Below are 60,948 nucleotides of genomic sequence, written 5' to 3'. Positions count from 1 at the left end.
GGAAAGAGGAATTAAAACGTTTCTCAGAGAGATCTTCCGAAAAATTGCCGGCAGCCGCCGAAGTGGAAGAGATGTGCACCCTTTTGGTGGGGGGGTGTTGTGTGTGTTGGTGTATGTGTTGGGGGAGGAAAGCCTTCAGTTCAGTCCCCGGTGAGTGGGAGTATCGTCATCCGTAAAAAATAAATACGATCGAATGAAGGAATAAAATAGGGCTACGGTCCCTCCTATGGCTGCTCCCAGAGCAGAGCTGTGGTCAACCAGTCGTATTCATTTGAGCATTGACGGCGAGCGGTACGCTGTGCTGGGCCCCTCCTGGGGGTGGGACATCATACCGAGGACCTACTGTGGGCAAAGCACTGTGCGGGGCGCCTGGAGACCGCAGGGCATTTAGAAAGAGCACTGTACTAAGTAGACCCCGTGTCTACCTGCAGGGAATTTACCGTGTAATAAGCAGAAGAGACATGGTGAGAAATTCAGAGATTCCTGCAGTGGGGAGGGAGATAGCAGGGTCAGGGTGGGCCCGGGGGAAGGGGGCCCCATTGTCCCACAGACAATGACTCTCCCCCTCTTTAAAGCCTTATTGGAGACGCTTCTCCTCCAAGAAGCCTTCCCTGACTAAGAATAATAATAATAATGTTGGCATCTGTTAAGCGCTTACTATGTGCAGAGCACCCTTCTAAGCGCTGGGGGAGATACAGGGTCATCGGGTTGTCCCACGTGAGGCTCACAGCCTTCATCCCCATTTTACAGATGAGGGAACGGAGGCCCAGAGAAGTGAAGTGACTTGCCCAAGGCCACACAGCTAAGTGGCAGTGCCGGGATTCGAACCCACGACCTCTGACTCCCAAGCCCGGACTCTTTCCACTGAGCCACGCTGCTTCTCTATTCTTCCCTATTTTCTTCCACTCCCTTCTGCATCACCTGACTTGCTCCCTTCATTCATCCTTTATTCATTTATTCGGAAGCAGCATGACCCAGTGGCTCGGGAGTCTGCGGTCGTGGGTTCTAATCCCGGCTCCGTCACTTCTCTGCTGTGTGACCTTGGGCGAGTCACTTAACTTCTCTGGGCCTGTTACCTCATCTGTAAAGTGGGGCTTGAGACTGTGAGCCCCACGTGGGACAACCCGATTGCCTTGTAGAGAAGCAGCGTGGCTCAGTGGAAAGAGCCCAGGCTTGGGAGTCAGAGGTCGTGGGTTCTAATCCCAGCACTGCCACTTGTCAGCTGTGTGGCCTTGGGCAGGTCACTTCACTTCTCTGGACCTCAGTTCCCTCATCTGTAAAATGGGGATGAAGACTGGGCGCCTCACGTGGGACCACCTGATGACCCCGTATCTCCCCCAGCGCTTAGAAGGGTGCTCTGCACACAGGAAGCGCTTAACAGATGCCAACATTATTATTATTATTGTATCTACCCCAGCGCTTAGAACGGTGTTTGGCACATAGTAAGGGCTCAACGAATACCGTCACCATCGTCATCCCCCTCCCAGCCCCACAACACGTATGTCCACGTGAGCAATTTATTTATATTAACGTCCGCCTCCCCCCTAGACTGAAGCTTGTTGTGGGCAGGGAATTTGTTATATTGTCCTCTCCCAAGCGCTTAGTATAGCGCTCTGCACACAGTAAGGGCTCAATAAATGCGACTGATTGCCCGATTACCTTGTATCTATCCCAGCGCTTAGATCCGTGTTTGTGATCAGCAGTCACAGTGAGATCGTGAGAGACATCAACTGGCCTGGGATCAGTCTCTCTCTCTCTCTGTGTCTCTCTTTCTGTCTCTCCGTGTCTCTCTTTCTCTGTCTCTGTCTCTCCTGGGACTTTTGCGGGTCTTTCGCAGCCCCGGAAACTGCAGAAAGCCCGTCTGTCTCTCCTTTTCCAACAAGGAAGGTAACCCACGGGCCGTTTTCCCCCCTTGTCTCAGCTGTCTCGAGTTGTTTTTAAACTCGTCCTGTGTGTGCCTGCGCGCCCCTGCGTGCGATGAATAATCCCCATGGAATTTTAAAATCCCCATCGAGGAGGCCTATGCATTATAAATGAATTTGAGATTTTTAAAGTTAAAGGCATGCCAGGAGCTGTTAAAGTGTGAGGCAGACTCGTTGCTTGTCAGATCTGCATATTTAAAAATACAAACGGTTTCTCATAAATATTAGAAAAGTTTAAAAGGGGAGTTTACGGCTGCGGGCTTTGAAAGAAGCAAACGCCTCCTTCGAGGATGTAAAAACTTTCCATCCGGGTCCCAGCCTCCCTGGAGGCGGGGGTCGGGGGGTGGGGGTTCCCCAGGGTAGGGGATTTAATCATAATAATAATGACGGTATTTCTTAAGCACTTACTATGTGCCAAGCGCTGCGTTAAGCTCTGGGGTAGATTCAAAGTCATCAGGTCGGAGACGGTCCCTGTCCCACGTGGGGCTCACAGACTCAATCCCCATTGTACAGGTGAGGAGACGGAGGCCCAGAGAAGCGAAATGACCGGACCAAGGTCACCCAGCAGACGAGTGGCAGAGCCACTTTTGGGGAGACGGGGATGAAGCGCTAAGTGGCTTGGCTGCAAGGGTTTCAGCTTGGGGAGAGAGAGACCAGTGGCCGAGATTTTGGCCGCTAAAATCGCTTCTGCTCCCAGAGTAGTCCTAATAATAAGTTTGGTATCTGTTAAGTGCTTACTATGTGCCAAGCACTGTTCTAAGCGCCGGGGTAGATAGAAGGTCATCGGGTTGTCCCAGGTGGGGCTCACAGTCTTAAACCCTTTTTAATAATAATGAGGCTATTTGTTAAGCGCTTATTATGTACCAAGCACTGTTCTAAGCGCTGGGGGAGATACAAGGTAATCAGGTTGTCCCACATGGGGCTCCCAGCCTTAAACCTCTTTTTAATAATAATAATAATAATAATAATGATGGTATTTGTTAAACGCTTACTATGTGCCGAGCACTGTTCTAGACGCTGGCGGAGATTCCAATTAATCAGGTTGTCCCACGTGGGGCTCACAGTCTTAATCCCCATTTAACAGATGATAATAATAATGACGATGGTATTAAGCACTTTCTATGTGCAAAGCGCTGTTCTAAGATCTGGGGTAGATACAAGGTCATCAGGTTGTCCCACGTGAGGCTCACAGCCTTGAACCTCTTTTTCATAATGATGATAAGGGAAGCTGTTCCGCGCTTACTATGTGCCAAACACTGTTCTAAGCGCTGGGGTTGATAGAAGGTCATCAGGTTGCCCAGGTGGGGCTCACAGTCTTAAACCCCTTTTTAATAATAATGATAATAATGAGGGTATCTGTTAAGCGTTTATTATGTACCAAGCACTGTTCTAAGCGCTGGGGTAGATACCAGGTCATCAGGCTGTCCCACGTGGGGCTCCCAGCCTTAAACCTCTTTTTAATAATGATAATGAGGGTATTTGTTAAGCGCCTACTCTGTGCCAAGCACTGTTCTAAGCGCTGGGGGAGGTACAAGGTCATCAGGTGGTCCCACGTGAGGCTCGCCGCCGTCATCCCCCTTTGACAGACGAGGGGAACTGAGGCCCGGAGAGGTCAAGCGCCCCGCCCAGAGTCACCCAGCCCGACAGGTGGCGGAGCCGGGAATTCGAACCCAAGACCCCTGCCTCCCAAGCCCGGGCTCTTGCCACTCAGTGCTTCTCCGGCCCGAACGGCCCCCTCCCCCTTAGCAGAGGAGGAAACTGAGGCCCCGAGGGGTTCTGAGCGGGGCCGGGGGAGGAGGAGGAGGGAGGGGAGGAGGAGGAGGAGGAGGAGGAGGAGGAGGAGGAGGAGGAGGAGGAGGAGGAGGAGGGTCTTGGCCCGGCTGGGGGCGGGGCCGGGGGCCGGCCCGTGGCTCCGCAGTTGGAGCCGCGGCAGGAGAGGAGCCGGGAAGGAAGGAGCCGGGAAGGAAGGAGCGGGAAGGAGCGGGATGGGCGAGCGGGAGCAGGTGGGTCTGGGCCACGACGCCCCACGTGCGAGCCGGGCGAGGGCGAGGCCTCCGGGGGCCGGACGGGACCGGCCTCTGCCCGGGGTCCCGGGGGGGCGGCGGCCACAGGGGGAAAGTCCATCCGTCGGGGCTACTCCGGGCGGAGCACTGGCATGGGGAGCGCCGGGATGGGGAGCACCGCCAAGGGCAGCTCCGGGAGGCCGCTCGACCGGAGACGGGCGTCCGAACAGGTGCCGCCAGGTGGGACGAATACCACGTTATTAGTCTCGCCGCCTTTCCTCCCGGGGATTTTGGCTCTCTCCGCGCTGCCACTTTTCCCTGGCTTTCCCCGCCCCCTTCTCCCCCCCATTCTTCCCCTTCTCCCCCTCCTCCCTTGCCCCCTTCTTCCTCTCCTCCCTCTCCCACCTCCTGACCCGTACTTGGGGAGGTGGGGGGGGGAATCGTCTCCCTTACCGGACTCCCCTCTAATAATAATGACGATTTGGGGATTCCTTAAGCGCTTACTATGTGCCGAGCACTGTTCCCCACTGCTCCCCCAGTTCCCCACTCACCCTCCATCCCTCCCCTCCTATCATCTAGAGCCGGAGGCTAGAAGGACCCTCCCCCCAAAACTTCCCGTCCCCAGTCTCTGAGGGCTGAAGCCCATGTGGCTGTGGAAGAGGTGGAATCCTATCCACCTTTCGGGGGGAGAGGGAAAGGGGAGGTCACTTCCCAATCCAAGATGCCTATGGAGGGGTGAAATCCTCCCGGCTTCCTCCCCTGAGTGAGCTGATGACTCTAATGTCCGGGTGGATTCGGGTCAGTTCCCTCCCTCCTGCCGGTCCCCTTGGCCCAGGGGGAAACAAGGAAGGGGCAGGTGGCTTAGGTAAGGGGGGTGAGGGGCTGGTTGGAGACCAGCCCGGGACTCTGGAGGTGTCTCATAGTGTGACGGAACTGGGAAGAGTCAAATTAGGCAGCCCCCGGCTGACCGCCCCCCGAGGGGAAAACTCCTTCCCGGGATGGAGGTGAGGGGTACACTGGGGAAGGTTTGTCTCTCCGGAGTGTGGGGAGGGGGATTCCGGGGTCTGGGGGTCAGTCAGAAGGAAGGCCCCTCTCCCTCTGTGACTAACTGGGGGCAGGAGGAAGGCTCCATGCCAAGAGGTCGCTCCCCGCCAAACGTTTGGAGGGGTGCGAGGGCCAAGAGCTCACGGGGCATGAGGAGCTCCTTTTGGTCCGTTGGGAATCCCTAGGGAACGAGGCTGGAGTCCGGCAGGACGGGTGTGGGAAAACCTTGGCTTTGGCTCGCAGCCGGGCCCCATCACCCCCGTAGAACCGGGGCCCACAAACTGTTGAGACCGGCTCGGTCTCCCCCCTCGCCCCCATCCCCACCCCCATCAAAGACGGTAAAAATTTACCTCCAGCAGAAGGGAAGGAGCAGAAAGCCAGGAGTGGGGGGTGCTTTGAGATCTCTCTCTAGGCTTGGTCTGGCTGAGGGGGCGGGGGCTGCCAAGGGGAGTCCAGTTGGGTCGGAGAGCGGGACGACTCCCGAGCTCGGGGGACCTGATCTGATTTATGACTGGGGCTCTGCTGAGCTCCCCGCTTAGAGGTGACTTTGGCGGGGGTCGCCGCTACCCCCCAGTCCCCTCGAAGGCAGTCTGGGGGGTCAAGTCTCCACAGGTCCACCCGGTTGCCCAGAGCCTGCCTCCGTTTAAAGGCGGCCGCGAAGCGTGTCCGTCCTCCCGTCCCTTTTATCACCAGAAATGTTCTGCACCGGGGATAGGGGAATGCTAGATCCCATTGGGAAAGCGATCTGTGCCGGTTCCTCTTGGAGGGAGAGGGAGACCAGCTGCCGGGATGGGCCTTCCCAGGGCTCTGTCAATCAGTGGTATGTATTGAGCGTGTCGGCTGTGCTGAGCACTGTACTCTACCATCTCTTGGGAAACGCAGATTTTCCTAAACGTGCCGCCCCCACAAACTGTTCTGCTGGAAGGGATGGAACGTGAACCCGTGAATGTGTCACGGGGTTCGCTTTCTGGTGAGGGGCACCCCCTCGGTGCGGGGAGGTGGCGGGTGGGGGAGAGAAAGAGAGAGAGATCTGGATTTGAAAATCACAGTCCCCAGGGGAGACGGCTCCCTGACCGACAGGGTGACGTGTGGCCAGCACTGTCATCTTATACCGTGAGCTGCCGGTAGCTTTGGTCACTGTTTTCCAATCTGCCTCAGTTTCCCAATACCTCCGCTCAAGGAGAACAACCGTCTTCCAACCCTCTGTAGTTGCTGGCCACGAACAGTGAGAATTACGGTCGTCTTTCTCCCTCCCTCCAGTTCTCTCCCCCTCTAGTTTTCCCTCCCTTTAGCTCTCCCTCCTCCTTCCTCTCTTCCTCCTTGCCTCCCTTCCTCCCTCTCTCCTCTCCCTCTGTCTCTCCTTCTTCCCTCTCACCCCCAGCTCCCCCTAAGATGTCCAGATTTCTGGTCACTGTCGGTCAGGGTATCATAAGAGGTGGTTGGAACCGTGGAGTGTGGAGAGGAAATTCGAAATCGGTTGAGCCCAGAGTTCCTGTAGTCCAGCCGAGTCGGGCTGGGCCGTGAGGGGCCGTGAGGCCGGCGGGACGGGGACAGCCTTCTGGGGTGGCAGCGGAGGTCATCGGCTTCTCACGGGGCTAATTTCTGCGGACGGAAAGGGGTGTTCAAGGGAAGGTTTTTCTCTGGGAGCTCTTTATTCACACCAAGGCAGTTAACGAAATGGCTGGCAGTGCCACCGAGGAGCGCCCTGCGTTAAAAATGGCCACCCGCTACGCCCGCCCGTTAGCCGGCCCAGCCCACGGGGGACTGGCGGTCGTCGTCGTCCCGTGGGCGGCGGGTTTCCGGAACGGCCGTTCTCGGTCGGGTTCGGCCCCGCCGCCTTAGCGGCCACCGGCTATGCCGCGGTGGGGGAGGGAGAGAGGGGGCCGTACCCCCCCGGTCAAGGGGCGAGCGGCATCTCAGACTGACCTCTGCTCACAGTGAGTGCTCAATAATACCATCGATCGATGGATCGATTGAAGGTTGGGGGCCGGGGCTCTCCGGGAGCAGAGGTGTTGGGAGGGTCGGGAGAGCAAGTGGCCAATGCCGAGTGGTGACGGCCAGCGGCTAAACACAGCAAACCCCCCCCACCTTCCCCCCACCCACCCCGGCCTCAGCTCAGTGTCAGTCGGCACCCGTACCCCAGTACCCACCCGGGTCCGTGCTGCCCGCAACTACCTCCCCAAAAGCCGAGAGCATCTGGGCGGGGTGGGTGGCGTGTGTTTGCGTACTCCGGGTTGTGGAGAGGTGCGCACGGTGTGTGCCAGGCTTGGGAGGTCATGACTCGGGTGGGCTTGTTCCTCTGTAGCTGCCCGGGCCCAGCTGTGACTGAAAGTTTGGATCCCGTTCTAGCTGGCCGAGCCAGGTCGTGACCAAGGGGCTTGATCCTGCTGTAGCTGCCGGGTCCGGCTAAGGAGCCTCCTCAAGTTTTTCCTTTCCCTCCCTGACTCCTCCTTCCCCATCCCCCAGCGGCCCAGCACGGACTATCCAACGCCTCTGACTCTCCCCTCTCTGTCCCTAACTTTCCCCTCAAGGACCCAGACTCCGTTCCCCACTTTAATTCTCTCCGTGTCAGGTGGTCAACTCGAAATGGTCTATTCGACTGAGACTCATTTTAAGAAGCCCAAAGCCGCAGATTTCATCAGGAAAAAAAGCAGAGTGACCTAGGGGAAAGAACACGGGCCTGGAAGTCAGAGGCTTCTAGTCCCAGTTCTGCCATATCTGCTGTGTGATCTTGAGCAAGTCACTTAACTTCCTTATGCCTCACTTACCTCATTTGTAAAATGGGGATTAAGACCGTGAGCCCTACGTGGAACTGTGTCCAATCTGAATGTCTAGTATCTACCTCAGTGCTTAGTACAGGGCCTGGCCCAAAGTAAGTGCTTAACAAATAGCATTTTTTAAAAAAAGTTGATTTTTATCCCAATCCCTCTGGTCCCAGCTCTTCTATCACCCCGCGTTCCGAAACCAGAGGGGTCAGGGAAAATCCCTCCGGAAATGTCGGGCTCGTGAAGGATCTCCAGGGTGGTGTGGGATGTTTTCGATTTGTGCAACGGAACAGAGAGAAATCAATACAGAGATGATTAGTTCCACCATAGCTCCCAGCGGCCGAGTTTTACACGCCGTACAATTTCCAGTTTGCCACGGAATTTAGGTGATTCCGTTGCACAGCGAATGCCTCGGCGGAGGGCACAGGCCTTTAAAAACATCACTGGAAGCAAGGCTGGACTGCACCTAGCCTCAAATGCTCAATCTCGGAGGGCTGGGTCAGGGAACATAAAGGTCTGGGGACGAGTGGGCCGTGCCGGGTCACTGGAGAGTCAGGGATGGAGAGGGAAGAGTCGGGAGTTGGACGGTCCGTCCTGGGTCAGTGGGGAGAGTCGGCCGTTAGATGGCTTGTCGGGTCACTGGAAGGAGACTGAGAGATTGGGAGGGGAGAGTTAGAAGTGTGGGGACAGGGACATAAACTGCCGTAGTGCCACCATTCAGGCTTCCCCAGTTCACCTGTCGACCAAGCCTCTTTCTGTGCTTCTCCTAAATCTGCACTGGGACCGGTTGGGGCTCTTAGGACTTCAAGACCGCCATTAGCATCCTCATTCATTCATTCGGTGGTCGGACACCTCCTGGAGGTGGGGCACAGCCCCCGGGCACCTCCTGTGAAATCTCACCTAGAGTAGAAGATACGCCGTCGGGAAATCTTACATGCAAATGGAGAATATGAATTTTTTCAAGGTGGTATTTAAGCACTTATTCGGTGCCAGGCACTGTATTGAGCGCTGGGGTAGATACAAGGTTGAACACAGTCCATGTCCCACATAGGGCTCAGAGTTGGAATCCCCGATTTGCAGATGAGGTAACTGAGGCACATAGAAGCTAAGTGACTTGCCAAAGGTCACTCGGCGGACAAGTGGCAGAGCAGGGATTAGAACCCAGGTCTCTGACTCCCAGGCCCGGCCTCTTTCCAGGGGTGTAATGCTTCCCTGTTGTTGTCTTTAACGATTTCATTTCGAAGCCCAGAAAGTTTGCTAGCGCCTTTCATGCCTGCTCTCCTTACCTCTTAGACTGTATGACAGAAAGCCCTGTGTGTATACTGCAGCGTTGCACCCAGGGCTCAGCACACAGTAAGCGCTCAGCGCATGCCACCAAGATGATTGCTGAAAGGGGAAATCTCCGGTCACGTGTAGAGGACGGTTTGTGTCCCCTCAGGGCCTGATGGAGGTAAGAGGGCCGGAGTCGCCCCAGCTGGGCTTTGCAGGGACAGAGCGTGGCGGAGAGCTCCTCCGGGTGGGTCAGTCTGGCCCGTCCGGGGTCCTAACCCTGTGTCTTCCGGCTTCTTGCAGGTCCCGAGGCTCCCGGCCCCCGCCTCTCCTCCCGCCGGGCCTGTCCGCCTGACCTCGGGGCGGACCAGGCCACCTCTATGACCCCGACCGCCCCCTCCTCGGGCCATGGCTCTGCTGTCCGGGAAGGAGGGCCCCGGCTCGGGCCCCCGGACGGGCCGGCCGGCCGCGGCTCGGAAGGGCTCGTTCTACCGGCAGGCCCGGCTCCTGCGGCCCGGCGAGGCCCCGGCCCGGCCCCGCCGGCGTGAGGACCGCGCCCGGCACGTGGTCATCAACGTCGGGGGCGTCCGCTACAGCCTGCCCTGGGCCAGCCTGGACCGCTGCCCGCTGGGCCGCCTGGAGCGCCTCCGGGCCTGTCACAGCCACGACGACATCATGCGCGTCTGCGACGACTACGACGTCGGCGGCAACGAGTTTTTCTTCGACCGCAACCCCTGCGCCTTCCGCACCCTGATGAGCTTCCTGGCGGCCGGGAAGCTGAGGCTGCTGCGGGAGGCCTGCGCCCTGGCCTTCCGGGACGAGCTGGACTACTGGGGCGTCGAGGAGGAGCGGCTGGAACGCTGCTGTCTCCACCGCCTGCGCCGGCGCCAGCAGGAGGAAGAGGAGGAGGAGCGGGAGGAAGAGGAGCAGGAGGCGGCGGCCGTCGGGGACGCGGAAGGGGCGCAGCCGTTGCCCCCCTGGGCCGCGCCGGCCCGAGGCCGCCTGCAGCGGTGCCTGCGGCGGCTCGGGGCCGCGGTGGAGGACCCGCGCTCGGGGCTGCCGGGGCAGCTCTTCGCCTGCGTGTCCGTGAGCTTCGTGGCCGTCACGGCCGTTGGCCTCTGCATGAGCACCCTGCCCGACGTCCGTGCCGAGGAAGAGCGGGTGAGTGTGGGCGTCGGGGTTGGGGACTCTGTGTGGATGTGTGTGTGTGTACGCGCACGTGAGGTGGGCACTGGGACTCTTAACGTAGGCTTTGAGAAATCCAGTCAATCCATCCTATTTATTGAGCACTTGCCGTGTGCAGAGTACTGTATCCCAGCACTCTGCGGGTGCTCAGCCCCAGGCTCCGCACACGGGGCAGGAGCTGTAGGGTCAGGGAAGGGCTCCGTGAGATGCCGACCGGCCACGATATGTGTGTCTGACTTGGCCGGGGCAGCTGCGACTCCAGGTTCAACCTGCCCCCAACAAATCCCTCCCCGGGCCCCGTTCCCTTCCTGATGGAAAACTCCGAAACGTGAATCGGGGAGAGGTGTTTTCTAGCGTTGGAGGTGATGGAACGGTTTTCCTCTTCCCACGGAGGACGGGGGGTGGTCAGCTGAGCCTCTCCTCGGCCGTAAGGTGGGTTGTCATCTGGGGGGCCGTCTCCCACCCCGAATCGATGGCTTAGAGATTGATTATTGGCGTGCCGGAGTCTCCTTCGGGCGGCCGCGGCCCAGATTCCCCTCTCTCGCCCCGAGGCCGGCCCCCTCCTGCGGTGGCTCTCCCCGAGCAGGGAAGAGAGGGGACATCACCACCGGCCTGGTGGCCGGGCGCGGGAGGAGGCCGGCACTCCGGGTTACAGGTTTTGGTTGGTTTGCTTGTTTGGCTGCTACCCACCCACCCTGGGTGTTGCTGATGGTCATTTCCTTCCCCCACTCCCAGTTCTGAGTAGTATCGGAACAGATCTTGGGTAGGGCACATCTGTCATCAGCAGGGCCAGCAGGGCACCGTGCCACGCCTCTGAGGAAGGGACGGCCGGTAAGAGCCAGAATGGACCGGGTTTTATGGTAATTCGCCCAAGAGAGGGGAGAGCACCCCAGCAGCAGCAGTGAGATGAGCACTGTGCCCCGTGGCCTCACTCAGCCCCCTCGGATCATTCTCTCCCGTGGGGCACCCCAGATCTAGCCTGGGAGGCCTGGTCCCGGCGACCGTGAGCATCTGACCGCCGGAGAACGGTGCTTTCGACGGTTGATCTGGGCGGCAGATTAGGGGAGGGGCTGGAGGCAGGGAGACCCTTGAGGAGGCTCACAAGGCGCACGTTGGGGAGGAGATATCAGACAGGTTTAGCAACAGGCTGAGGAGGCATGGAGGAGTTAATGCCACAGGTACAGAAGGGGAAGTTGTCCACCTCCCCAGTCAGTAATATTTATTGAGCGCTTGCTCTGTGCAAGGCACTGTATTGAACATGTGGGAGAGTACACTAGGCTTAATAACACTGTATTAAATGCTGGAGTAGACCCAAGATAATCAGGTCAGACACAGACCCTGTCACACCCGGGGCTCGTAGTTTAAGCGGGAGGGAAGACGGATATTGAATCTCCATTTTACAGATGAGGAAACCGAGCTGAAGTGACTTGCCCAAGGTCGCAGCGTGGCTTGGTGGAAGGAGCAGGGGCTTGGGAGTCAGAGGTCGTGGGTTCTAATCCTGGCTCCGCCACTTGTCTGCTGTTTGAACTTGGGCAAGCCACTTCACTTCTCCGTGCCTCAGTGACCTCATCTGTAAAATGGAGGTGGAGACCGTGAGCCCCTCGTGGGACAACCTGATTACCTTGTATCTACCCCAGCGCTTGGCACATAGTAAGAGCTTAACAAATCCCACCGTTATTAAATAGCAGGCGCGTGGCCGACCCAGCTCTTTCCAGGAGGCCGTACCGCTTCTTGAGATGGGAGGACGAGGTGCGTAAGGAGCGACTCGGCGAAACCCAGGTCACGGTATTTGAGGGAGGGAGACTGGCCCACCACTGGGGAACGAGAACAGAGAAGAGGCCGTTGGGTTTGGCTGTGACGGAGAGGGGAGCCGCGGACCTGTCCCAGGAACCTGGACGGAATGGGAGCGGGGAGCCGGAGAAGGCTTTTGCGGTTTCCAGGAGACTTGTGTGTGTGTGTTTGGAGACAGAAGGGACAGAGTCACCGGGAAAGTTGAAGAGAGCAGGGATGGAAGGCCTGGGTGGGGAGTTGGGGGTCCGGGGCGGGAGAAGAGGGGTGCAGAAGAGAGGACAGAGTTAGAACAAGCAAAGGGGATTTGATGCAGCCGGACTTAGGCAGGGGTGGTGCTAAGTACTAATTATTGGTGGTATCGGTTAAGCACTTACTATGTGCCAAGCACTGTTCTAATCAGGTTGGACACAGTCCTGTCCCCCCATGGGGCTCTATCTTAATCCCCATTTTACAGACGTGGTAACGGAGGAGCAAAGGAGGTAAGTGACTTGCCCCTGGCGGCGCAGAGATTAGAACCCACGTCCTCTGACTCCCGGGCTTATCCACTAGGCCACGCTGCCTCTCATGATGTGATCAGAGGGGACGGGGGGGCCGCCTCAGCTGCTGTGCTGCCAAGACGGGGTTTGCTTCCGCCTTGTCCTCCCTTCAGGCAGGACGACGAGAGACTCCCATCACCGGTGGCCAGGGGCTGGAACACTGAAAGACAGAGAGAACATATGCGATGCCAGGGGCTGAAATGGTCTTTTTCCCTGATTCCTTTTGATGGGGTAACTGAATCTTTTAGTAACTGAATCTTTTAGGTCCCAGCAGCCCCAGGAGGCCATCACCCCATTCATTCAGAAGGCTGGGGCTGTGGTGTGTCAGTTTTGACCCCGGTAGCCCGGCAGAGACTGTGTCCAATTCTCACTTCTGCCTTTTCTCCCAAGCCTTTTCTTCTCCGTGCCTCAGTTCCCTCTTCGGTAAAATGGGGATTAAGTCTGTGAGCCTCACGTGGGACAAGCTGATTACCCTGTATCTACCCCAGCACTTAGAACAGTGCTCTGCACATAGTAAGCGCTTAACAAATACCAACATTATTATTAAGTATTTATGAACGAATGAAGTTGTTTGTGTTTTTTTTAATGGTATTTGTTAGCCGCTTACTAATAATAATAATGTTGGTATTTGTTAAGCGCTTACTATGTGCAGAGCACTGTTCTAAGCGCTGGGGTAGACACGGGGGAATCAGATTGTCCCACGTGGGGCTCACAGTCTTAATCCCCATTTGGCAGATGAGGTAACTGAGGCACAGAGAAGTTAAGTGACTTGCCCACAGTCACACAGCTGACAAGTGGCCGAGCCGGGATATGTGCCAGGCACTCGGTAGATACAAGATAATCAGGTTGGACAAAGTCCCACATGGGGCTCACATTCTTAATCCCCATTTTACAGGTAAGAGGCACAGAGAAGTGAAGTGATTTACCCCAAGTCCCCCGGCAGACACAGGGCGGAGCCGGGATTAGGATCCACGTCTTTCTGACTCCCAGGCTTGTGGTCTATCCACTCAGCTTCTCTGCGTTCCAGAGAAAGACAGAGAGAACACGTGCGATGCCAGGGGCTGAAATGGTCTTTTTCCCTGATTCCTTTTGTTGTGGTAACTGAATCTTTTAGGTCCCAGCAGCCCCAGGAGGCCATCACCCCATTCATTGAGAAGGCTGGGGCTGTGGTGTGTCAGTTTCTCTTCGCTTCTTCTCTGCGTTCCACTCAGCAGCCTAAATCGGTCCTTGCGCAGTGGAGATGGCGAGCCAAGCCTCGAGCTCTTTCACCCCGGCCTGGCACGTTGCTGCCAGGGGCCGGCCCGCTGGATTGCGCACACGAAAGCTTTTTCTATGCCATCCTGGAGGGCCCGAGTGACGGCGGCACAGAGGGCTGGCACCCCTGTCGGGGCAGCAGTCTTCGCCCCTCTAACTGTAGCTTGCTGGCCCTGTCCATCTCGGCCACTGTCCTAGGTGGGCCCCCCACTCTATAGCACCTCGCCGAGGGCAAGGTGAGAGCTGAGCGTCAGTCAGTCGTATTCACTGAGCGCTCACTGGGTGCAGAGCACTGTACTGAGTGCTGTCAATTATAATCGGTAAATTATAATATTAACGAAGCAGCGTGCCTTAGCGACAAGAGCACGGGCTTTGAGTCAGAGGACGTAGTTCCCAATCCCGGCTCCGCCACTCGTCTGCTTGTGTGATCTCGGGTAAGCCACTTCACTTCCCTGTGCCTCAGTTCCCTCATCTGTAAAATGGGGATTAAGATTGTGAGCCCCGCGTAGGACAACCTGATTATCTTATATCTACACCAGCTCTTTGAATAGTGTTTGGCCCCTAGTAAGCACTTAAATACCATAATTATTATTACTATAGCAATTTAACAGAGGACAGTTAAGTTAGTGACTCCCTGCATCCACTCCCTCAGCTCCACCGCCCTGCTCCTCTCATTTCATTTGCCTCGTTGCTCAACTGTGGTCCCCACTTGTGTCCTCTAACAATACCATTCCCTCATCACTTCTGTCTTCTCCTCCCCTACACCTCAACCCTCTGACCTGGCCCCTCACTCCCCCCGACTCTGCCGTTCTCTCTCACCCCTCACCGTGATCTCTGGACACTAGGAGAGAAGCAGTGTGGCCTAATAGAAAGATCCTGGGCCCGGGGTGCTATTTTACCTGCCCTGCGGCCCCGAGCAAGTCGCTTCACTTCTCCGTACCTCACGTTCCTCATCTGTAAAATGGAGATCCAATACCTGTTCTCCCTCTCCCTTAGACTGTGGGCCACATGTGGGAGAGGTGTCCCACCTGATTCTCTTATCTACTTCATGACCTTAAGACGGTGCTTAGCCCAGAGTAAGTATTTTAACCCCCCGCACCTCAACCTATCTCTTGTTATTGCATCCCTCCTTGTTAAATAAAGGGCAGGCCCACCCCCAACTTCATTTCCCTCATCTCAACCAGCTCTTGGTGAATTGGGCTAATTCCAGCCCCCCTCTGCTCCTCCCAATTCCCTCCAACTATCCTAACTCAGTTCAGCAACTACTCTACTCTTACCTCACTGACCTCTACCAACTCTTCCCCCCATCCAGGATACCCTCCTGCATCTCCTGCTGCTTCCACCACCCCCTTCCAACTACATTGGCAGCAAAATAGAAACCATCGGGCGTGAACTTCCCCCATTTCTCCCTTCTACTTCCCTCTCATCCTTCCCAGCTGCCCCTCACTGCTCCCTCCTTCCCTCATCTCTGACCCCCACCCCCTCACCTTGTGAAAAGCAGTCCATCCCGCCTTCCCGAGAGCACGTCCGTCGACGTTGGCACGGACGACGGCGGACTTCCAGCTCGTCGCTCTTCCCCAAGATCCGCCTCATTTCGGTCGCCTTCTTCTGAAGGGTGGGCGTGCTCTCGTTAGCCACCTGTGAGGAGTAGCTGCGAATCTCAAACAAAATGAGAACAGTAAACATACTGCCTGTTCCTCCCGTCCCTTTCTCCCCAGCTGCTTCTCAAGAGACAGGCTCCCGCCTGCTCTCCGACTCCGATCCCATCCCCTCATCTCTGAAAAACTCTCCCTCTCCCCCACCCTCCATCCCCCTTCTCCTCAACCGCTCCTTCTCCGTTGGCTTCTTCCCCTCCGCCTCCGAACGAGCACAATCTTCCCCAAACTGTAAAACTTCCTCTGGCTTCCACAGCCCCTCCAGGTAACGCTCCTAATCCTCCACGCTTCCTCTCTCCCTACACTCCTGAGGACCGACCCATCCGGTCACCCTTGCCCTCCTTCACTGCCGAGGCTGCGTTCTCCAAGGGCACCCCTGTGACCGTGTCGTACCAAGTCCGAAGGACTCTGCTTCGTCCTCATTCCCCTTGGCTTCCAAACAAACAGTGGTATTTATTGAGCGCGCTTACCGAGTGCAGAGCACTGTATTAACCGCTTGGGAGAGTACAATGTAACAGGCGGGTTTGGCACTTCACCGCCTCTTTCGCCCGGGACCACCCGGTTCTCCCCCTCACTCTGACTGCTCCTTCTCCATTTCTCTTGCTGACCTTTCTTCAACCTCTTATCCCCCTTAACCTTGGGATCCTCTAAGCTTCTTTGTCTCCTCGCTTTACATTCATTCTCCGAGGGCACCGTCTTCACAGAGGACTCCCGATTGCAGCTCTTTAACCTCACCTTTCTCCCTCCCCTCAGTCCAACATCTCCAGCCTCCAGGAAATCTGTAATTTATTTTTGTATGGTATTTGTTAAGAGCCCTTACTCTGTGCCAGGCACTGTTCTCGGTGCTGGGGTAGATACAAGCTAATCAGTCACCCCCTTTTACAGATGAGGTGATCGAGGCACAGGGAAGAGAACCCAGGTCCTTCTGACTCCCAGGCCCCATGCTCTATCCACTAGGCCACGCTGCTTCTCACTCCACTGTTAAGTCCCGGCAGCACCTGAAATTCAACACATCCCAAACTGAACCTGTCATCTTGCCTCCTAAACCCAGCCCTCCTCCCAATTTTCCGAGCTCTGTCCCTGACACCCTCCTCCCGGGCCCAGATGTCCATAACCTTGGGGTGCGTTGTCCTCGACTCCTCCCGCCGCCTTTCGGCCCAAACACCGTTTGCTGCCCAGATCACCTGCCTGAAGCATTGCTAAGCAACGTTTCTCTCCACTCCTCAAAACTCTACAATAATCAGCAGCGGAGCCTAGGGGGAAGAACCTGGGCCTGGGAGTCAGAGGAACTAGATTTTCTTTTGTAGGGGGGAGGGAAGTTGGCATTTGTTAAGCACTTTCTCTGGGCCAGGGACTGTAATAATAATAATAGTAACGTTGGTATTTGTGAAGCGCTTACTACGTGCAGAGCACTGTTCTAAGCGCTGGGATAGATACAGGGGAATGAGGTTGTCCCACGTGAGGCTCACAGTCTTCATCCCCATCTTCTGTACTAAGTGCTGGGGTAGATGCATTCAATCGTATTTACTGAGCTATTACTAAGTGCAAAGCACTGTACTGGAGCAGCGTGGCTCAGTGGAAAGAGCCTGGGCTTTGGAGTCAGAGGTCATGGGTTCGACTCCCGGCTCTGCCACTTGTCAGTCGTGTGACTGGGGGCGAGTCACTTAACTTCTCTGTGCCTCAGTTACCTCATCTGTAAAATGGGGGTTAACAACTGTGAGCCTCACGTGGGACAACCTGATTACCCTGTATCTACCCCAGCGCTTAGAACAGTGCCCTGCACATAGTAAGCGCTTAACAAATACCAACATTATTACTGAGCACTTGGGAGAGTACAATATAACAGACGTATTCCTGCCCACAAACGAGCTCACGAGGAGCTCATTAGGTTGGACACAGTCCACGTTTCACATGGGGCTCACGGTCTTAATCCCCATTTTACGGATGAGGTAAGTGAGGCACAGAGAAGTGAAGTGACTTAGAAGCCGGGTCCTTCTGACTTCCAGGCCCGTGTGCTATCCACTGGCCCAAGCTGGGTTCTAACTCTAGATCCTCCACTTAATAATAATAATAATAATAATAATGATGATGGCATTTGTTCAGCGCTTACTATGTGCAAAGCACCGTTCTAAGCGCTGTGGGGGGAGTACAGGTAATTAGGTTTTCCCACATGGGACTCACAGCCTTAATCCCCATTTTCCAGATGAGGTAACTGAGGCACAGAGAAGTGAAGTGACTTGCCCACAGTCACACAGCTGACAAGCGGCTGAGCGGGGATTAGAACCCATGACCTCTGATTCCCAAGCCCGGGCTCTTTCCACCGAGCCACGCTGCTTCGCACACTTGCCTGCTGTGTGAGCTCAGACAAGTCGTTTAACTGCTCCGGGCCTCAGTCTCCTCGTCTGTAAAACAAGGGCGGGGACTGTCTCATCTGATTATCTTGTATCTATCCCAGTGCTTGACACATAGTGAGTTTTTAACAAATACCACAATTTAGGATCACTATTAGCAGCTGCCCATCACCCTCGACATCAAATAAACCCTCCTTACCTTGGGCTTCAAGACTCTCCAACAGCTCTCTTCCCCTGGCAAACACAGACTGGAAGCAGCTTGGCCTAGTGGAAAGAGCACAGGGCCCGGGAGTCAGAAGACCTGGGTTCTAATCTGCCACTTTTCTGCTGTGTGCCCTTGGGTGAGTCATTTAACTTCTCTGTGCCTCATCTGTAAAATGGGGAACAGGACTCTGAGCTCTCAGGGGGAGAGGAACTGTGATCAACCCGATTATCTTGTATCTACCCCAACATGCAGTACAGTGCCTGGCTCATAGGAAGCACGTAACAAATGCCATTATTATTATTATTAGATTGCCTAAGTTCATTGGAAACAGGAGGGAAAACTGGTGAGAGGAAGCGGCGGGCGAAAAAAAATTCCACAATGCCGAGAGTCAGCAGTGTGATCACCACAGACGTGCTGAGGGCCACAAGACCGGGGAGGTGGGAGGGCCGTCGCGGAAGGCCTCCTGGAGGCGGCGGCGGCGCGGAGCGTACGTGCGTGAGCGTGTACCTTGACGCGGAGAGGGGGGTGTACGTACGCGGGGCCGTGTACTCGCGAAGCGGGGAGAGCGCGGTCCCGGAGGGTCCGCCCGTGACCCGGCGCCCCGTCTCCTGTGTCCCTCGCCGCCGCGGGCCTCCAGGGCGAGTGCTCCCAGAAGTGCCACAACATCTTCGTGCTGGAGACGGTGTGCGTGGCCTGGTTCTCCTTGGAGTTCCTGCTGCGCTCCCTCCAGGCGGAGAGCAAATGCGCCTTCCTGCGAACGCCGCTCAACCTCATCGACATCCTGGCCCTGCTGCCCTTCTACGTGTCGCTGCTGGTAGACCTGGCCTCGGGCGGCCCCCAGCCCGGCCGGGGCGGCGGCCCCCAGCCCGGCGGCGGCGGGAACAAGTACCTGGAGCGGGTGGGGCTGGTCCTGCGCTTCCTGAGGGCCCTGCGGATCCTCTACGTCATGCGGCTGGCCCGCCACTCGCTGGGCCTGCAGACGCTGGGGCTGACCGTGCGCCGCTGCGCCCGCGAGTTCGGCCTGCTGCTCCTCTTCCTCTGCGTGGCCATGGCCCTCTTCTCCCCGCTGGTCTTTCTGGCCGAGAGCGAGCTGGGCGCCCGCCAGGACTTCACCAGCGTCCCCAGCAGCTACTGGTGGGCGGTCATCTCCATGACCACCGTGGGCTACGGCGACATGGTGCCCCGCAGCCTCCCCGGCCAGGTGGTGGCCCTGAGCAGCATCCTCAGCGGGATCCTGCTCATGGCCTTCCCGGTCACCTCCATCTTCCACACCTTCTCCCGCTCCTACACCGAGCTCCGGGACCGGCAGCGCCGCCGGCGGCGCCGATGGTGGCGGGCGGGAGGCCGGGACCCGCCGGCCCTGGAGGACAGCACCCGCTCCCACACCGACGACAGCTTCCCGGGTCTGGACGGCCCCTTCCCGCCCGCCGAGGCCGCCTCCGAGGGGCCCGGCGCCGGGGGAGGGGGAGCCGCTGACCCCTGACCCCCGGCCGGAGGATCCCCCCGCTCCCGCTGACTGACGGGCGGCGGCGGGAGTGCCGGACCCCGGCGGCGAGACGGAGAGGGCCACGGGAGAGGCAAACTAATCCCCGGCCCGGGGGTGGGGAAGCCCCCGGGGACTCTTCCCCCAAAAAGGACCCTGCATGCTCTGTACTACAGTGCGGCGCCACTGGGCAGCCCCACCGGGAAGCGATGGAGTCCACCACGGGTCCGGCCTGCTGCCTTCCAACCAGGAGAGACCGGAGGTTGGCACCGACAGCCTCCCCGGCTCTCCTCCCCTACCCCCCGGGGCCAGAGCGCAGGGAGTCCCACAGTTCCGCCCTTCGGCCACCCCACCGGGGCCAGCCGCATCCTCTCCGGCAGGATGGGCCCCGGGCGGATCCGGGAAGAGAGGCACCCGCAGGAGGATTCTCGTCCTGCCTCGGGCCCGCGGGGGAGGAGGAAGAGAAGGGAAAGGAGGATCTGAAGATGCCCGCGGCCCTTCCCCCGACACTGCCCTCTCACCCACCTTGCCCCCGGCCTCTGGATCACGGTCCCGGACTCTGGCCCGGCTTCTGCTGCTAACTCACACCCTTAAAATAATTCAAAATAATTATGGGATTAAGCGCTTACTGTGTGCCGAGCACCGTACCGAGCATTAGGTAGGTACGAGATGATCCGTTTGGACGCGGCCCCCGTCCCCCCCGGGACTCCCGGGCTAAGCGGGAGGGCGGGGTAGCCCAGTCACGCTGTAACCCAGCTGTTCTCTGCATGACCCCTCTGCTCTGCCTCCCTCCCAAGAGTCCACAAGCCCCTGCCACTATTCCAACTCTTTCTTCGAGGCCCCAACCTCCCCCCATCACAAACTCCCCAGGGCCTTGCCAACTCCTCTGGGGGTAAAATCAAAGCCGTCGGGCCCGAATCGATCCTTCAATCAACGGTACTTACTGTGCACTTACTGTGTGCAGAGCGCCGTACCGAGACACTGGGGAGAGTACGACACAACAGTGACGGACATCCCCAAATCCCCCCATCTTCCCCCTCCAGACTGTGGGCAGGCAACGCGTCTACCGACTTTGTTATATTGTCCTCTCCCAAGGCTTAGTACAGTGCTCTACACGCAGGAAGCGGTCAATAAATACCCCTGACTGATTCGACATTCAACTGTGGTCGCCTCGTCCTTCGGCTGCTTCCCGGCTCTCTCCCAAGAGGAGATTCCGCCCCTCCGCCCGGGCCTCTGACCCTCTACCTCCTAACATCACTCTCTCCAGCTCTCCCGCCCTCCCTCACCGCTGTCTTCAGCCTCTGAGGGTTCTGTCTCCAAGCAGGCGTTCGCCTCTCCCCGTTAGACAAAACCCCTCTCTTGAACCCAGACCCCCTCGTGACATCTAGAATGATCCCGATCCTCCTCCGTCCGTCCACTTCCTCAAAAACCGCCCAGGCCTCCGTTTTACAGATGCGGTCTCCAGTCCCGGTTCTCTTCCTCCACTTCCAGTGGCTCCTTCTCAGTTTCGTCCTCTGTCCCTCGCCCTCTCGCCACGGGCATCCCCCGAGGCTCCCCGTTCTGGCTCCCCTTCTCGCTTTACCCGCTCGGACGGCTTCGGGTCCCACCCGGGTACGGCCGATGCTCCCACATCCGCCTCTCCAGCCCCGACCGCTCACCTGACCTGCAATCCCGCATCTCCTCTTGCCTCCGGGTGGCTTCTGCTCGGACGTCCTGGCGACGCTTCCGACTCAACAAGTGTAAAATACAATTCCTTATCATTCCCCCAAACCCACTCCTACCCACGAATTTCCCATCTCGACCGACGAAACCTTTTTCTTTCCCATCCCCGTGGCCCGCGATCTCGGTGCCATCTCGACCCTTCGCTGTCGTTCGTCCGACTCTCCCCGCAGGTCTATCCCATCGGGAATTTCCTGGATTTCCCCTTTCCTCTCCATCTGAAAGACCACCGGCCTGGGGCAGGCTCCGGTCTTGCCCAGGCTAGATGATTGCGTCAGCCTCCTGGCGGGTCTCCAAGCCTCTCCCCACTCCGATCTCTACTACAGGTCCCCGCTGCTGTTCGGATGATCTTCCCGAAGCGTCACTCGGCCCACACCTCTCCTCTTCTCGGAACCTCTCACCAACTCCCTCTGTCTCTTCGCATCAAACAAAAACTCCTCACAACTGGCTTCACATCTCCCCGTCTGCTCTCTTCTCCCACTATCCCCCAACTCTCTTATCTCGGCTCTCCCCGACCCAACGTTTCTAGCTCTTGACTCTCCCTCCTCCGACTCCCTGCTCCTGCCCTTCCCCGCCCCAGACATCCGCCAGACCCCAGCTGTCCACATTCAAATCCTAAAATCCCATCTCCTCCAACAAGCCTTCCTCGGTTGATTTTCCAACCCCCTGAGCCATACCATCCCTTCACCTACTCCAGCCTTTAGGAACCGATTTATACCCACTCCTTATCTCTCATACCTAAATGTCTACTCAGTTATTTCCGACCATGCAAGTTGTAGATATTTTTACGTTCGTCCCCCGCCAGTGAGAGTGGAAGCTCCTTGCGGGCAGGGAACGTGTCCTTTCGTTGTTCTGTACTTCCCAAGCACTGAGCACAGTGTACCCCACCAAGGGGTCACTCAATAAATGCTGCTGCTACTACCAGTTACTGTTTAGCAGAGTGCTTGGTGCAGAGTAAATACCACCGTAACACCAACAACCGCGAGGGTGGGGAAAGGTTGGGGGGCAGATCGGTAAGCTCCGGGACCCAGGGTGCTGATAAAAAGGGTCTCCCCCGCCATCCCCCAACACCAACTTTTCTGGCAAAGTGGAAAAAAACACACACCCAAAGCCAGCAACTTCTCTTCCCAAGCCCTGACCCGTCCCCAGCCACGCGCCGACCCTCCCCGCTCCGTGACCCAGCACGGGCCATCCCACACTCCTGACTCGCCTCGCAGTGAGCCAGCACAGACCATCCTACGCACCTGACTCCTCTTCATCCCTGCCTCTCCTCCGGTGACCCAGCACGGACCATCCGACATCTCGACTCTCGCCCGGTGACCCAGCACGGACCGTCTGACAACCCCTCACTCCCTCCCGGTGACCCGGCCCAGACTGTCCAACGCCCGACTCTCCCCTCTCCATCCCCCCGTCACCCACCACGGTCAGTCACCCTTAAATCTCTTCCGCTGGAGCTTCTTGCAGCACATACTTCCTGTGGGAAAGAGTTCTCCGTGCTCACCATGTCTCCCGTTGCTTGTTCTGAGGTTGGAGTCCTCCGGCTCCAGGGCTGTGGGATTTGGGGAACGGCCAGTCCGTGTTCGCCCTTTCCACTCCCTACAGGCGGAGAGAGAGATGAGAGAGTGGAGTCGGCTGGAAGATCGGCCCCCACCCCCACCCACCTCAGCCATAACCCGTCCTCGGGGCACCATTCAAGCTCTGAGACGCTGGCAAGACCACAGAGAGCGGGTGCCGGTGAAAGCACAGTCAGTCCCGTCTCTCTGACTTCTGGGTCACAATTCTGCCCTCTCCTTTTTTACGCAAGCGGTGCTCCGCCCCCTCGACCCAACCGGCACCCCCGCCGGACGCCCCTGGCCCACCGCCGGGTTCGTAGGGACACAGCTTGTAAGTACCCGGGGGATGAAGCCTCACCACCACAGGTCAAGTGTTTCTGCTGCCCTTCTCTCCTCCCCAAAGCCTCCGGGAGACTTGAGCTTCACAACCAAATTGGGTGGAGCTCACAGAGGGGAGCGGGGCCCCGCTCCGTCCCCGGGAGCGCCGGACATCGAGAAAGGCCAGGAACGAGGCCTCGAGGGGGGATGAACGGCCACAGCCCATCTCCGGCCCCGCTCTGCTCTTTCCCCAGAGCCTCTGGGACTCCGGCCACCAGACGCCGGGTGGGGCGAAGGAAGAGGCAATTTGGGGGGGTGGTCCTGGATGCGGGGGCTCTCCCCAAGCCCCTCAGCGTGTCCGAGGGCACGGGGGGTAAGGGCAGGAGCGGAGCCCGGCTCAGGGCCCCGCGGGGAGGAGTCCGCTCCCGGGAGGCCGAGGTCCTGGAGTCCGCGGGCTCCTCGGCCGCTTCCCCGAACCCTCCCAGCCCTGTGCCGGACAGACGGATGGACAGACAGACTGCACGCCGCCCTGGATAGTATAATTTATTTGTTAAAAGTCACCACAGTCGACAAAAATTTCCCAAGAGCCAAAGGTCACTGACCCCTGACCCGCAGTCAGCCCCGTGCCCGGCCCCTTCCCGCATATCAAACCTACCCAGACGCGCACGCACACATACACACACACACACACACACGGTCACACAGGCGTATGTACTCACAGACGTGGCCCCGCGCACGTGGGTAGGCTCACCCAGATGCGGCCACGCTCACGCTTGGCTCGATTTCCACCGCGTGGGCGGAGGGAGCCCCACCGCGAATGCTCGGGCCTACCAACGTTCAACGTAACTGGGGCCGGTCCGAGTGCGTCCCGCCATCCTGTCGCGCCTTCCTTCCCCCGCAACCCCACGGGCCCAGCCCCTCTGCCCCTCCTCGCCCAGGAGCACCGACCGGCCTCGATGCTCTCCCGGGTGAGTCCCCGGACCCTCCCAGATCCCTCCGCCTCAGCAGGAGCAGAGCCAGGGACGGCGTGGTGGCGGGGCACCTCCGAGCAGCCTTCGGGGCCGGCCGGCCCACCCCCTACGGACCCGGACCCTGTCCCCGTAAGGTCACTTTGGCTAGAAGGGCCCAGGACCAGGCCAGATCGGGCCACGCCTGAGCTGGAAGCGAGCAGGGAGCCCCGGGGCCACATTTGACCGTGGAGGGTCCAGCCCCCCTCCCCCCAAGCTCCGCCAAGCCCCCGTCCCGCCTTCCCCCCGCCCACTCACACCTGGACCCTCACCGCCCCCCGCGGTCCTTTCGGTCCAGCAAGCATCGAGTCAGGCCACATCCTCCCACTTCTGGGGGCGGTCACGGGAGTGAACTCTCTGGGACACCCTGCCCCCCCACCCTGCAAAATCCGAGTTGGGGGTGCACCAAAGGCCAAGAGGACAGACTAGAGACACCCCCAGTGGCCTGGCAAAGCCCTGGGCAGCCAGGCCCATCTGGATGGAGCAATGCCAGGACCCGCCTGCCCGCCATCCAAGGAGCACAGTGGACTCAATTATAAATACTTAAAAATGTGTTTAGCCCAGTGCTGGGGCGAGGGGATGCAAGGGAGTGAGGGGGAGCGGCGGGGAGCACCAGCTCACCGCCCACTCGGCCCCACCCCCAAGCCTCGCCCCTCGCCAACGCCGGGCTTCCAGAGGGCATTCGCTCTCCTCGGCCAAATCCGGACACAGACAACCGCACAACGGGGGAAGAAAGGGACAGTTACTGGCCGTCCCGCTCCAGCCGATCTCACCCGTCCACCCCACGCTGCCGTCTCCCCCCCCTCCCCCCTACCCACCGCGGGCTCCTCTCCCTCCGGGGCTGCGGCCCGTTCCGGGAAGACGCCCCCGGCCTGAACGCGACACACGCCCGGCTCCTCGGGTCTCCCCTCCGCCGACGGCTCTCTCCGGGTGTAGGCGACCCCACGTACCAGTGTTCTGGGGGGCACCCGTGGGGTGGGTGCAGAGTATTTAAATAATCTAAAAAATGAGAATCCAGCCCTTGTGATAGGAAAACCAGCTCCGGATCTGCGCTCTCTCACCCGGGAGCACGGGGTGCACCGACGTGCACGGGGTGCATCCCCCTGCACCATCGCGGAGGTCGGAAGACCCTCCGGCCCGGCGGGCCGTCCACCCAGCCGCAGCCCTCCCACCCCCGGCCGCCACCTCCGCGTCCACGGCTCCGTCCTCGGTCCCGGGGGGCCGCGACGGGCTTCCCCCGGCTTCCCGGGGCGGACGGGCCCGGCCCGGCCCCCGGCCCCCGGCCCCCTACAGGGCCTTGGCACTGTCCGGGTGGGCGGGGTGGGCCGCCGGCTTCTGGGGGCGGGCGGCGTACAGGTGGACCTGTAGCAGGATGGCCACGTCCACGCAGACCTGCAGCAGCCCGCACACGGAGAACTGGAAGGGGGCCTGGTTCAGGATGAAGTAGACCGTCTTGAAGGTGTCTCCGCTGGTCCACATCAACACCATCTTGATGCTGCAACGGGAAATGGCGGGGAGAGGTCGGCGAGGTGGCGGGCCCCGGGCGGGGTGGGGTGTCACTCCTCCTCGCTGAGGAAACCCTCCGTGACTGACAGCAGCGACCGCCGTGCCCCCAATTTTTTAGGGTACCTGCTAAGTGCTTACTATGTAAGGGGACCCTACTAAGCACTGGGGTAAATACAAGCTAATCGGGTTGGGCCCACTCCACGGGGCTCACGGTATCGATCCCCATTTTACAGAGGAGGTGATCGAGGCGCAGAAGTGAAGTGACTTGAAGTCACCCAGCAGGCAAGCGGCGGAGCAGGAATCGGAACCCAGATCCTTCTGACCCCCGGGCACTATCCACTAGGCCACGCCGCTTCACACCCCCTCCGACACATCCACACCCTCCGACAGCCCCTACCGCCCGAGGGTGTGTTTGGAGAAGGGGCAGAAAGGGAGATGGAATCCTTCCCCACCCCTCGGCCCCACGAGGCCTCCAAAAACCAGCCCAGAGCCCAGAGTGCCAACCCTAGCGTCTTCCGCCGTTCCCAGAACCGGAAGTCCGCGGGGCTCTGCCCTCCCCGCTCCGTGCCAGGGAGGCCGCCCGCCGCAGAGCCCCGGGCGTCCAAGAGGGCTGGGGCACGGGGCAGCCGGGGCCCGGCGTCCTACCTCATCCCCTCTGTGGACCGGTTCTGGTGGTTCCGGTAGAGCTGGGGCAGGCCGAGCATGGCCTCGGTGAAGACCGCAAGGAAGCCCAGCGTCTCCACGAACAGCACGGAGTCCAGAGAGAGGTACGTGAGGTAGCCGGCCACCACGGCGAAGGACAGCAGGCACTGCACGTAGTCGCTGAACCGGCTCCAACGCCAGAAGTGGTGCAAGTCGAAATCTGGCAACGGGGCGAGAAGACGAGAGCGCGGTCAGGCCGGACCCCCGACGCCGATCGCCACCTCCATCCCTCCGCTGTAGCTCCGCGGCAGTAGAGGAGATGACCCGGGTGTCCTCTCGCCGTTTTTTCCGGCTTCCGGACGGCGTTCTACGGTTCGGACTTTAGGAGAGCCGGGTTCCGGTCCCGGCCTCGCCCCCGGCCCGCCGTGGGGCCCCGGGCAGGTCCCTCGACCTCTCTGGGCCTCGGTTTCCTCCTCCGTAAAACTGGGGTAAGATCCCTTCTCCTGATTTGACTTGGAGCCTTGTGAAGGCAGAGCCCGTGTTTGAATAATAATAATAATAATAATGATGGCATTTGTTAAGCGCTTACTACGTGCAAAGCACTGTTCTAAGGGCTGGGGGCGGATACAAGGTGAGCAGGTTGTCCCACGTGGGGCTCACGGTCTTCATCCCCATTTTACAGATGAGGTAACTGAGGCACAGAGAAGTTAAGTGACTTGCCCAAATCAGACTGCCTTTTCTACCCCGGTGCCTAAAATAGTGCTTGGCACAGAGTAAGCACTTCAAAAAGTACCGTTCCTAATTGATGCAGGAGGGTGCGGACCTTGCCCTCCCATGACCGCAGCAACTGGCCAGTTGGCAGCTGGACGCCTCGGGACTGACCGGCAAATCCGGGGACGGAGCCCGGTGAGACTTGAGGGGTCAGAGTCCAGCCGGGATGGTCCAGGCCCCCAGAAGCTGGGAGGGGCTCATACAGTCCCCTCCTCAGTAGCCGCAGCCGGTCCGGGCAGACGTTCGCACCGCCGACCGACCGGAACGCTCCGTCCGGGAAGGCGGCCGGCCGGGGGGCCCTCGCCCGGCAAACCCGAAGCGTCCCCTCCCGCCCCCCCGGCCGCGGATGCCCACCCCGGCGCCCCAGATGCCCCCAGCGCCCGGAGGGAGGGGCGGGGGGAGACGGGGGCCGCCGCCGGGTTCCCAGGAGCGGGAGAAGAGACGCCGGGACCGCCGCTTCCTGCCGACGCCAGGCCACCCCTCTCCTGGCCGGACCCGTCGCCGGGCAAACAGTTCGGGCAAACAAAGGGTCCGTGACCGCGGGGCTCAGAAAACATTTCTCCCAAAGCCAAGAGAAATTTCCTCCTGAGAGGAAAAGGGAGAGCGGCGCATACGCTTCCCTCCTTGTCAACGACGCGACCCGGAACCGGCAAGGGGGCCGGGGAGACGCTGGGAAGCGGTGTCCGTCAGGCCAAGACACGACACGGCCCCTCCGTCCCGCTCCCGCATCCCTCCCGCTTCACAAGTCCTGACTCTCCCCGAGTGACACGGACTAGCCGACGCCCCCGACTCTCCCCCAGGGACTCGGCGCAGACCATCCGATGCCGACTCTCCCCTCTCCATCCCCGTCTCCCGTAACCCATCTTGGATCATCCAACATTCCCATCTGTCCCCTCTCCATCCCTGCCTCTCCCCACTGACCCAGCCTTGTGGCTGCCGGGAGAGGATGGGAGGTAGGGGAGGGGGACGAATAAACTCTTCCATCCCCGTCTCGAAAGCTGCCTCATCTCACTCCCCTTCCCGGGGGACAGACCGGCCCCCTCCAGCCCCAAGGTGTCGGACCCGTGGGATCGAGGCGCAGGAAGGCTCCCTTCCCGGCCTCCTGCGGCTCCGACCCCAGGGGCCGGCGGATTCAACCCGCGCCGCTTCCCTTCCCTCCTCTTGTCCTCGGGTGTTTCTGGCTCCCACCCGCTGTAGGCCCTCGCGGCCCCCGACAACCCGCCTTTCTCCGGACGCGTGTCCACCTAGAGGGAGCGGGACCAATGCGGGACAGCGGGGAAGAGGCAAGAGGATGAGCAGGAAGAGCAGGAATGGGGGAAGCGTTCACGGGGAGAAGCTGATCCCAACACCCCGAAAAGCCCCTACTTGGGAGGGGGCGGGATCGGCGGGGGTCACTTCCAGCAAACAGCGAATCTACCGCTCAAACAAACTCAGTCCCGAGGACGGGACGACCCGCCAGGCCCCACCGAGAGGCCTAAAGGAAAGGAAACCGCTGATGAAATGTATCATCCGGACTCTCGAGGACAAGTCTAAAACTGGGTCACCAAACCCACCCGTTCCCGCACACGCGGACACAGCAGGAAGTTCACACAAAACCAAATCCTGAACTCAGAAATGACCTCCGATGGGACCTTTTTTTTCCCTGTTTCCCAGCAGGCGACCCCCTGCCCGCCGCCCCAGGCTTCTGCGTGGCGGGGGGCGGGAGGACCCCGGCAGAGGTTTCGGGGCCGCGTCCCCTCAACCCGGGCTCCTCCCCGCCCTTCGCCTTGCCCAGCCCCGGTGATCTCGGGGGGCGGGGAGGGAGTGGAGGTACGTACCCAGGTAGGAGCGCTGGGACGGGGCTCGGAGTTCTTCATCCTGACTATCTGCCGCTACGGTGGAAGACAAGGGGAAAGCGAAGAAGAGGGAGGAGAAGGAGAGAAGAGAGACCAGTTTGAGCGACAGGGTCAGGAGGAGCCTCCCCAAATCCCCCTCAGCCGCCGCCCCCTCCCCACCCTTGCCCCCGCTACTCATCATCAATGGCATTTGAGCGCTCACTATGTGCACAGCACTGTACTAAGTACCTGGAAAAGTACAGTATAACACAGCCGGCAGTCACGTTCTTTGCACACAGGCTTACTCCCCGTGTGCTCCAAGCTCTAACAGATGCCAAACGCCCCAGTACTACCCTCCGCCAAGTTGGACCGGCCCATCACCCCGGGATCCCTCCTGCTGTCTGCCTCCCTGCCCCCCATCACGCACACGTACACACTTCTTCAGAAACGGGCAGGACAGAAATCCCTTGGCTCTGAGTAAATGCACGCCATTAGGCCCGAGGCGGGTACGGGGCACGTGAGGGAAGGGGGCGTTCTGGGATCCCAACGCCTCAAACGGGCCGCAGACACTTCCGCCCCCGGATGGGGTCGGAGGGAGGCAGCACCCCCGGCTGGCTTTCACCCCAACCCCTCCCGGATCGAGGGTCTTTGATTTTCCCAAAGTCGCCCCGACCTCGGTGAGCTCATTCATCCCCGCCACCTCACACGATCTGAAAATTCAGGGCCTGGGGGAGTGGGGGTTGAGGGGTGGACCCCCACCCCGCCTTTTGCTTTAGGTCAATCCAGGGGGAAGGCCCTTGGGGCCGGAGGGAAGGGGCCAAGCCCACGGTGGTCGGGGGAGGGACAGTGGACGAAGGAGATACGGCCAGGCCCTCCCCGGCCACGTCCCTCCCTGGAGATGACTTCTCCTGCAAAACGGTCACGTGCTCTCCCCACCAGCCCGGCCCTTCACACTCGCCTGTTCGTTCGTTCGTTCGATCGTATTTACTGAGCGCTTACTACGCACCCCCCCGCACACCCTAACGGCAGGCAAAAATCCAGTGGAGCCCAAACGCGAGGGGTCTGGGGGGGAGAAGGCAGAGGGGCGGCCCGGAGGCTCACTCAGATAAGCCACCGGAGGAGGAGCGGCTCTTGGGGGGGGCTGGGAGTGACAGGCGTGGGTTGCGGTGGCTCCAGGAAATGCCTGGAGGCGGCGGAGCCAGGGCCAGAGCCCTCCAGAGCACACGCGCCCTTCCTCCTCTCCGGAGCAGCTTCTACTTCCTCCCACCCCAGTTAACGGCCCTCTCCGCCCCCCCCCCCCCGCCCCCCGCGATGACCCAGGCTGCGGGCCAAGCAGCCCGAGAGCAGGGATGGGGGAGAGCCGGCGGCCGCCAACGTGGTGGGCGGGACCCAGGGTCGCACGACTCATTCCCAGCAGCCGGCCGCCCGTCGCCCGGATCTTCGGACACGGACAATTTTAGCCGTTTCCTCGCGAAGCCCGGGAACCCCCCGGATGCCTCCCCCTTGGCCCCCTCAGCCACGGTGATTTCCGGCGGCCCCTTTCTGTGCGACTCCCCGACCTCTCGCTGACACCGGGGGAGGTGCCCTCGCCCTCCGGCCACCCGCGGCTGTGCCGGGTCCCCCCGACCATCCGGCGTGGTGGCGCCGGAGGAGACCATCTAGACGTGAGCCCGGCGGCGGACCCGGGGACTGCCCCGCCGACTTCCCAGAACACCGGTTCCGCAAGAACGCTCTCCTTGCCCCGCGAGAACCGGGGCTGACCTTTACCCACCCGCCTGCCTCCCAGTCGATGGGATTTACTGAGTGCTTACTAAGTGCGGAAAGAACACTGTACTAAGCACTTGAGTACAATCGAAATAGTGGACTCATCCCCTGCCCAAACGAGCTTAGAGTCTAGAAGTGCCGCTCCCCAAGACCGGAGGCTTCTTAGGGATAGGGGCTGGGTCTCCTTTCTACTGTTACCTGCAAGTGTCTAAGCTCAGGGCTCTGCACGCAGGAAGCGCTCAAGACAAATGACGGATTGATTTCCAGCCGGCTACCCCCAGTCCCACACTGGGCTCCCAGTTTAAGAGGGAGAGCGGAACTCTCCCCATTTTAGGGAGCGGGAAACCAAGGCTCCAAGAGGTGAGGCGATCTGCCCCGGGTCGCACGCGCGGCAGGCCGGCGGCAGAGCGGGGACTCCGGGTCCCGGGCGTCTGCCGCTGGGCCTCGCTGCCTCCCGGGGTGCCCTTCCTCTCGGACCGCTGAGAAAACTCCGTACATTCCAAGCGCTTAGTCCAGTGCTCTGCACATAGTAAGCGCTCGATAAATACTACTGAATGAATGAAAACTCAGTCAGCGAAGGCTCTTCGCCTGGACCTGGGTCAGCGGGCCAGAGGCGGGGGCGGGGAGGACCGCAGCGATGCCAAGGTGGCCCCCCGGCCGCCCCCGGGGTCACGACCGTCCGGGCCTCCTCGCCCTTTCCCCACGGTGACCGTAATCCGTTGCCAGGGGACGGACGACCGGAGCCCCGGGCGGGGCGGGAGGCCCCCGCTGGCTCCTCAGTCAACCGCTCCCCGGCTGGGTGCCCGGATGCAGGGGAGAGCCTCCGGAATCCATCCGGCAGCCAACCGACGGTACGTACTGAGCTCCTCCCGAGGGCGCGGCACCGGAGCGAGCACTTGGAACGGTCCTCCGAGAGCAAACCACACGTCCCCTGCCCTCGAGGAGCTTTCACTTTCCGAGCCTCCCTGCGGATGCCAGAGAGACGCGGCGAAAAGCCTGGCAGACCAGACCCTCAGTGGGTTCAGACCCCCGGCACTGGCCCCGTCCCAGGGGGATGCGGTGGGGGGCTGGGGGGAGGGTCCGGGCCGGCAGGATCGTCACCCAATCTCCTGCGGCGACCACACGGATGACCGGCTCCCTTCCAGGTGAGCCGGGGGGAGGCCAGCGGGTGATCCGAACCAGAGTCTACACCTTTACAGAGAGGAGACGCTCCCTCCTTCCACCTGAGTCACCACCCGCCGAGGACCGACCGGCTTGCAGGCCACTGGACCGAAGGGACTGGAACGCGGGACAAATTAGGTGGGAAAGGAGAAGGAGCAGCAGGGAGAGGAGGGAGGCAGAGGAGGACTGAGGAAGGGCTGGGGAAGCCCCCCCTAAGGCAGGCGCTGCAGACCCGGGGGGCCCCAACGGGGAGAGGGGTGGGAGCAGAGAGTCAGGGGGACCTGGGTTCTAATCCCGGCTCCGCCACTCGTCTGCTGGGCAAGTCACGTCACTTGTCGGTGCCTTAGTTAGCTCGTCTGTAAAATTGGAGATTAGTGACGTGAGCCCCACGGGGGACCCGGACCGGATCAGCTCCTACCTACCCCAGTGCTCAGTACAGTGCCCGGCACATAGTGAGCGCTCAACAAATACCACAGGGAGAGCGGCCAGGCACTCGCCGGGAGTCGACTCGGGCAACCCTGCGGGGGCGAGCCGGACGCCGGTCCAACCGGCCGACGGAGCCACCGCTCGTCGCCAGGCCGGCACTAGCCCTTTCCCGACCCAGAGGGTCGGCAGGGAAAATCGGGACCTGCGGGGGGGGGGGGGGGGGGCGGGGGAGGTGCCGGAAGGGAAGGAGGCGTACGCTTCCCGTTCTATTTCGGTCTGGATCTGTCCGGAGCAAAGGGTGAAGCCACAGGAGCGGGGCTTCCCAAAGGAGCGGGGCTTCCCGTGCCCGGAATTCCAAGGGAAGAGGTCGGGTTGCACTGTCGGGGCTCTAAGCTTCCGCGGGACCCCTGGGTTGGACTTGAGGGCTGCGGGTGGGGTGACGGTGGGCTCCCCCTTCGCCCGTGACGGGATTCGACCCCTCTGGCCCCGGGATGGGGTGGGGAGGAAATGCAGCAGAGAGAGACGGGGCGAGACGGGGGGCCGGAGAGACGGCAACGCGGGAAGGGCCGCGTGGCCACCCACCTGTGAAGGCGCGGCGCTTCCCGCTGAGGTCGTTGGCCACCCGCACGTCGGTGCAGAGTTTGAGCATCAGCAGCATGGTGGCCGTCATGATGACGCTCTGCCACAGGAGAGGAGACTCAAACGGCCGTCCGAACCTGCGGGGCAGACCACACCCGTCAGGGAGCGCGCCGGGGGACGGGGGTTGCGGGACCCGCACTCGCCCCCGCGTCGCAGCGGCCCTCGCCGCCTGGCCCGGCTGGGATGGGGGCCGTGCGGCCCGACGCAGAGCGCGCGGGCCTGGGAGTCGGGGGACCCGGGCTTCCGGTCCCGACTCCGGGCTGCCGGGTGACCTCGGGCTTTTTGGGCCTCGCTTTCCTTCTCTGTAGAATAGGGATCGATGATAACTGCCGGGATCAGACAGATCCCGGCCCTGGGAGTCGGAAGGACCGGGGTTCTAATCCCGCCTCCGCCGCCCGTCTATTGGGTGACCTCGGGCAAGTGGCCTCATTTCTCTGGGCCTCAGTTCCCTCATCTGTAAAAACGGGGACGAAGACTGTGAGCCCCAGCTGGGACAGGGACTGTGTCCACTCCGAGCAGCTTGTACCTATCTACCCCGGTGCTCTGCCTGGAGCGTAGTAAGCGCTTAACGAATAGCATTTTAAAAAAAATAAGACTGCCGCCTGGGTGGACGGGTGACCTGGAACAAACACCTGGCTTTCCAACCTTCCTGCGTACTCCATCCATCTTGGAAACCAGCCCTCCACCCGAACCCACGCCTGCCTGGCAGGCAGAACTCCCCCTCCCCCTCCCCTCGAGAAGCAGAACTGCTGGAGAGAGGCCCCGGGCCGTCCGAGCCGGACAGAAACGGCTTTGTTTCCGCGGCCGGGCCCCCGTCCCCGAGCCGGCTGGTCCCGGCCCGGTCGGCGGCCCCAGCGGGGGTCACGGCCGCCGCAGACACTGCCCGCGTCTCAGAGGCCAGATGGAAACAGAACTTTGGACCGAAGCTGCAAACCTGCTCCCGGCGGGAAACTGGACACCGGAACTCACCGGGCTCCTCGATCCCCGGACCGGAGGGAGGCTTGGGGCGGTCTCTGGGGCCACGGGTCCCAGGGGTCTCCCAAACGTCCAGCTGGCCGGCTTCCAAGAGAAAGACCAGGCCTGGAACCGGTCTTTCAAACCACCTCCCGGCACTGCCGGCGGAGCAGGTACCCGGGGCTCTGCCCTGAGCCCCAGCCAGGGTGGGTCTCCCGAGATCTCCCGTCGCCGCGGTGCATGGGACGCCCCTCCTCCTGGTGTTCCCTCTTCTGGGATACCAGTGGTTTTTCCTCATCCCCACCGGGAGCAGGGCGCCGTACTGACCGCCTGGGGAAGTACGACAGCAGCGCAATACACGCTCCCTGCCCAAAAGCAGCAGCGTGGCTTAGTGGAAAGAGCACGGGCCTGGGACTTAGACGCCCTGGGTTTCGACGCCGGCTCTGCCACTTGTCCCTCTGTGCGACCTTGGGCAAGTCACTTCACTGGGCCTCGGTTACCTCATCCGTGAAACGGGGACGGAGACCGTGAGCCCCATATGGGACGCGGACCGAGTCCAACCCGATCGGCTGGTACCGCCCCCGAGCGCTTACCGGGCAAATAGCGAGCACTTAAATGCCATTTTTAAAAAAGGCGGAAAGGTATTTACAAGTAGCAGTCCCAGAATAGACGACCGCCGAGTTCGTGCCATATATACACAAGGGCCGCGGGCCGTAGAAACGAACACAGACGGACAAGCGGTGGCCACTGGGTTGTTACGACGCTCCCGACCGCAGGCCAACTCTTCCTTTTTCCCTGCTGGCCCCAATGGGGTTCCTGTCCGCCCGCGCACGTTCGGTTCGGGGCAGAGGGGTTTCTCAAGCTCCACAGAGGCAGCTCCGCTTGTCGGGAAGGGCGTTTCTTCGAGATAAACTCGGGGCCGACCCCGTGCTGAGTCACCATCGTCCTCCCTGCCGGCCAACTTTCTGCACCGTCCCCCGGGCGAGAGGGTGCGGATGGCACAGTGCAAGCCCTCCCCGCTGCAGCACCGACGGGTCCGGCGCAGAAGGCGCCGGTGGGGGGGACACCTCTCCCCTCTGCACCGCCGCTAAGTGACGCGCTCCCAAACGACCGGCGGCCGAGGAAGGTGCCCAAACGGGTTTCCGCGGGCGGCGGGCGGAAAAGCGAGGCGGTCCCACCCCGCGGCCCTCACGCCAACAGTTGCGGCCTACCGACGGCAGCGTTATCTTCGAACCGGGAGACGGCCGTCCCCCTCAATCGGGGAGGAGAAGAGCGGACGGTTGCCGCCCCCGCAACCCTTTCCCCCACCATATCTCCCTCTCTTTCTCTCTCTGCAAGCAAACAAGCCTTTCCCCAGCGTCGTTCCAACCGGGAACACGAGCGGCTTAAATGGAAACAACTTTAGGAGAGAGAACCCCGCGGCTGCTGGCTTCCGGCCACCCGCCGAGGCCTCGCCAAGATGGGCCGAGGGCTCGGACCGGCGTCCGGCCGGTGAGGGGAGGCTCTGGAGCCGGGCCTGGCGCCCCGGGTCCGGCCGGGCGCTCGGCACAGAGCTCTGACACGCGGGAAGCGTTTAATCCACGCCGAGGTGGACGCGCAACCGTGGTGAGACGCGGACCCTCCCGAGGTGAGAGAGCCAGACGCTGACGGGGAGGGGGAACGCGCTCGTTCCTTCGCTGGCTGATTTTTTCTGGAATTCGGTCGGGGCGATTTGCGGCCACTCGCTGCGAAGGGGGTTTCGTCCCTAAGCCCGGGGCGGCGGGGGGAGGCTTGGCTTTCCGAACTCTCTCCAGGCTGAGGCCTTGGAAACCAGCCCCCCAAACCTCCTCCCCTCCAGATTCTTAAAGGGCACGGTGCTCTGCGACAACTTCACACCCAGTTGGTTCACCATGGGGGTATCTGTCCTCACCCTGGGCCAAGCCCTCCGGCGAGGCGCCGGGGGAGAGACCCAGAGAACCGGAACGGATCAGGTCCCGTCCCATCCGGGCCTCCAGTCGAAGAAGGAGGGAGAACAGGTATCTTAACCCCATTTTACAGATGAGGATCCCGAGGGCCAGGCAAGCTAAGGGGCTCGTCCAAGGTCACCCAGAAGGCCGGGGGGTAAAGCGGGGATTAGAACCCAGGGCTCCTGACTCCCGGCCCCCTGCTCTTTCCTCTGGGCCGTGCTCTAGCTAATGATCCAGGATAGCACTCGACACACCTGGGGCTGCAGCGGAGAGTCCCCCGAGCAGCCCCGGCAGGGAGGAAGCGAGGGTGCAGGCTGGCTTCCTGGGGCTCGTTCCCCAAAGTGAAAGCCGATTCCTTGGGCCTTTCCCCCTCGAAGATTCTCCCCCGCACGGGAAGCGGAGCGGGAGGAGAGAGCAAAACCTCCAGGGACGACCCGGAGACTCAGGAGCCGAGGACGACTCCGCTCCTCCCCGCGGCCCGGGACCCCACCGCTTCCCGTTCTCTCCGAGCGAAAAGCGGGGAGCGAGGGAGGAGGATTTCCCTTTAAAAGAGGAAGTGGTGCCTCTGCGCAAGCGCCCTTCTCTCTCAGCCCATCCCAGATTCCACTCTTCAAAGAAAGAATTCCCCAAACAAAATCCCCTACATCCTGTCGCCACTGCCCAGTCTCCCGAGGGCAGTAAAGGGGGGGGGGGGGGTGCGAGTCCGAGCGGCGGGATACGGGGGTGCGGGTGGGCGGGGGGAGGGTGGGGATGGTTGGGTGGGGCCGTGGGTGTCGCATGTGGTAAGGCCACGGGTGTTCAGGTGCGGCAGGGCGGCGTCTGTTTGTGTGTCCAGGTAGCACGCGCGAGCCCGTCGTCGGGCCGGGATGGTCCCCATCTGTTGCCGAATTGTCCATTCCGGGCGTTTAGTACGGTGCTCCGCACATAGCGAGCGCTCAACAAAGACTACCGAAGGAACGGGCGGCATGGGGGGGGTAAGGGGAGGGGTCGGGGAGGGGGTCGCCTCTCACCAGAAAAGGATGCGCAGGACATTGGCCACCAGGAGCACCAGACAAACGTAGGTGGAGAAACCGTCCGCGTTCTGCGTCCTCTTGATGTCTCGGTACTGGGGGATGTAGGGGACCACGCCCCCGAACACCATGGCCCCGGCCGCCCCCCACGACACCAGCTGGGACAGCGGGGTCAGCAGCCAGTCCAGCGCGTCCAGCTCCATCCCGGGTGCGGACGGTGGGGAGGGGGGCCGCGCCCCGTCCCGGGGCCACCAAACCGGGGCGCGGGGGGCCCGCTATCTCCCCCCGCCGGACGGCATCCCGCGGGAGGCCTCGGCCAGCCGGACCCTGGATGGGGAGGACGGGAAGGGGAGAAGGGGGGGGGGGGAGAGGTCAATTTCGAAGTGACGGTGACAGGTGGGGAGGGGGCCTGAAGAAGAGAGGAAGCCGTGACCTCAAAGCCCGTTTCCCCAAAAGCCACCGCCCATGCCAGCCCGCAGACCGACCCCCCAATCGATCAATCGATCCATCTTTCGACAGATACCCCCGTCCAGCCGGGTCAGGGTCGGCAGCAGACTCCCCGGGGGGGCCCTGACCGCCCCCCCGAAGATCCGCACCCACAAGCTCGCCTCCTCCGAGAGGCCTTCCCAGACTGAGCTTCCCCTTCTCCCTCTGCTCCCCTCCCCTCAGCTAAGCCCCCTTTCCCTCTGCTCCTCTCCCTTCCCCTCAGCACTGTGCTCATTTGTCTATATTTTTATATTTATTTTGTTAATGAGGGGTCCCTCCCCTTCATTCTATTTATCGGGATTACGTTGTCTTGTTTTGGTCCATCTGTCTCCCCGATTAGACCGTCACGGGGCAGGGACGGTCTCTATCCGTAGCCCACTTGTCCATTCCAAGCGCTTAGTCCAGTGCTCTGCACAGAGTAAGCGCTCAATAAATACTACTGAATGAATGAATGAACTTTGACTTTGTTTCCAGGCAGCAGCAGTGGGCTGGGGTGGGGGGGGCAAACTGGGGACCCTCACCTTTAGGGGGGGCATCTGGGGACCCTCAGCCTGCGGTGGGGAGGGCAACTGGGGACCCTCAGCGTGGGGTGGAAGCAGCTGGAGACCCTCAGCTTCAAGTGGGGGCGGTTGGGGACCCTCAGCATGGGGTGGGGGGCAACTGGGGACCCTCAGCCCGGGATGGGGGGCAGCTGGGGACCCTCGGCCCGGGGTGGAAGCAGCTGGGGCCCCTCAGGTTGGAGGGGGGGCATCTGGGGACCCCCCCGGCCCATGGTGGGGGGCAGCTGGGGACCCTCAGCCCGGGGCGGGGGGCAGCCAGGGACCCTCAGCAGGGGGTGGAAGCAGTTGGGGACCCTCAGCCCGGGGTGGAGGGCACCTGGGGACCCTCAGCCCGGGGTGGGGGGGCAGCTGGGGACCCTCGGCCCTGGGTGGGGGCAGCTGGGGCCCCTCACGTTGGAGGGGAGGGCATCTGAGGACCCCCCAGCCCAGGATGGGGGGCATCTGGGGACCCTCAGCAAGGGGTGGAAGCAGTTGGGGACCCTCAGCCCGGGATGGGGGGGACAGCTGGGGACCCTCAGCAGGGGGTGGAAGCAGTTGGGGCCCCTCAGGTTGGAGGGGGGGGCATCTGGGGACCCCCCAGCCCATGGTGGGGGGCAGCTGGGGACCCTCAGCATGGGGTAGGAGCAGCTGGGGACCCTCAGGTTGGGGTGGGGGGTAGCTGGAGACCCTACGTAGGAGGCGGGGGGCAGCTGGGGACCCTCAGGTTGGAGGGGGGGCATCTGGGGACCCCCAGCCCGGGGTGGGGGGCAGCTGGGGACCCTCAGGATGGGGTAGGAGCAGCTGGGGACCCTCAGGTTGGGGGGAGGGGCAGATGGGGACCCCCAGCCCAGGGTGGGGGGCAGCTGGGGACCCTCAGCAGGGGGTAGGAGCAGCTGGGGACCCTCAGGTTGGGGGGGGGGGCAGCTGGAGACCCTACGTAGGAGGCGGGGGGCAGCTGGGGACCCTCAGGTTGGGGGGAGGGGCAGATAGGGACCCCCAGCCCGGGGTGGGGGGCAGCTGGGGACCCTCAGCAGGGGGTAGGAGCAGCTGGGGACCCTCCGGTTGGGGGGGGGGGTCCGGCCCCAAGCGTCCTTACCTGCGGGGCCCCCGCACGGTCCCCGCTCCCGGCCCGCAGGCTCCGGCGTCAGCCCCGCCCCCCGCCCCGCCTCGCTATGGCCCCAGGACCGGCCCCGCCCCCGTCGCCTAGGACACGCCCCTCCACCAATCACACGCCTCCTCCTCCCCTAGGCCCCGCCCCCGCCCCAAGCCCCGCCGCCGGACCCTCTTTTCCCCCGCTGACGTCATTCCACCCGAGGCCACGCCCCCGGACGCCGACGTCACGCTAGGCCCCGCCCGGCCCCGCGGCCGCCGGGTCCTACAGCGCGCCGGGTTGCGTCTCCGGGCGGGGGGAGGGTCTGCGCCTCTCGGGGGGCGGGGGTCAGGGGTCAAAGGGGTCAGAGGGGGGTCGGGGGGGGGGGTCTCCCCAGCAGGGAGGGAGACCGAAAACTCCATCCCCATTGGACAGATGAGGTCACTGAGGCCCAGAGAATAATGGTGGCATCTGTTAAGCGCTTACTAGGCGCAGAGCACTGTGCTAAGCGCTGGGGGAGATCCGGGGTCCTCAGGTGGTCCCACTCCCAGTTAATCCCCATTTTCCAGATGAGGGAACTGAGGCCCGGAGAAGTGACTGGCCCAAGGTCACCCAGCTGACGCGGGGCGGTGCCGGGATTCGAACCCATGACCTGTGACTCCCCAGCCCGGGCTCTTTCCGCTGAGCCACGCCGCTTCCCCCAAATAATAACAATATTGATGTTATTAGATAATAATATCATTTGATGATAATACTATTACTGGTAGTAGCACTATATAGTATAGTTGTATATAGTATACACTATATTATATAGTATATATATACTCTATATAGTGTATTTTTAGTAGTATATAATATACACTATATTATATAGTATATATATATACTCTATATAGTATATAGTTAGTAGTATATAGTAATAGTATTATTGTTATTATTATTATGGTAGTATTATCCACCCCAGCGTTTAGTCCAGTGCCTGGCACATAGTAAGCACTTAACACATACCTTTATTATTATATTATATTATATAAATGTATCATATATTTTATTATATTATTATTATATTGAAGCAGCGTGGATCAGTGGAAAGAACCTGGGCTTCGGAGTCAGAGGTCACGGGTTCGACTCCCGGCTCTGCCACTTGTCAGCCGTGGGACTGTGGGCGAGTCGCTTCACTTCTCTGGGCCTCGGTTCCCTCATCTGGAAAATGGGGATTAACCGTGAGCCTCACGTGGGACACAACCTGATGACCCTGGATCTCCCCCAGCGCTCAGAACAGTGCTCTGCACATAGTAAGCGCTTAACAAATACCAACATTATTATTATTATTACAGGGCAATGAGCCCACATGGGGTTACCAGTCTTCACCCCCATTTTACAGACGGGGCCACCGAGGCCCAGAGGAAGTGAAGCGACTCCCCCAAGGCCTCACAGCAGACAAGTGGCACAGCAGGATTAGAACCCAGGTCCCCTGACTCACAGGCCCCGGGCCCCCTGCCACTAATAATGTTGGTATTTGTTAAGCGCTTACTATGTGCCGAGCACTGTTCTAAGCGCTGGGGGAGACACAGGGGAATCAGGATGTCCCACGTGGGGCTCACGGTCTTCATCCCCATTTGACAGATGAGGTCACTGAGGCACCGAGAAGTGAAGCGACGCGCCCACAGTCACACAGCCGACGAGTGGCGGAGCTGGGATTCGAACTCATGACCTCTGACTCCAAAGCCCGTGCTCTTTCCACTGAGCTACGCTGCTTCTCTAGGCCATGCTGCTTCTGATGCTGGGGGAGGGTTGGGACGGGGGGGGACTTCTCCGTCCCTCCCGGTCTCCCCCCGGGCCTGTCCATTCCAAGCGCTTAGTCCAGTGCTCCGCACATAGTAAGCGCTCGAATGAATGAAATGCGAGGAGCTATGACTGTGAGCCCCACGTGGGACAACCTGATTCCCCCTGTGTCTCCCCCAGCGCTTAGAACAGTGCTCGGCACATAGTAAGCGCTTAACAAATACCAACATTATTATTATTTTGTGTTGCTCCTCACGCGGAAGGTCGCTTCTATCGTTTAATGTGTTTTTCTGTCCCCACTGCCATTGTTTTATGGGTCCGCTTGCCCCCCTCCTATGATGGTGAGCCCCGGCGGGGTCAGAGCCCGTGTCTGCTCTCCCTCCCTTGTAATTATTCCCAGCTCGGCACCGTACTTGGCACTTGGGAAATGCCATTCCGAGTATTAATCGATAATGACGGTATTCATTAAGCCCCGTCAACGGCCCAACGGGGAGGGCCGAAATTGGGAAACCGAAAGCCGGGGCGGGGAGGGCAGAGGAAGCCTCTTAGGGACGGGTGAAACCACCGGTTCTCGGGAAATGCCGCATCCCCCGCTGCAAACTGCGAGGTGGCAAGTGAGGATGAATCAAGCGTGGCCTAGTGGATGGAGCACCGGCCCGGGAACCGGCGGGACCTGGGTTCTAATCCCGGCCCCGCCATTTGTCTGCTGGGCGGCCTTAGGCAAGTCACTTGGCTCCTCTGGGCCTCAGAGCAAGCGAGAAAGGGAAGGACGATCGGCTAGACTGTGAGCCCGTCACCGGGCAGGGATGGTCTCTTTCTGTTGCCGAATCGTACGTTCCAAGCGCTTAGGTCAGTGCCCTGCACAGAGTAAGCGCTCGATAAGTACTATCGAATGAATAAAATGATTATCCAACAGCCCTGATTCTCTCCCACAAGTGATGCCGCTTGAACCACCCAACACCCTCTCCCCAGTGACCCAATATAGACCATCCCGCATCCCAAACTCCCCCCTCTCCACCCCTGACTTTCCCTCTGGGGATCCAGCATGGACTATGGCACTCTCCCAAGCGCTTAGTACATTGTCCTGCACCCAGTCAGACCCCAATAAATACGGCTGACTGGCTACCCCGGGCCCTCGGCCCGCTTCTGTCCAGACCGCAGCGGCTTGACCCTTCCTCCTCATTCAGATTCGCTTGCCTCCCCTCGACTTAATCAAGGAAACTATTACCTACCTGTCCTCCCCCTAATTTCTTTTAATGGCATTTAAGTGCTTGCTTGGTGCCAGGCAGTGGACGGAGGGCTGGGGTAGTGATAATCGTGATAATCAGCTTTAATCCCCATTTTACGCATGAGAAAACGGGGGCCGGAGAATAACGATAATAATGTTAATTAATGTTGGTATTTGTTAAGCGCTTACTATGTGCCGAGCACAGGGCTCTGCACTCAGTGGGCGCAGGGTGGGTAGGGGGCATACACCTGTCTCTAATTCACCCCATCCAAGAAACAGTGCTATTTATTGAGTGCCTACTCTGTGCATCTTTCTGAGGGCTTAGGAGAGCATGACAGAGCCAGCAGACCCAATTCCTACCCTTCAAGGAGCTTCAATCCTTCGCGCTCGTCCCTCTGCGCTTCCCAGGGCACGCCGGACGACCTCTTGTATTTATTTGTTAAGCGCTTACTATGTGCAGAGCGCTGTTCTAAGCGCTGGGGTAGATACGGGGTCATCGGGCTGTCCCACTCGGGGCTCCCAGTCTTAATCCCCATTTTACAGATGAGGGAACTGAGGCACAGAGAAGTGACCTGCCCACGGTCACACAGCTGCCGAGTGGCAGAGCGGGGTTTCGAACCCACGACCTGTGACTCCCAAGCCCGTGCTCTTGCCACTGAGCCACGCTGCTTCTTGGGTTTTGTTCTCTTTCGCTCTGCCGTCCGTCTGCCCCGTTGAGACTGTGAGCCCGTCATCGGGCAGGCATGGTCTCTATCCGGTGCCGCACTGTACCTTCCAAACGCTTAGTACAGTGCTCTGCACGTAGTAAGCGCTCAAGAAATACGACGGAATGAATGAATCAAAGAAGCTTGAGTCACTTTATGCGACCACGTAAAGCCTCCACAAGGGCCGAGGGCCAATTCACCGGCCCCCGACGGGCAGTGGTCAGCCCCTCATCAATCAGGAAATGTTGACCTCACTGGTCTTTCCTGCTTGGAGTCCAACGCCTTCCCGAGGTAGCGATTATTTATTTTTTTGGTATCTCTAAGCACTTTACTGGGCTTGATGCACGGAGCCCCGGAGGTAGATTCAAGCAAATCGGGTTGCACGCAGGCCCCGTCCCACTGGGGATCCTCCGTGTCTTGATCCCCATTTTAGAGATGAGGTCACTGAGGCCCAGAGAAGTGAAGTGACTTGTCCAAGGTCACACAGCAGACAAATATCAGGGCCGGGATTAAAAGCCAGATCTCTCAGACTCCTAGGCCCGGGCTCTAACCATCAGGGCACAGTGTTTCCACTGCTCCCTCGGTAGGGAATCTGGGGGCTTAAAACAGTGCTTGGCACAGAGTGAGCGCTTAACAAATACCATCATCATCATTACTATTACCAGGGACTGTGCCCGACCCGATTTGCTAGTGTCCATCCCAGGGTTTAGCACAGTGCCTGGCACATAGTAAGCGCTTAACAAATGCCATCATCGTTATTGTTATCATCACAAGGGACTGCCTCAGACCCGATTTGCGTGTGTCCATCCCAGCGCTTAGTACGGTGCCTGGCACATAACGAACACTTAACAAATACCAGAATTATTATTATTACAGGGGACTGTGTGTGACCCGATTTGCGTGTGTCCATCCCAGCGCTTAGTACACTGCCTGGCACATAATGAGCACTTAACAAATACCAGCATTATTATTATTACAGGGGACTGTGTCTGACCCGATTTGCGTGTGACCATCCCAGCGCTTAGTACAGTGCCCGGCACATAGTAAGCGCTTAACAAATACCAGAATTATTATTATTACAGGGGACTGTGTCTGACCCGATTTGCGTGTGTCCATCCCAGCGCTTAGTACACTGCCTGGCACATAATGAGCACTTAACAAATACCAGAATTATTATTATTACAGGGGACTGTGTCTGACCCGATTTGCGTGTGACCATCCCAGCGCTTAGTACAGTGCCCGGCACATAGTAAGCGCTTAACAAATACCATCATCATTATTATTATCAACACAAGGGACTGCGTCAGACCCGATTTGCGTGTGTCCATCCCAGCGCTTAGTATAATGTCTAGCAGATAGGAAGTGCTTAACAAATACCATCATTATTATTACTATTAAAAGGGACTACCTCCGACCCGATTTGCTTGTGTCCATCCCGGCGCTTAGTACAAGTTCCTGGCACATAGTAAGCCCTTAACAAAGATCATAATTATTATTATTCTTGCAAGGGACTGTGTCTGACCCGATTTGCTTGTGTCCAACCCAGTGCTTAGTACAAGTTCCTGGCATATAGTCCACGCTTAACGAAGATCATAATTATTATTATTATTATTGCAAGGGACTGTGTCTGACCCGATTTGCTTGTGTCCGTCCAGCGCTTAGAACAGTGCCTGGCACATAGTAAGTGCTTAACAAATACCATCATCATCATTATTATTATCATTACAAGGGACTGTGTCCGACCCGATTGGCTTCTGTCCATCCCAGCGGTTAGTACAGTTCCTGGCGCATAGTAAGCGCTTAACGAACACCAGAATTATTATTGTTATCGCAGGGGACTGTGTCCGACCCGATTGGCGTGTGTCCATCCCAGCGCTTAGTACAGCGTCCGGCACAGAGTAAGCGCTTCAAAACCAGAAATATTATTATTATCACAGGGGACTGTGTCCGACCCGATTGGCTTGTGTCCATCCCAGGGCTTAGTACGTAGTAAGCGCTTAAGAAATGGGAGAATTATTCCTTGTAGAGGAGGAAGCGGGGCGGGCCCTCGGGGCCGAGATGTGGGCGGGGGCCCGGGGAGCCCCTTCCCCCCCAGGTCCAGCTGTCCTTCGGGGTCTGGCTTGGGCCCGGGGGTCCGGAGGAGCCCCTCCCCCCCCCCGCCTCTCCCCCGATTTGTGGGAGGAAATTGGGGGGTTAAAATGTAGGCGGGGGGTGCGGCTTCCTGGGCGGCCCCGGGCGGGACGGGCCGGTGACCGGTGTCCGGAGAGGGATGGAGGGTCCCGAGAGGCCGGTGGCGCGGTTGGTGAGTTGGGGAACCCGACCCCCAGATCCCCCGACCCTTGACCCCTGACCCCTCCCACGCTCTGGGGTGGACATCCCCCATCCCCTCCCAGCCCCTCCATCCCCCCCATCCTGGGCCGGGCCGGTCCTGCCCAGACCCCCAGGCCGGGCCGGGGGCTGCCCCCAGGGGTCCACGGGGGCTGGGATGGACAGACCCCCGTCCCCTTCCATCCCCTCCATCTCCCTCCCCCGGTTAATCAGCGCCTTCGGCCCCCCGGGCTGGGCCGGGGGCTGCCCCCAAGGGTCCGAGGGGCCTGGGGTGGACAGTCCTCCATCCCTTCCCAGCGCCTCCATCCCCTCCATCCCCCTCCCCAGGTTAATCGGAGCTTTCGGCCCCCCCCCCACCCTGGGCCGGGCCGGTCCTGCCCAGACCCCCAGGCCGGGCCGGGGGCTGCCCCCAGGGGTCCACGGGGTCTGGGATGGACAGACCCCCATCCCCTTCCATCCCCTCCACCCCCCTCCCCCGGTTAATCAGAGCCTGGAGCCCCCCGGGCTGGGGGCTGCCCCGGGGGGCACCCTGAGCGTGGGATGGACCGCCCCCAGCCCCCATTCCACCATCCCCCGGTTAATGAGAACCTTCAGCCCCCTCCCCCAAGACCCCCCAGGCTAGGGGATGCGCCCAGGGGACCCCGAGTCGTGAGACGACCCCCACACGTTTAAACAGAGCCTCCAGTACCACCCCCACCCCATCCCTATCCCCCTTCCTCCTCCTCCTCCTCCTCCTCCTCCTCCTGCCCTTCTCTGGGGCCATGAATGCTTGGGCAAGACCCCACACTGGACAGCTCCAGCGGAGGAGGAGGAGGAGGAGGAGATCCGACAGAGATGTCCTCTTGCTCCAGGCCCCGGGGGTGGGTGGATGGATGGATGGAATTATTAGTATTATTATTATTTTTATCATTATTATTATTGGATGGATGGACAGGCTGGCAGAAGGATGGATGTGGGGAGAAGGACTGCCCCAGGGCTTAGAACAGTGCTTGGCACATAGTAGGTGCTTAAAAAATACCCATCATTATTATTAGTAGTAGTAGTAGTAGTGATATTACAGTCCTCACACAGTAGGGGCCCAGAACAGCATTCTGCAGATAGTAGGGGCCCGGTAAGGCCCTCTGCACACAATAACAATAATAATAATAATAGCATTGGTTAAATGCTTATTATAATCATTATTTAATGTTGGTATTTGTTAAGCGCTTACTATGTGCAGAGCACCTGCTTACTTACTGGGCACACTACAGTACAGCACAGGGCACACAGAAGGAGCTTCAACAATCCGACTCCCTTGTATAATAACAATAAAGGTGGCATTTGTTAAGCCCTTACTATGTGCCAAGCACTGTTCTAAGCGCTGGGGGAGATACAAGGTCCCACGTGGGGCTCACAGTCTTCATCCCCATTTTACAGATGAGGTAACTGAGGCCCAGAGAAGTGAAGTGACTTGCCCGAGGTCACTCAGCAGGCAAGTGGGAGAGCAGGGATTAGGACCCAAGTCCTCCGACTCCCAGGCCTGGGCTTTTTCTGCTAGGCCACACTGTTCTCTACCTCATTGCTTAGAACAGTGCTTGGCACATAGTAAGCGCTTAACAAATACCCTCATTATTATTATTATTATTATACAATACCGCGCTCAATAAATACGATGATGAGCAAAGTGATGAGACTGTGAGCCCGTCACTGGGCAGGGATGTTCTCTATGGGTTGCCGAATCGTCCATTCCAAGCGCTTAGTGCAGTGCTCTGCTCAATAAATACTATTGAATGAACGATTAGAAATTTGAAGAAAAAACTTTGAAACGTAAGGTCCCGTGAAAATGCAAATGTCCCTGGTTGGTGATGGATGTTTGCGGTTCATTCTTCAGGCAGATAACATACTGCAGGAACTTCAAGACAATTTTCAAGCTCTGACGGAAACATTAACTGAGAGAAATATCCTTTTCTGCCGTGGCGTGAGTAGGATCCTGGGACCGTGTCGGGAATAGGGCCTGTTTTTGCCGGTTGGTGTTAGTGGATATTTCTTTGGATATTCTTGGGTTCTAGTGAGGCGCTTCGAGAATCGGCTGTAGCGGGCCAAGCGGAATGGAAGCAGCGTGGCTCAGTGGAAAAGAGCCTGGGCTTCGGAGTCAGAGGTCATGGGTTCGACTCCCAGCTCTGCCACTTGTCAGCTGTGTGACTGTGGGCAAGTCACTTCACTTCTCTGTGCCTCAGTTCCCTCATCTGTAAAATGGGGATTAACTGTGAGCCTCATGTGGGACAACCTGACTACCCTGTGTCTCCCCCAGCGCTTTAGAACAGTGCTCGGCACATAGTAAGCGCTTAACAAATACCAACGTTATTATTATTATTATTAATGGAAGGCAACAAGATGAAGTAAAAAGCTGTTGGAAAAAAAATCACTCGGGGCGGTTTCTGAAGATCCCACCCAAGACACTTGGGCAGCTGGCTTCCTGCGGCCAGCGCACCTCTTCATGGAGTTGAATTAGATCAGAGCTGAGGATTTGGGTTAACGTCAATGCAGTTTGCACTGGCTCCTTTAGGGTGTGAAAAGGTTTTCCAAAAATAATGAAATTGCTACAACGGGCTTTAGAGGACTCGGGAAGCCGCCTGGCCTAGCGGGGAAAAGCCCGGGTTTGGGAGTCGGAGGACCTGGGTCCTAATCCCTGCTCTCCCACTTGCCTGCTGAGTGCCCTTGGGCATGCCACTTCCCTCTTCTGTGCCTCAGTGTCCTCACCTGCAAAACAGAGAGTCAGTACTTGTTCGTCCCACTTTGACTGTGAGCCCCTCGTGAGACAGGGACTGAGTCCGACCCGCTGACCTTGTGTCGGCCCCAGTGCTTGGCACATACAAATTAGCACTTAACCAATATTATTATAATTGAGAATCCATCTTTTAAGTGGCCCCTGCAGCAGGAGAGTGGCAGCTGGTAGGGGATATCGAGACCCGGGAAGTCCTCAGAATTGCCCCTTATCCCCCTGTACCTGTCGTTTATTCAGAATCCCTCTCCACCGCTGGATTGTAAACTCCCGAAGGCAGGGATAGTGTCCACCAACTCACTGTGCTCTCCCTCGGGTGCCTCGTTAGTACAGTGCTCTGCAGAGCGTAAGCGCTCGAAACATTCTCCTGCCTGATTTCCCCCGATGAGGAGCCCTTTGATTCTGCTTTGCCTTACAAACAAAGACAGGTAGGGCAGATCTATTATTTCCAGTTTATTTTTATTATAGTAGCTGGAAATTATGGTGCCCTTTTATCTTTTCTCAGCCCTAAAACCTTGATTGCCTTCTTTTATCCTCCGGGAACCCCTGGGAGATAAGGAGTGGCAGGTGTCATTATCCCCATTTCACAGATAAGGAACCGGGAGTCCCGGAGAGGTTATGAGGGCTTTCCCTGAGGTCACACGGCAGGTCAAAGGCAGAGTTGGGCCTGGCTGTTCTGATTCCCAGACACCTGCCCCTTCGGACTGGCCCGAAGCCAAATCCGGTAGCCATAATTCATTTTGATTAGAAAGAGCCGGGCCTCCCTGCAACTCGGCCGCTCCTTAACTTTCTACTGGAAGAAATGGGTGGTCGAATCACTGACTTACAGAAGAATGTGTCCGTCCTGATGATACAGGCTGGAATCGACCCCAGCGGTGAAGAAGCCAGTGTGACTCCTTGCCCCGGCAGCCGGCAAGGTCGGTGGCAGTCCGGTGGCTTTTACGGCCCCTAATGGGAAGATAGGATCCGCTCATCTGTGGTCTGCAAGAAACGTCTCCCTTGGATGACCAACCCTGTGCTTGGCGACTCCCGGTGCCCGCTGATTTATCTCCTCGCGGAGTCCGGTGGTGTCTCTTCACTTGGGAAGCCGTTGAAATCGCCCGGGCCACGGAGTTTGGTCAACAAGCTGGTTTTAAAATAGCGCGTAAGGTGGAAATTAAATTTCAGAACCATTTCGCGGGGATTCTTGAGCTTTCTGTAAAAGCTGGGAATTCTATGGACTATAGGCTCTAGACTGTAAGCTCATTGTGGGCGGGGAATGGGTCTGTTATATCGTACTCTCCCAAGCGCTTAGTACGATGCTCCGCACAGAGAAAGCGCTCGATAAATGCTACTGACTGACCGCTAGAACACGTATTTTCTTTGCATGGTTTGGAGAACGGGGTGCAAGGGGGAGTTGTCCACGCAGCCCCGGTCCGTCCTGGGTAACCCGGGGTGTCCGTCGGCGCCGGCGGGTCTGGGGTGGGAGGAAAGGGTCCGGGGCCTTACGGGGGTATCGGTCGGGATGTGAGACGCCGCTTGGCCTCGGCTCCGATGTGTCGCGTGCGTGTGTGCAGCCACAACTTCACAGTCTTCAATACGGTAAAATAGCAAAGGTGGCAAAGGTTTAAACCGTTTGGCTGGTGTTGATCCTTATGATAATACAGGAATCCGTCATCGAAAAATGTCAGTCTCAGAGGTAGCTTTGACCCGTTTATCCCCAACCCGTCAATTGTCATCGAGAATTTGTTCACCGAGGTGTGATACTCGCTCAGCGGGGAGTCGATTGAATCCCCCCGCCCCAATATTTCTGTGATAAAGGCTATTCATTGGTGAGGACCAGACCCAAATCAGGCAGCCGTCATTTTCTACTGGGTTTTTAAAAGCACAGTTTTCAGAAAAGAGCCAAGATGGGTCATTGGGTTAGTCTACAGGGTTAGTTCCATCGGGAGGGCCTACAGGGCTAATTTCACTAGGAAGGCCTACAGGGATAATTCTATTACGGGGAAAATACGGCCAAGATAGTCCACAGGGATAACGCCACTCCAATAGCCAAAAGGGTTCATTCCACTGGGAGAGCTTACTGGGCTGACTGGTTATCTGGAGGGCAACCATCAGCCAGCCCCTCCGAGCCACCCTTCGATGCCGCTCACTGGCCGAAGCATTCGAAGATCTGACTTGGAAACGGCGTCGCTTTAGTCCTTATGAACCCCTACAGCTACTGTCGAGCTGAAAGGTCTCAATCTGTGGCAAGGAAGTCTGCCTCCTTTTTCATATTTGAAAAGATTTCCCTTTCAGTTGCCCAGTAGACCCTCCTTCCGCTCTCAGCTTAAAGCCCGTCGATCCAAATTCACGATCCCTTCAGAAATGTTCCATTTCTACTCTTTCGCGTTTCTTGCTCTGGGGATTTGCTGACGCTTTCTCCACTTCGGGACTCTGGGGACTCTAAATTTAGCCTGCCATCCGCAGCACAAATGAGAGGACCTAGAAGTGAGACACCCAGAGCGCCTTCCGCTCCCTTTTCACTTCCCCTTCTGTAGCCTGAAGAGCACCGTAGCCTCGTGAGAAGATCCCGGGCCCGGGCAATCCCAAGGACCTGGGTTCTAATTCCGATTCTGCCACTTGTCTGCTGTGTGACTTCGCTACACTTCTCTATGCCTCAGTTCCCTCGTCTGTAAAATGGGGATTAAGAATGTGAGCCCCATGCGGGACAGGGGCTGCGTCCAACCCGATTTCCTTGTATCCGCCCCGACGCTCAGTACGGCGCCTGACACATAGTAAGTGCTTAACAAATACCACGATTATTATTATTTACAGGCCAAGGCAGCGAAGCAGCCTTTATCCAGGAGACCATTTTAGCTGTGCAGCAAAATGTCCTCACTATCCGATGAAGAAAACGTCTGGTGTCTCCTCGTAGTGTCGTTCTCATTTTCTTTCCCTGCAGCCCTAAACGAAAGCCCACTTAGGGCCGGGTGAGGAAAATCTGCAAGGTGCATCCTCTTGGGACAAGTTGGACTTTGTAGGTGATGTATAAATTTAGGACAGAGCTAGAAATGCCCGGAAAAGCAATTAATGAAATGGATTTTGACCATGTACGGTAACCCCCAAATCGGTCTTGTCATCGTGGAGTCAGATGACGCACTTGGCCTGGCCAGGGGAATGTGCTCGATGAAAGGCAGGTGGTAAGGATCAAGTCCCAAATTCCCATTTATATTTAGAGCTTATAGATCGGTCTCCTTCAGACAGTTGAGGAAAAAGCACGGGACCGGAAGTCCCAAGACCCAAATTCTAGTCCCAGCTCTGCCGCTGGCCTTGTGCTATAATAATAATAATAATAACGATGATGATATCTGTTAGGCGCTTAGCATGTGTCAAGCGCTGTACTAAGCACTGGGATAGATACAAGATAATCAGGTTGGATGCAGTCCCGGTCCCACACGGGGCTCTCGGCCTTTATCCCCATTTTAAAACTGAGTCGCAGAGAAGTGAAATGACTTAATAATAATGTTGGTATCTGTTAAGCGCTTACTATGTGCCGAGCACTGTTCTAAGCGCTGGGGTGGACACAGGGGAATCAGGTTGTCCCCCGTGGGGCTCACGGTCTTAATCCCCATTTTACAGATGAGGGAACTGAGGCACAGAGAAGTGAAGTGACTCGCCCACAGTCACACAGCCGACAAGTGGCAGAGCTGGGATTCGAACTCATGAGCCCTGACTCCAAAGCCCGTGCTCTTTCCACTGCGCCACGCTGCCTCCCTTGGACTTGGACTTGTCCAAGGTCACATAGCAAACGAGCCTGGATTCGAAGATGGATCTTGCTGGCTACCAGGCCCGGGCTCTCTCCGCTAGGCCGCTGCTGCTGCGTGCCCCGAGCCTCGGTTTCCTCCTCCGTAAAATGGGGAGCACCTCGCAGGGCCTCCACCAGCCTCGGCTACGGGAGGGAGAGCTGAGCGGAGGCCCGTCCGACCCATTCCGAGCTCCGGCGGTGGCTAGCGAGAGGAAGGCCGTCGGCTACAGGTCAAAATTCACCTCTGCTGGGCAACAGGGGCACGGGAGAGAGTCGAGGACGGAGATTCGAGTTTCCTACGTGGAAGGAGGCAGTAAACCTGCGGCATTTTGACCCGCAAAACTCTCCGGATCCACCACCACGACGACGGCGGACGGTCCGTGGCGTCGCTACGGGTCGGAGACGACCCGCCGGCCTAAGACAACCGCAAAAATGGGGAGATGGTTAAACGGTGAAGGCTGTGGGCGACGGGGACCGCGTCTGATCCGATCACCTCATCTCGAGTCCAGCGAGAGAGAACCGGAGTTCTGCCCGGAGACTTCCGAGAAGGCTGAATTCCGGGCCCGGCCTCGGTTGAAATCGGAGAGGGCGAGAGCGTGTCGGATGGGTGCGTCGGGAGAGCTGCGGGCGGCCGGGAGGGCGGGCTCGGACGCCGGGAGAACCAGTCATACAGGAATTGCCCAAGCCCGGGATTGATTTTGTCGACGGTGGACTGGTTTAGTGAATCCCCACCACCACCTTAAAGGGTGAGCGCCCAGCTCCACGGCTCGCAAGGACCGCCAAACGCCCTCCCTCCTGCCCGATAATTCCCCCTTCACACCTGGCAGATCCCTGCTCTCCCCATCTTCAAAGCCCTCCTCCTCCAGGGGCCCTCCCCGGATTAACCTCTCACGTCCCCACCCTATTTCCCCTCCCAACTGCATCGCCCGGGCACGTGGGCAGTCCCCTCCCAGCCCCGGTGGAGCACTTAGGTGCAAATCCTTAAATTCTGTGATCCCGATCCTCTACTAGTTGGTTATTTTAGCGTCTGCCTCCCAACCAATCCCCGGTATTTACTGAGCGCTGACTGTGCGCAGGAGCACTGTGCTAAGCGCTCGGGAAAGTGCCATCCAATCGAGTTGGTTGAAGGGACCCCTGGCCCCAAGGAGTTTAATAATAATAATGCTGGTATTTGTTAAGCGCTTACTATGTGGCGAGCACTGTTCTAAGCGCCGGGGGAGATGCAGGGTCGTCAGGTCGTCCCGCTTGAGGCTCACAGTTAATCCCCATTTTACGGAAGAGGTAACCGAGGCAAAGAGAAGTGAAGTGACTTGCCTACAGTCACGCAGCTGACAAGTGGCAGAGGTGGGATTCGAACCCATGACCTCTGAAGCCCACGCCCGAGCTCTTTCCCCTGAGACATGCTGGTGGCAGTCATTAAATTACAAATAGGGGAAATAAATAAAGTTATGTTTGTTAAGTGCTGTGGAGCAAGGGTGAGTAATATTAATAACGAGGGTATTTGTCAAGCACTTACTATGTCCCAAGCACTGTTCTAAGCGCTGGGGTAGATCCAAGGTAGTCAGGTCATCCCCAGTTGGGTTCGCAGTCTCAATCCCCATTTTACAGATGAGGGAACTGAGGCACAGAGAAGTGAAGTGGCTTGCCCCAGGTCACACAGCAGGCAAGCGGCGGAGCCGGGATTAGAACCCATGACTTCTGACTCCCAAGCCTGTGTTTTTGAAGCAGCGTGGTTTAGGGGAAGAAGCCCCGGCTTGGGACTCAGAGGTCGCGGGTTCTAATCCCCACTCTGCCGCTTGTCAGGTGTGTGACGTTGGACAGGTCACTTCACTTCCCTGTGCTTCGGTTCCCTCATCTGCAGAATGGGGATTAAGACTGTGAGCCCCACGTGGGACAGCCTAATTACCCTTCATCCCCCCCCCAGCGCTTAGAACAGTGCTCGGCACACAGTAAGCGCTTAACAAATACCAACATTATTATTATTTCGTTACAGAGAAAAAGATATCTGCCCTGGTTTACAGTAGGATCTGCGAGGGCTGTGGTAGAGGGACTGTGTCCGATTTGATTATCCTGTACTCGCTCCAGTGCTTAGTACATAGTGAACACGCAATGAAATTCACGCTTATTAGTGTATCAGAGTTCTTAAGATCGGGATCTCCTCAAGGGCAAGGACCACGTCTACCAAGAATACATTGTATTGTAGTCTCCCAAGCGCTTAGTACAGAGCTCTGCACACGGTAGGCACTTAATAAATACGACTGGATGAACTCTGATGTATTGCACTCTCCCAAGCACTTAATATATGTCAGAAAACACTCAGTAATTCCATTGACTGACTTCAAAGCTCTACCGAAAGCTCACCTCCTCCAGGAGGCCTTCCCAGACTTTTAACGACAACAATAAGGGTATTTGTTAAGCGCTTACTATGTGCCAGGCACTGTTCTAAGCGCTGGAGGGGGATGCAAGGTAATCAGGTTGTCCCACGTGGGGCTCACGGTCTTAATCCCCATTTTACAGTTGAGGTAACTGAGACACAAGAGAATAACAACAATAATGATGTTGGTATTTAAGCGCTTACTCTGTGCAGAGCGCTGTTCTAAGCGCTGGGGGAGATACAGGGTAATCAGGTCGTCCCACGTGAGGCTCACAGTTAATCCCCATTTTACAGATGAGGTAACCGAGGCACAGAGAAGTGAAGTGACTTGCCCACAGTCAGGTCTGAGGCCGTCTCGTCGAAGGAGGGGTGAGGTGGGGAGGGAAGAATATCAATTGTCTATATTTTTATTACTCTATCTATTTTGTTCATGAGGTGTCCGTCCCCTTGATTCTATTTATGGCGATTAAGTTGTCTTGTTTTTGTCCGTCCGTCTCCCCCGATTAGACTGGAAGCCCGTCAATGGGCAGGGATGGTCTCTATCTGTTGCCGAACTGTCCGTTCCAAGCGCTCAGTCCGGTGCTCTGCACAGAGTAAGCGCTCAATAAATACTATTGGATGAACGAATGAAAGAGTCCTGCCGGAAACCCCCGACGACTGCAGCTGGCATCGGCCGCGTAGCGTTGACGGAGGGCAGGGTGGTTGCCATCTCTGCCCCCGCAGGCAGAGTGACAAGCTGAAATCGGGGCTCCGCCGGACTTCCCTCGGCGTTACGCGGACCGTCGGCTCCCATCTGGGCGGATTCCTCCGGCTGGGGTCTGGCGGTGGGGTGAATTGGACGCGGGCCTCTCTGCCCTCGCAGGCCACGACGGGCGAGGGCCGCGGCCGCAAGCCGCGTCTCCCGGCTCCCTCGTCCGTGCGGCGTCCCGTCGGTGGTCCCTGGGCTTTCCTGGGGGGAGGAAAGACGGAGGAGGGAAGGAGCCCGCGCCCCGTCCGCTCTCCCGGCCGCCCCAGAGCCGGGCTTCTCTCCGTGATGGCCCGGCAGGCCGGTGCGCATTCCTTCCTTTGGGGCCAAACTGGGCACAGTCGCCCTCCCTTCGAGAGAGCCCCGAGTCCCACGGTGCCGCAAGGGGCCTGGGTGTGAGAAAAGCTATTTTCTGCCCGCTCCAAACTTGCTGTCCTCGTTATCCCGGGCGGGGGACAGACGCGGGCAGCCCGGTGATCTCCCCGTCCCTCCCCGACACGCCCGATTCCTCCGGCGGACAAGAGGGGAACGGAGGGGAGTCACCCCCGCCTTCCGCTTGGGCTGACGGGCAAACGGGAGAAACAGGCCTGTCTGCAACAGGAAGGATTTAGGTTAGCTAAAGGCGGCGCTTCCGGCCCCGCCCCCGTCCCCGGGGCTTTCCAACGGGGTAAACGAGCCCGGGCGCAGGCTAGACGGGCGCAGTCTTGCTCAGAGGGAGAGGGAGGAGTCTGCCCCAAGACTAACCACCCCAGAGAGAATTTGAAGTGATAGGATGTTGCACCGGGGGGGTTTCATCTTCTCCCCGCAAGTCTAGTAAAAAGGTGAAACTGCGGATGACGCTGAATTCTACCTCGTTCAGAAGAGCCTTCGGTCGGCCGCCCGGCTGGAAGGACGCACGAGGAACGGCAGGCTCCTTAAACTGTTCACGGAGCTGAACGGCCGCGTTAACTAGTAACTACATCTCATTAGTAGGCAGGTGATTCTTAGGCTCTGCCAAGAAAGCAAGCGGCAGCATTTTGCAGTCCACATCCCGTTTTAAGCTAATTAATCGGAGAAATGGTTTCCTTCCCCCGTCCATCCCTTCTGTGAACCAGTGAGTTTTGAACATGGATCCTCTCAAGGAGAAAAATTCAGTTTATTACCAAAAAGACACACGTATCGAGGCTGCTCCCGGAGTCTGGGTGATTTTTTAATTCCTTCGGCTGGGAACTGAGGGGAGCGTCCTTGCCAATACAAAAAAATTCATCGCACGGGAACACACACAGCGTGAAGGATTCTAAAGGACCTCGACCGAAACGGGAGCTCCGGCTAGTCGGCTCCGTGGAGCCACAGAGCGCTCTCCCAGAAGGACTACGGGTTTAAATAAACGTTTAAAACCTTTCCACGTGAAAGAGAGCGGCGGTATTTACAAGCGGAGCCGGGGAGGGACCCAGAGGCCGGGTCCTTCAGTATCTGTACTTGGTGGAATAGTCCTTGGGGGAAACCACCAGACCCCGACCTTTCCGGGCTCCCCGGTAGACGGTTTCAATGATGTCGATCATCTCCTGCTTGTCTTCCATGGCCCAGTTAATCTTGTTGTTGTTTCCCGTGCCCAAGTCAATCATGATGTGCTTGTTCCTTCGGACAGAAGAGCGAATAATAATAACGATCGCCGTGGTTTTCGTTACGCACTTACCGCGTACCGGGCACCGTTCTGAGCGCTGGGGTAGATACAAGCTAATCGGGTTGGACACGGTCCCCCGTCCCACCGGTCGAGTGGCTCGGATCGCGGCTTCGATCGGGAAGGAGACGTTCGACTCGAGCCCGTTCGGACGGACACGCCAGAACGCCCGTGCTGCCTTTCATTCGTTCATCCGGTCGTGTTTATTGAGCGCTTACTGTGCGCGGGGCACTGTACTAAGCGCTTGGGAGAGGGCAATACAAATACACCTGTTTTGGCTCTCCCCGAGCTCCCGCTTGGCGGGTGACACCGGGCTCCCCCGGCCCCCGACCCCCCCGGGAAGGAGCACGGTGCGACCGCGGCGGGGCCTACCTGAAGAAGAACATGACCGTGCAAGGGTCGTACAACTCGTACATCTTGTTGAAGTCCGGGACCTCCGTGATGTCCACGAGGTAAATGACGGCGAAGTTTTTCACCTGCGGGACGGAGCCAAGAAGGGAGAACTCAGCAAACGCACCGCTTCCGTTTCCTGGAGGGCTTGTCGAAACAGAAAGCCTTCAAGAAATTCAACTGACATCCAAAATGCATTTTCACGTCTCTCTCGACCGTAAGCTCCCTGTGTTCCCCAGCTCCGTTGCGCTGCACTCTCCCAAGCGCTCGGTCCAGCGCTCTGCGCACGGGAATCGCCACGGATTGAGTCGTGGATTCCCACGACCGGAGTCGTCGCGGGTGGGCAGGTGCACGGAAGATGCCGTCGCCGTCCCCGCTGTTCACACCGGAGGCCGGACGGGGACCGTACGCCTTCAGACCCGGCCCGAAACGACAGGAGATCCTTGGTGATCCCCGGATGTGGATCGAGTTCTCCCGAGCTCCGGGCCACCCCCGTCCCTCCTCCCTGACCCCGCCGGTGACTCTCTCCTGGCTTCCCCGATCCAGGATCCTCCTCCGCTTCGCACCGGCCAGGCCGCGGCTCCCTTCGGTCGCCCAGGCCATCGAGAAAGGACCGGACCAAGGCTCCGGTCAGGAGAGAGATGGATCGCCGGACCCGCCCGGCCGTTCCTCCACTGGCGACTCCGGATAAAAATCGGTCTGGACCGTAAGCTCATCCTCTAGACTGCAAGCTCGTTGTGGGCAGGGACTGTGTCTGTTACACTGCCCCGCACCCCGAGGTTCGCCCGAGCACGAGGTTGGAGGCGAGCGGGCCATCCGGAGGCGGGGGCCTCGTACGTGAACCCTCCGGAAACCCCGGGACGCCACGGAAATCACCCAGGACCACGTACAGTCGGCCCTCCCGCTTCGTTAATCACGGAACCGGGAGCCGCGGAAACAGCCGCACCCCACACCCGGGCGCCTTTCTGCTCCCTCCTCACAACCCCAGTCGACCCGACCGTCCGAGGAAGCGGGGCCCGTCTCTGCCGGACCGGGGGACGGGACGGCAGCGGGCGGAGAGGCGGGACGAGAGCCGGGGGCAACGTTCGAGAAGGAAAACCGGCCGGGGCTGTCCTCGGGGGGAGGAAGCCAGCCCGCCGGGCCCGGAACCGCAAGACCGGCCTGCGAGGCCGGGACGGGCCCGTCTCCACGGAAAAAGGAGGGTAGGTGACCCCAGTCCGGACCCGGGCCCGACCCCGAGGGACTCGGCGCCCGTCCCCCGTGCGGCTTCAGCTCTGCCCGGCCGACTGTGAGCATCTTGAGAGCAGGGACTAGGTTCGCCACCGAGAGAGGCGGGCACCGTGGTGGGTGCTCACCCCGATGGCTCTGGCAAATTGTAATGGACCGACCGGTTGGGTTTTCCTGCCCCACCCGCCCCTCCCCTCTTCGTGGAGCCACGGGGCAGAGACTCGAGTGTTTCCAGAGGCCCCGGTGAAGCCGGGCGACGCAGATCTCATGAAGTCTTAACCGGTGAGCCCCACGCAAGAAACCCTCGGGGTGGTCAACGTGCTCCCCTCGGAGACGTCGCCGGGCGCGGGGGTCCCCAAAATCAAAACCGCTTCGGACGTAAACCGTCCCCGAGTCTCGTTGCTCCCTCTCCCCGGAAAACCGCACGACCGAGGCCTCTCGAGAAGGCTCCCCCTCACCCCTCTCCCCGGAGCCTGCAAACTCTGGCCCAACTTTTGTCGAGGCGAGGCTCAGGGCAGCACAGCAGGGCCGCGCGGGGAGGGGCCGCCCACGCCTCGCGATGGGCGGAGAACGCCTCTCCTGATTCTGCTGTACCGTGCTCTCCCAGGCGCTTAGTACGGTGCTCTGCCCTTAGTGAGCGCTCCCTAAATACCACCGATTGATGGGCTGGGAAGGGGAGAGGGGAGGGGACCGTGGCGCTCCCCTCTAAGACACAAACACACGCACCCCCCCCCTCCGTCAGTTGAGTCCCACCTGGGCATCTGGGGCTTTTACTCACTTTCCAACAGCTGGGCCACCCCAACGTGGCCCGTGGGCCAGAGGATGAGGAGGGGGCTCCCCCGCCATCTGCCATCTCTGCAGGGGGGAGATTTTTTCAAGAGTTACGACGTTCCTGGCCTTCCCCTCGGCCCTCCACAGACCCCCGCCCCGGCGGAGGAGCGGGACCGGACGACGGCAGGAGCCGGCCCGGGAGAGGCACGCCCGGGAGCCGCAACGGGCAGCACTCCGAGGGAGGCGGCTCTGGCCCACGCCCGGACGGCCCAGGGGGAGACGGGAGAGGACGTGGATAAGGCCTTCCCTCATCGGGTGACCCGAGGCACGGCGGACCCGGGGCGGGGCGCGCCAGGGGGACGAACGTCTGCCTCGACGTCGGGTGTGGCGAATCCCCTCGCTTCTCTGCGCCTCAGTTCCCTCATCTGCAAAATGGAGACTTCATACCCGTTCTGCCTCCTACTCAGACCGAGATCCCCCGGTGGGATCTGATCACAGTAACTTCAGCGCTTACTAGGTGCCGGGCACCGTACTGGGCGCGGGGGCGGATACAAGGGAAGCGGGCCGGACGCGGTCCCCGTCCCCATTTTCCGGACGGGGTCGCTGAGGCCCGGAGAAGTGACTTCTCCAAAGTCACGCGGCAGACGGGGGCGGAGCCGGGATTAGCGCCCACGACCTTCTGACTCCCAGCCCCGAGCTCCGTCCCGCTTGGAACACGGCTCGTCGCGGAGCAGGCGCCTAACGAGTCGCCCGATTATCACGGATAATCATACTGACTGATCCCACTCCGCTGCAAGAAATGCCGTCGTCTCCGGTCCTCGAATCCCGCTGTAGGAGCTGAAGCCCGTTTACCTTTTCGGCGATGCTATATAAAACCTCGTCCATCTTCATACACGTGGGATCCCAATCGTGGCCGAACCTGATGACGACGACCCGGTCCTCTTCGGACAGGATGGCCTGGTCCACCTGCCAGCCGTTGTGTAAGTGAGGAAGCATGTACGACATCTTGGACCCCGGACCCGCCGCCTGCCGAACGAGACACCCGCTTTAGGCCCGACGCCCGACTTTTTATAGCTTTCTCCACCGAAGGTTAAGGGACCCTGGGACTTTCGGTCCTCCCCTCCTGGAATTGAGAACTTACTGGATAATCTCGGGCAAGCGCTTTGACCTCTCTGGGCTTTACCTTTCTCATCCCCCGCCTCCCCTCCCTCCCTATTAAAAGGGAACGTTCATTCCAACTGTTCGATTGTACTCTTCCGCGCGTCTAGCGCAGTGCCCTGCCCACAGTGAGCACTCCACAGATACAATTGATTGATTAATAATAACGTGATTTGTTAAGCAACCACCGGGTACCCTGTCCTAAGCACTAGGGTAGATCCAAAGGAACCGGGTCCCAAGTGACGACGGTATCTGTTAGGCGATTACTATGTCCCAAGCACTGTTCTAAGCGCTGAGTTGGGGGAGACGAGGCGATCGGGGTGTCCCACCTGGGGCTCGCAGTCTGAATCCCCCATTTGACAGATGAGGGAACTGAGGCCCAGAGAAGTGACGTGACTTGCCCACAGTCACCCAGCTGACATGTGGCGCAGGCGGGATTGGAACCCACGACCTGTGACTCCCAAGCCCGGGCTCTTTCCATTGAGCCGCGATGGGGCTCCCACTCGGATAAGTGCTCCTCACACAGTAAGCGCTTAATAGATGGGATTGAATAATAAGGACGGTGGACGGGGAATCAATCCCCATCTCGCCGGTGAGCGAACGGAGGCACAGAGGAAGGGAAACGACTTGCCCAAGGTCACACAGCACGTAAGTGGCGGAGTGGGCCTCAGGGCAAGTCGCTTCCCTTCTCTGGGCCTCAGTTCCCTCATCTGGAAAATGGGGATTCAGACTGTGAGCCCCACATGGGACAACCTGATGACCCTGACCCCGATGACCCAGCGCTTGGAACAGGGCTCAGCACACAGTAGGCGCTTAAATACCAATGTTACTATTGTTATTATTGCCCCAGCGCTTAGGACGGTGCCTGGCACATGGTAAGTGCTTAACAAATACCAACATTATCACCCCAGCGCTTAGGGCAGTGCCTGGCACATAGTAAGCGCTTAACCAATACCAACATTAATATTATCATGATTACCCCAGCGCTTAGGACAGTGCCTGGCACATAGTAAGTGCTTAATAAATATCAACATTATCACCTCAGCGCTTAGGACAGTGCCGGGCACATAATGTTGGTATTTGTTAAGCGCTTACTATGTGCCGAGCACTGTTCTAAGCGCTGGGGTAGACGTAGGGGAATCAGGTTGTCCCACGTGGGACTCACAGTCTTCATCCCCATTTTACAGATGAGGGAACTGAGGCACAGAGAAGTGAAGTGACTCACCCACAGTCACACAGCCGA

The 60,948-nt window shown here is 59.0% G+C and overlaps 4 protein-coding genes across 7 annotated transcripts in view; 2 read left to right on the top strand and 2 right to left on the bottom strand.

The window, feature by feature from the left end:
• The first annotated feature begins 8,942 nt into the window (after positions 1 to 8,942).
• KCNG2 (potassium voltage-gated channel modifier subfamily G member 2) lies at positions 8,943 to 20,611 on the top strand. Its single transcript, XM_029053425.2, has 3 exons — positions 8,943 to 9,184; positions 9,307 to 10,164; positions 18,618 to 20,611. The coding sequence occupies exons 2-3, from the start codon at positions 9,412 to 9,414 to the stop codon at positions 19,461 to 19,463; spliced, it is 1,599 nt and encodes a 532-aa protein (XP_028909258.1). The 5' UTR covers positions 8,943 to 9,184; positions 9,307 to 9,411; the 3' UTR covers positions 19,464 to 20,611.
• A 1,873-nt stretch (positions 20,612 to 22,484) lies between these two features.
• SLC66A2 (solute carrier family 66 member 2) lies at positions 22,485 to 38,872 on the bottom strand. 3 transcript variants are annotated; one of them, XM_029053106.1, is made up of 7 exons: positions 38,815 to 38,872; positions 36,694 to 37,020; positions 32,727 to 32,860; positions 28,797 to 28,850; positions 26,212 to 26,428; positions 25,453 to 25,555; positions 22,485 to 22,778 (listed from the first exon to the last, which is right to left on the bottom strand). In XM_029053106.1, exons 2-7 carry the CDS (start codon positions 36,894 to 36,896, stop codon positions 22,680 to 22,682), a joined length of 810 nt encoding a protein of 269 aa, XP_028908939.1. In that variant the 5' UTR covers positions 36,897 to 37,020; positions 38,815 to 38,872; the 3' UTR covers positions 22,485 to 22,679. The 3 variants fall into 3 exon arrangements, with proteins under 3 accessions (XP_028908939.1, XP_028908938.1, XP_028908940.1); XM_029053105.1 differs by lacking the exon at positions 22,485 to 22,778 and having other exon boundaries at positions 23,581 to 25,555; XM_029053107.1 differs by lacking the exons at positions 22,485 to 22,778; positions 28,797 to 28,850 and having other exon boundaries at positions 23,581 to 25,555.
• Positions 38,873 to 44,614: 5,742 nt separating this feature from the next.
• Positions 44,615 to 48,790, top strand: HSBP1L1 (heat shock factor binding protein 1 like 1). The gene is made up of 3 exons (XM_029052468.2): positions 44,615 to 44,827; positions 46,724 to 46,790; positions 48,409 to 48,790. Exons 1-3 carry the CDS (start codon positions 44,795 to 44,797, stop codon positions 48,564 to 48,566), a joined length of 258 nt encoding a protein of 85 aa, XP_028908301.1. The 5' UTR covers positions 44,615 to 44,794; the 3' UTR covers positions 48,567 to 48,790.
• Positions 48,791 to 55,615: 6,825 nt separating this feature from the next.
• Positions 55,616 to 60,948, bottom strand: part of TXNL4A (thioredoxin like 4A) — a 6,703-nt gene continuing 1,370 nt past the window's right edge. The window contains exons 2-4 of one of the 2 annotated variants that reach the window (XM_029053403.2): positions 59,400 to 59,573; positions 56,532 to 56,635; positions 55,616 to 56,116 (exon numbers count right to left, since the gene is read on the bottom strand). In XM_029053403.2, coding sequence (XP_028909236.1) covers positions 55,945 to 56,116; positions 56,532 to 56,635; positions 59,400 to 59,552 — 429 coding nt within the window. In that variant the 5' untranslated portion in view covers positions 59,553 to 59,573 and the 3' untranslated portion in view covers positions 55,616 to 55,944. Of the gene's footprint in view, positions 56,117 to 56,531; positions 56,636 to 58,554; positions 58,632 to 59,399; positions 59,574 to 60,948 lie in introns of those variants that run through there. The other variant, XM_029053404.1, reaches the window with a different exon arrangement.

This window comes from Ornithorhynchus anatinus, chromosome X2 (genome assembly GCF_004115215.2).
Source record: "Ornithorhynchus anatinus isolate Pmale09 chromosome X2, mOrnAna1.pri.v4, whole genome shotgun sequence".
Lineage (NCBI taxonomy): Eukaryota > Metazoa > Chordata > Mammalia > Monotremata > Ornithorhynchidae > Ornithorhynchus > Ornithorhynchus anatinus.
This window is presented reverse-complemented; position numbering and strand designations above follow the sequence as displayed.

Bases quoted from the DNA above. Each gene is read 5' to 3' on its own strand.
- KCNG2 (XM_029053425.2), top strand. From the start codon at position 9,412: ATGGCTCTGCTGTCCGGGAAGGAGGGCCCCGGCTCGGGCCCCCGGACG. The intron at 10,165-18,617 runs GTGAGTGTGGGC...GCGGGCCTCCAG, and splicing joins TCCGTGCCGAGGAAGAGCGG to GGCGAGTGCTCCCAGAAGTG.
- SLC66A2 (XM_029053105.1), bottom strand. From the start codon at position 36,896: ATGGAGCTGGACGCGCTGGACTGGCTGCTGACCCCGCTGTCCCAGCTG. The intron at 32,861-36,693 runs GTGAGAGGCGAC...TCTGCCCCGCAG, and splicing joins GTCCTGCGCATCCTTTTCTG to GTTCGGACGGCCGTTTGAGT. The intron at 25,556-26,211 runs GTAGGACGCCGG...TTCCCGTTGCAG, and splicing joins CGGTCCACAGAGGGGATGAG to CATCAAGATGGTGTTGATGT.
- HSBP1L1 (XM_029052468.2), top strand. From the start codon at position 44,795: ATGGAGGGTCCCGAGAGGCCGGTGGCGCGGTTG. The intron at 44,828-46,723 runs GTGAGTTGGGGA...TTCATTCTTCAG, and splicing joins AGAGGCCGGTGGCGCGGTTG to GCAGATAACATACTGCAGGA. The intron at 46,791-48,408 runs ATATCCTTTTCT...TTAACTTTCTAC, and splicing joins GGAAACATTAACTGAGAGAA to TGGAAGAAATGGGTGGTCGA.